This window comes from Camellia sinensis, chromosome 13 (genome assembly GCF_055761805.1).
Source record: "Camellia sinensis isolate YWXY chromosome 13, ASM5576180v1, whole genome shotgun sequence".
Classification (NCBI taxonomy): domain Eukaryota; kingdom Viridiplantae; phylum Streptophyta; class Magnoliopsida; order Ericales; family Theaceae; genus Camellia; species Camellia sinensis.
The window spans coordinates 66,207,212-66,279,300 of record NC_138973.1 but is presented as its reverse complement, the minus strand read 5'-3'; the positions used below and the strand labels follow the sequence as shown (position 1 = coordinate 66,279,300).

Below are 72,089 nucleotides of genomic sequence, written 5' to 3'. Positions count from 1 at the left end.
GAATATACTATTAGATTTTTCAAGGGTAAAATTGTCAATTTGATAAAATATAAATTAATTTGACAAAAATAAATGTTGAAAAATTATTTATGAATTTTTAAAAATTATTTCTACCTACTAAAGATAAAATTATATAAAATTGTTAAATCTTTAGAAATTTATTTTTTTTTACCAAATTAATTTTTATTATATATTTGGATGACGATCATGTAAAATTAATTTTTAAAAATTAATCATGTAATTTTTATTAATTTTTATCAATTTTACATAAATTTATTTTTGGTGGCTAGAAATAATTTGGCAAAAAAAAAAACATTTATTGATGAACAAAGAACTCATTACATCAAGAAAGGAAAAGGGATAGGTGCAAAAAGTATCATAGCAAGACATACCACTCTCAACTAGGTTGGCACTAATATATTTGCTCAATCTCTTGCTAGCATATCATTTATACTGTGTTTGGTTGGGGAATTTGGGGAGAGATTTGAAAAGAGAAATGGAAAAGGTAGGTGAAATATAAATAAAACATGTCTATATTTCAGCTAATTTCACACACCTTTTTCCTTTTCCTTTTCCTTTTCCTTTTTAAATTTTTCCCTAAATCTTCCAACCAAACACAGCATTAGAGTTGACAAGAAGCCAACCAATGACAAGAAAAACAACAAAAGGCAAGAACAAAAAGAGCACACAGAAGCAACTATCATTTTTTGCTTATATAATATATAGCTATATGTTATATAAATAAAAATGAATTTTTATGAGTAGTATTGTGAAAATTTCAAAATTTTATAATAAATTTATGATTTTATCAAATGAAAAAATAAAATAAAATAATATTAAAATTAAAATTATATTTTAATTATATTTTAATTTTAATATTATTTAGGTACAGATATATGCTAGTCTATATAATAAGGGAAGAAGGTTTTTGAAAATGTACAAAATGTATGTGAGATACATTTTGATCCAATGGCCTATAACAACCGTGGATAGATAACAATGGCTCAGATCTATGTATTTCCCGCGCAAATATTTGTCTCTCAACCTTCCACCTACCCACGTCTCTCTCTCCCTCTCTATTCTCACCCATGTCTCCTCCACATTACCTCTGTATCTCTCTCTCCCTCCCTCTCTCTCTGTTCTTCTTCTTTCGCTCGCTCCGACGCTGCTTTCCAGTTCTTGGTTTCTGCCTCTCGAACTCGGCTCGCAAGGTAAGATCTCTCTCTCTCCCTCTTTGTTCTTCTCCTTTCCTACCCTTCCTCTTCGCTCGCTCTCGACGCTGCTCTCCAGTCCTCGATTTCTGCCTCTCGAACTCGGCTCGCAAGGTAGTCCTTGGTTTCTACTTCTCCCCTTCTCTCTCTGTTGGGCTGTGTGTTTTTATTATTATTGCGATTTCTGATACTGTTTGGCTAATTTTAGGTTTTTTTTTTTAGTTCATCGTGTCCTGCCTCTCTCTCTCTCTCTCTCTCTCTCTCTCTCTTTCTGACGGGCTGTGTCAACCCTGGCCTCAACTGAGAAAAATTTTAACCCCAACAGCTTGATTGCTTCCAGGAGATATAATATATTTGTCTTTGCCCATGGCTTTCCAATAACCAGACCCTGTGATTCCCTTGCATTTGTTCACATTCTTTTTTGATCTTTTGCAGAAGAAATACCTTTTCTCTTTCGAATCACCTGAACCACGAATAGAGAGGTGGAAAAAATCATTAAAAACAAAATTGAACACAAACACATAAAAAGGGTCTATTTGATTTTGTTTGCTTAGAAGAATTTATCAATTTTAATTGAACACAAACACATAAAAAGGCTCTATTTGATTTTGTTTTTATTTTCTTTGTTCAATTTTTGGTGTTTATAAAATAATGAAAATTTTGAAAGTATCTATAGATTTCAAATATTTTTATTTGTGTGTGCAAATAATTTTTAAAAGGTGATTGACTTTAGAATTTTTTTCAGAAAATATTTGATGTCCCCTAATATATGACACCTAGAAGACATTGCATACTCCTTATTTAAAACCAATCACATCTATACAATCTTGGTTTAAGGATGTTGCTAAATTTATGTACAAATTGCATTTTGAACTATTCGTTTAGTTGATTTTAACAGGGCATGAAACCAACCAAACATTTGTCGCAATTTAGTAGGAATTAGGAACTAGGTAGTAATAAGTTAAGTGAGGAATAATTGTAACTAACCAGGCAAGTCCCAAGGGTTGGTCTGGAAAACATCAAGATCGAGAATGACAGAGGCAGGCAATGGAAAAGAGTGGATCTTTCGGTTGAGGTAGTGAACCACAAGCTCTTCATCAGTTGGGTGGAATCTAAAATCGATTGGCAGTTTCATCATCATTCCTCCATTTCTAACGAAGTTTGCCTTCTCCATCTCCATCTCCATCTCTATCTCTATCTCTGTCCAAGATTTATCCCTGGCTTCAACTGAGAAAAATTTAGAGCAATATTGAAAGGGTTTCATAACCTTATCCTCTTTAACATCAACAATCAATTCTCATGCTTCTCATGAATTCAAGGTAAAATTTTCTTAGCTCATATTCATGAATTCCAGATGTATGTGTGTGTGTGTGTGTGAAGTGGTGTATTGATTTGTGTTTCTCACTCTGTGTGTGTTTAGTTGAGGGTTTTTGTGGATTTAGAAAATGGGTTCTGAAATAATTCACACTACTGTGATGAGTTAGTTTGCAAATGGGTTTGTTTGTAAGCACAGAAAATTCAATCATGTTGATGAAAAATTCTATGTTTATGTAAAGCAAATGGATTTGGGTGATTTAATTTTGTTTATTTTGGGGCATTGCTGCAGGGAAAGCATGTTATTGTTTGGTTAATTTTAGGGGTTTTTTTGAGTTCATTGTGAAATTTGATTATATTCGATTGGATGTTATTGTTGTTGTTGTTTATATTCATGTTATTTTATGTACGAATTTTTTCCCAGAAAAAAGTACCCATAAAGTGTCTTCAATTTATAAATGTGGTTTCACACAATCGCAGCACCTCGATCTTCCTTACCATTGCCAGACTTGGCTTGGAGAATGAGATTCAATTATTATGGTGTTACCCTCCCTCCGAAATTTCGACAATTTTTATTTTTTTTTAACAGGAAATTTCAACATTGTCGAGGAAGCATCATTGTATCAGCGAAGTTTCGATTCGGTTCTTATCCTCGAGACAGTGAGTCTTCGCTCTCAGTTTTTGGATTTGATGTTTTGATTTCAATAAATTTATTGATTTCTAATTTATCTTTTTTGAAATATTGTATTCCAGTATAAAAATTGTTAATTTCTGTGTTTGATATTAAAGATTTAGATTTTGTGACCAATTTTTGTTTTTTATAGTTATTGTAACGATTTTATCTGATGTAAAAATGTGAAACAACACATCTAAGCAAAAAATCAACTCAAAGAGAAAGGAAACAAGTCACCAATTCCTTTGTTTTTTTCAGCTATGTTAACTCACAATTTCATTATTCTTTTTTGTTTTCCTCAAAGATGTTTGGTTCATAGAATTGTACAGCATTTGAGGATAACTGAGTATTTAACAATTCCTCCAAATTTGAGTTCGAATTCCCAAACAAGGCACAACTCTTGATAAAACAATATAACCAAGAACAATAAAATGGCTGCTTCATCCACAGAATAAAAATTCAATGATATGATCAATTTTTTTTAATATGATATCACCGTTATATGAAATTTTTTTTTTTAATGTCCAATGCCCATTTACAAACGAGTAATAGTGTGATAAGTAAATTTGTTTATCTTATCATCATCTTTACATTAGTGGAATTGATCCCAATCATTAATTCAATTTGTTTTTATGGGATGATTGATAGTGGTATCATGGCTCAACACAACCCATATGTTGCACATATTGTTTTATAGTTTGGCAACTTAATTTTAATAGGACTTCTACTATAATATATCCTTTTAGTGGGGAACCAGAATTTAAAGCTTAAATAAAAAATAAAAAAAACTATCCATGCATTCTTCTTTAATTGAATTGTCATTTGTGCTTCTATTTTATTGCACTTTTTATTAGGTTGATTTAAGAAAATTAGTTCCATGATTGTATCCATAAATCCTATATCACATCTAATATAAGAAAATTAGTTCCATGATTTTTTTATAATCCATGTATGCATGATCATGTGGTAGATAATTTATTTATTCAGACTAAAAGATTTTACTTTAGCTGCTTTGTTTTCTTTTCACCCTCACATTTATATATTTTTGTCGAAAGTTATCTTGCATAATCTTTGCTTCTATTTACTTGATTGCTTCTAGAAGAAAATATAGATAAAAATAACTGAATTGTATTGCATCAGTTTTTGTTGCTAGATTTGGTTGGAATGCATTGATGGCTATCAAAAAGCATTTTTTTGGATGCAAAGCTTTTTATTCCCAGTTGTTAACTGCTCAACATTGAAAAAGATTGCCATCATCAAGTGCTTTTCAGATAAGATTGCTTTTACTGAACATATATAATTTGCTGCTATCCTCTAATGTCCCTTGATCAGGTTTGAGGAAATTATTATATTAGTATCAACCAGCTAGGTGTTGGATCACGATGGCGCCGAACAACTAGCCAAGAAGGTTACTCACCTATTCTTTTAGCATTCACACATGAGGTATGCTTGATTGAACTGACACAGAAGACCATATATTACACTGAGAATCTGACGAGATGTTTGATCTGGCAGACATTAGATGAGTGGACATCTTCTCATTTGACAATGGTAACAACCATGGATCCAAACTATAGTTTACCTCTTAATGTTGCATTAATCACTCTTCAGGTGATTTAATTGTTCCACTGTGAATCTCTCTCTCTCTCTTTTCTGACCTTAATTTTGCAGGAGCTAGATGATGGAAAGGTGCTCCTCCACTTAGCACATCTATATGAGGTAAAAATCAATCCCGTGATCCCCTTCATATTCCCATTAACAAAAATAAATAAATAAATAAAACCAATTTGGATATATTTACAACTCAAAAATCAAAAAAACGACCTCTCTTTTTTTTCCTGCAAGTGTTATCTCAACTACTTCTGTCAATTCTATGATTCCTCTTTTGGCTCTTTTCCCTAGGCCTACATCTGTTGTGGCCTTCCTTTATAGATTATAATTTATAGCTATCTGTCGGATGCATTTCCGTTTTAGTATGTTGAACATAAAGTTTTTAAATTAGGGTGGTATGTTGCATTGTAGCTGAATTTGAGAAAAGTTTAAATTGCAGTTGATCTAAGAAGATAAATAGAGTTTTCGTAAAGAATCTAAGAAGATTTCTGGACCAGTCTAGGATACAATGAGCCTTTCTTTTCAACTCAAACTACTGGGTGTTCGCAAATTATAGGACAGAAGTGTTGTTTTAAGTGTTGATTGTAACTTGAAACTAGATATTTATGTGATAATGTGGATCTGTGAAGTGATATCTTAGATTTCGTAAATATCTGACACTTTGCCAAATTGATATAAGCAAATTCATTCCACTGACTGCACTGCACATTTTAGTTCTCTCATCCATTTTTTTCCATTATTGTCCTCTCATTCACTTCTTTCATGCTGCAAATGTGGTTAGGCAGGGGAAGATGCTGAGTACTCAACATTAGCCAAAGTTGAACTGAAGAAGATGTTTGCTGGAAAAGTAGTATGTACAATATTATCAATTATATTTTTCATTTTTTCTCCTGCCCACTTATTGTGCTAATGTGTGCCTAGATTATGCTTCATGATACTTTCTTTTTGATCTGGAAACTTGAGGTCCAGTCACAATTACAATTTGTGGGTCATATATTTGCACAATATTTAGTGCTTATTTTCGATATTTAGTTTTCATACCAATGAGATCCCATAGGGACCGGATAACTGACTTTTAAGCAGTTGTATCATAACACTTGATATATGTTTATATATATATATATATATATCTACATAATAAAGCAGGACGGATTTTGAAAATATCCTAGAGACATTTGTCCTACTAGGACATTTTAAGGGTCATGATTCATTTGTATATTCACATGGACAGCTCAGATAACCCCCTTAAGTTTATTTCAATCCTAAATATATATGTTCCCGCCCAAACATTAAGCCTCCTGCTTACCCACGTCTCCCCACGCTTTTATCTTTATCTCTCTGCTCTCCAGCCAAATCACGTCTCCTCTCTATCCCTCTTTATCTCTCTCTCTCTCTCTCTCTCCCTGTTCTTCTTCTTTCCAAAATTGCTCTCCTTCAACCACGGATTCGGTTTCGTCTCCATCCCTATATGATTACTTTGAATTGATCTCCTTCAACCACAGATTCACCTTGGAGTTTCCGACTTCCTCTGTTTCTCAACCGCTCAGGTATGTGTATATTTACCCATGTTTACTTTGAATTTATCTCCTTCAACCACATATTCGGTTCCGTCTAGCTGTGCTTCAACCGCTCAGGTATGGCAATCTCTATCACAACTGTTCTTCTCACCCTTTAGAATCAGAATCACAATAGTTCTGAATCTTTTTATTTTCATCATTTGAAATTTCAGAGGTTGCGATCGTAGTTCTGATTAATCTTTTCTTTTTTTACATGAACAGTGTTCATAGTTCTGATTATAGTTCAGAGGTTGCGATTTCATAGTTTTGAGGTTGCGATTTCATCACTCAGGTATGGCAATCTCTATCACAACTGTTCTTCTCACCCTTTAGAATCAGAATCACAATAGTTCTGAATCTTTTTATTTTCATCATTTGAAATATCGGAGGTTGTGATCATAGTTCTGATTAATCGTTTTACTCTTTTTATATGAACAGTGTTCATAGTTCTGATCATAGTTCAGAGGTTGCGATTTCGTAGTTCTGAGGTTGCGATTTCATAGTTCTGAATCTTTTTATTTTCATCATTTGAAATTTCAAAGGTTAATCCCCAACCCATTTTGTCTCCGTACCCATTGCTTCTCTTTCTCTTATTCTAATCTTCTTTTTCAGTCCAGGGCTTCACACCCATTAAGTGTTTGTTTGAATGGGTCTGAAAGGTTGTTCCATTTTTTAACTGAATCGACAGTTGGGTTTTCTTGAGCTGTCCATTTCATGGGTATCTTTTGGGTCATAGTTGCTGTGAATTTTCTTTTCTATTCAATGGGGATTGGTTGATGGAAAAAGAGTTCTAATTTAATTTTCTGGGTAAATTGAGTTCAGTATAGGGATTTACATTTTTATGGACTATATTAGTTAATGTGAATCTCTGGAGTGAGTTGATTGAATTTAAGGTTTGGGATGAAATTCTTGCTTATCTATTTGTGTCTGGACATCGATCAATGAAACAGGATTGTTTAATGATATTTGTAGATATCTGTGCTATAGACAGTGACAATAATTGGGACTACTGATATTATTAGTTTATGTGAATATGATTTTGGATTTGACCTAGGTCCCAATAATAGGTCGAGCAGATGCAGAGTCTCAATATTTGTTGTACAATGTTGATGCATATAAAAATTAAATAGAGTTTTTTTTTTTTTTTAGTCTTTGGATGCGGAAGGTAAGAGCCGCTGGACATGAATTGGGGGATCACTGTGTGGTTTTCTCAAATGGTGATATTAGTGTTTGATATTCTTATTTTACTAATAACTAAATAACCCTAAATTTATTGCTTATTATTGTTGTTGCAGTTTTGTTTAGCATTGGGATATGGGTTCATTTCTATTAGTGAAAAAGTACATCGATCCACTATCTCTTTCTAGGAATAGAATTGCTGAGAGTATTTTTTTTTATATATATATGTACCATTTAGCATATGAAGCATGAGTTTCTTCTAATTAGTGTACAACAGTTTTTTTTATCTTGCTTTAGGCCATTAAATTGAAATAGTGACCTGGTCGAGTTTAATTGGGATCTGACATATTCTTCTATTGGTTATTTTCTATGTCTGCAGACGGTACCTTCTATTGGTGTACCATTTTTTTATATCTGGGTATTGGAGAGTTCAGTCAGGTGGGTTCTATTTATCTTCATTCTTAAATGGATCTGTGTTAATGTTTCAACACTCTTTCATAGATTTAAAAAATTATAACCCATGTTTGTTTGCATGTAGTTGGGTTTTCTTGAGCTGTCCATTTCATGGGTTTGTGCTGCACTCCATTTTTAAAAATTATTGAGCAGATGTTTTATAAAAATTCAAAATGTTCAAAATTACTGCATTTTGATGATGTTTTTACAGATGTTTTTGAACAAAATTACTCCATTTTATAAGAAGTAATATTACTTCTTATTACTTATCAAAAACATCTGTCTATAAAAATTACAGAGATATAAAAACATGATTAAAGAAGTAAAAATGGAATGCAGAATCCATTTTTAAGAAGCAAAACATGCTTTGGGAATTTTGAATTTTAATAATGAGCAGATGTTTTGAAGATGTTTTATAAAAATGGAGAGCAGTAATTTTGAATTTAAAATTTTTTATAAAAACATCTGTAATTTTGATTTTACAGATGTAATTTTGAGCAGATGTTTTGAACAAAAATGCAGTAATTTTGGAAATGGAGTAATTTTGAACAAAAATGGAGCAGATGTAATTACTGCACTCAATTTTGATGATGTTTTTGTAAAATTACTGCACTCCACCTCATTAGTTTTTAAATTCAAAATTTTAATTTTTGAATTCAAAACATCTGTTTTATAAAAATTCAGAATCCATTAATTCAAAATTTTGAAGTAATATTACTTTGGGAATTTTGAATTTTTACAAAACATCTGCTCATTTTTAAAACATTTGCTCAAAAATTACTGCACTCCATGTAATATCCATTTTTATAAAACATGTTTTTATTGACACATCTTCTGTAAAGCATACATATTCTGGAAAGTTTTGACCCACTTTTTTTTAATAAAGTTTTAACTCACTCTTTTGGCGTATGACAATATAATGTTTGTTTTTCTTATGTAGTTAGAATTTGATTGGCAGCAGTAACACTAACTGGTGTGCATTTTTATTTTAATTTCTTTTAAATTGCAGAGTACTGGCTGGTGTGCATTATTTGATATTTAATTTTTTTTTATATTTGATTTGTTTGGAATTGTAGAGTGTAGTTTATTAAATATATTTTTATAATTACATTTTAATCTTAAATTTAAATAGTGTTACGATTACAATTATATTATAATCCTAATATTATTTACACCGTACCTTCAGGCACGGACATACTCTAGTATATCTATAAAATAAATGGACGCGCCACACAACGAAGGGCCACGTGACACGGTCTGGCTATTGCCGAGCTGGTGTCAGACCATTGGCTTACGTCTTACGTCGTTGTACGGAGACATGTGACGCATTGTACGACCAATAGAAACTCTAATTGTGCATCCACATAGTGCGTCAATTTTACGTACAACCACCCTACTATGCCGCAGTACTACTAATTATTTTATCTTTTAAAAATTTTAATAAGATGGGTAAAAATTTTAATGGCGCTGTTCAGTAAGGTTTATTTTTAGATTATTTTAATTTTTAGATTAATTTAAGTTATTTTGATGTATTTGGTTCAATTTAATAATATAATTTATAATTTTTTGTAAGTAAAAAATCAACTTATTCTTTGAGCGGGGAGAAAAAACTTAATTTATAAGTCAAAAATCAGCTTATGTTCACAGATATAAGTTATAAGCTGTTAGACTATAAGTTATAGGCCCTGCTTGGTAGGGCTTATTTCCAGTTTATTTCAGTTTTTAGCTTAATTTAAGTTATTTTGATGTGTTAGGTTCAGCTTAACAATACAGCTTATACCTTTTTGTAAGTTAAAAATCAACATATTCTTTGAGTGGGGGAGGATAACTTTAATTTATAAGTCAAAAATCAGTTTATGTTCACAGTTATAAGCTATAAACTATTAAGTTATAAGTTATAAGTTATAAGTTATAATCATTTTCCTACAACTCTACCAAACGGGTACATAATCACTTTCCTGCAGGTCTACCAAATAGGCCTATTATGCAGAAGGAAAATAAAAATAAGAGTAAATTATAAATATGTTATAATAATTATATTTAATTTTTAATAAAAAATTATCATAAAAAATAATTTTAACATAATCATCGTTAAAAATTATTTTTTATGATAATTTTTATATATGATAATACAGTCCGTCCCGGGTGGATGGGCCAGGCTGGCTCAGGTTCTTCAGGTTCCGGTTTCGGGTGGTGATTCCGTCAAATGACCTGCAAGCAAGTCCAAAGGGGAACGGGACAGTCCCCCAGTGAACCCTCCGGCGAGAGAATTAGTAGAGAAAACAAGAAGATGTAGGGAAGAAGATGGAGAGATAAAAAGCTTAACCTTATTCTTGTGCTTCTCTTGTTGCTTATATCCTTTGGTAATCATTTCACTGCCCTTTGTGACGTGCCCCTTTCCGCCGAAAGCCTGTGCCGTAGCTTACCTTGTTCAGGGTGAGGGGGCTCTGTTCCGACGAGGAGGTGTTGTCGTAATAAATGCTGTGATGGGCTGCATTAATGGTGATGTGTTGTGGCAATAACTCTGCAGATCTTTGTCTGCTGATGTGGCCTGTGTCTCATCTGTCATGTGTCTAAATGCCCTTGGCCCTCCACGTCCAGGTGGACTTCAGCTGTCCTGGGCTTTGCAAATCAAGTTATGCTATGGGTCCAAAGCGATGGGTTCGGGGCGGTTTGCCGTGGGCTATATGCCTCGTGGGTCTGTCCATGTCAGTAGTCCCCCATTTCCGAGTGCAGCTTTAGTCCAACGAAGGAAATAGTAATAAGGAAGAGAAGTTTGAACCGAGTGGAGAGGTCTACGGGAAGCCGTGCCGATCGCCAGGGTGATTGAATCAGGAGAAGCTGACCGTGAGGGTGGCCGAGCGGGAGGCGTCGGCCGAGAGGCGTGCCGACCGCGAAGGTGGCCGAGTGAGAGGGGTCGACCGAGAGGCGTGCCGACCGCGAGGGTGGCCGAGTGAGAGGGGTCGACCGAGAGGCGTGCCGACCGTGAGGGTGGCCGAGTGAGAGGGGTCGGCCGTGGGACTTGCCGACCAGGACGGCGCGGGGCTCGAAAAGAGAGGGGATAGGGTGAGGCCATGTGATGATTTGAAATGAAAAGGACAGGGGAAGGGGAGGGGACAGTGCATCGTGGCCATACACGTGGTAATATCGTGGGGGAAGTGAAGCCTTGGAGCAGAAATGAAACGATAGGTCACGAGTGGGGTTTTGAAAAGGTGGCTTTGGGGCGAAAATTAATGCGGATCCATGGAATACGGGTAAACCGTGGGTTGTTGGTATAATGCGTTTCAACTACCTGTGTACAAAAACCCAAAATATCCAAGTGTTAATTCATTCACTGCATACGACATACCTGTGTAGCATTTTCTGAACTTCCTCGTTCCTGCGTCAGAAGTGAGTTACAAGCAAACCCTAGAAATGGCACAAGAAGAAGGAGTTAATGTGAGGGTGGACTCGTTGGGGGATGATGATGGGGAGGAGTTAGCAGCGCAATACAGGACGGAGGCACGGACGGTGGGGGCGGAGGTGGGTGAGACGGTGGGAGAATCGCAGGCGTCGGCCCTGATATTGGCCCCAAAGCCACTAAGCCAGGTGGAGCCAGAGCAGTGGCACACTAAGGCGGACAAATCCACACTCACGGTGGCGGATTTGGAAGTGATTAGGGAGCGGTACCAGATTCCGGCGGAGGTAGAGTTACTGCTGCCAACATCAGGGGAAAGGCCGTCTACTGCGAGGCCAGGGGAGTTTTCCCTGTACGACGAGGCGCTAAAAGGGGGGCTGAGGTTGCCACTGCCTCAAGTGGTGGTTGACGTGCTAAATCGCCTGGAGGTAGCGCCGGGGCAATTGATGCCCAATGCCTGGAAGATTCTGCTGGCCTGTGCGAGTGCGTGGCCTAAGGCGAATGGGGGGGAGGCCATGACGGTAGATGAGTTCTTTTCGTGTTACAAGGCGTCGGGTCAGCAAGAAACTTGGGTCACCTTACAGGCGGTGATGGGGAGGGGATTGGTGGCGGGGCTGCCCACGTCGATCAAGGGGTGGCGGCCACGGTGGTTCTACGTGACTGTTAATGGGGGGATGGGGGTGCGCACCATCTGGAAGGTGCCAACCAGGTCGATGGAGTCGAGACTGGGGGCGATGACGGAAGAGAAGGTGAAGCGGGTGAAGGAGTGAAGAAAGAGAGAGAAGGCCAGATGGGACGAGCTTGTCCAATCGTCTGCACTGTTTGAGGCGAGGCTGGGACCGCAGCCGAAAGGCGGAGACCTCGGCCGGGCGGAATTGGAGGCGAGGAGAAAAGCTCAGGAGGTAGAGGATCGGGCCATTCTGGTAAAGGCCGCGATGTTCAAGGAGACGCAGAGGGACCGTCCGCCTCAACCGATCGCGCGAGAGAGAATCCGACCGTACCCAAGGCCGTTGGGTGAAAAAGACTTAAGCAGTTTTGAGCCGCGGCCGCCGCCTGTAGACCCTATAAAGGAAATGGCTGGAAAGGCGGTGGAAGCTCTAAAAAAGAAGAAGAAGAAGAGGAGTGCCCCAGAGGAAGCAGCAGATGCGTCTGGGGCCAAGAGGGCTAGGGCGGCCCCAACTGAGGTGGAGGTCCCCATGGCCAAGGACGCCCCAGAGGTGGTGGAGATCATCCCAACGGTGGAGGTTGTGGAGATTGCTCCATCAGTGCAAGTAGAGGCTGGGTCGACTGAGGCAGTGCCGAGCGGAATGGAACAGGTCCAGAAGAGGACTGACCCCCAGGAAGGAGGGGTTCATTTGGCTACGGCGATCTATCATGCGCGCGCGGTAGCTGGAAGGTTGGAGGGAGAAGAAGGCCCAGTCAGGGCGGGGGCAGACCGCCTGGTGAAAATTGTGGAGGAGACGGCTCTGCGCGCGGCATCAGGGTATAACGAGGCCGACCTGCTGAGGGGGTTATGCTCCGCCCAAATGGAGGTAACTACCTTGGCAGGGGCCCTCCTTAGGAAGGCAGGGGCTGCCAAGTTGAAGGCTGAGGAGGCCAGGGTCCAGTTGGCCAAATTGAGGAAAGGGTCTGCGCCGTGGCAGTCGAGCGTCACGAAGAGGCCATGACCAACAATGAAGAGCTGGTCAGGCAAAAGGATGAAGCGGATTCCAAAATTGGAGATTTGTTGAAGGAGTTGGGTGAGGAGCGCGCCAGAGCAGAGGAGGAGAAGGGGAGGCTTCTGAGGGCGTGGGAGATAGAGAAGGCGAAGGTGGTGGCGGAGCTGGAGAGTGTGAAGAAGGGGGTAGAGGAGGAGAGGGCGACGGCGGCGGCTGAAAGGGGGGCCCTGCAAAGAGAGCTGGACGAGGAGAGGGCGAATGCGGCGTCTGAAAAGGCGGCCTACCCTGATCTGTGCGTCGCAGCAGTGGAACAATATAAGGGGTCCTCCAAATTTCAGATGGTGGTGGACGCCGCTGTCGCCAGGAGTCTAGCTGGTCAAGAGTCGGGGGGGGTGGGCCCATCAAGGAAGACTGCTGGAGGTAGGACAGAGACAGAGCTGATTGAAAGCTTCCAGCAGTCAGATTTCTATAAGCACGAAATGGTCGAGTTCTGGGACAGCGGTTGGAAAATGTTCAAGCGCAGAGCTGAAGAGCTGTTCCTACACTTGGACCTTAGTAGTGTGACGATAGGGGAAGATGATGTGGCCCAGACCCCCCTGGACGAAGGTATTGAAGAAGAGGATCTGGCATCTAGCGAGGAGGAATAGCCAAGGGGAAGGAAAGCTGGGCGTGCTCTATGTTTTTTTTTTTTTTTTTTTTTTTTTGAACTTGTGAACACATTGTAAAGGAGTGAATGAATGAATGAACGTATGAAGAATTTACTTGTAATGAATTTGTGTACAAAGATTATTTGGCTTATGTTGCCAGTTGAATTTTTATTTATTTTGCTTATGTTGCCAGAATGAATGAAATGTTATGATAAAAACTGGTCGTAAAGATTGGGTCAATAAAAATATCGTGTAAAATGAAAGTTAAAAGTTCCTCCCTGCGGAGTGCGATTGGAGTTGTATGAAAATTGAAAGGATAATTCAAAAATTGGAGTAAGAGGCAGGTTGCAAATCGTAACTAAATAGTTGGCGAATAATCTGATTAGTGAATGAAATACGTGAGAGTACGTGAGGAATTTAACTAGGAAAAAACGTGGTCCTGGAACTGTGAAGAAACTCCATAATGTGACTAAGTGTTGAAAATGTAGTTCTGCTAGGCTTTGAAGTGCTTGGTCTGGCCAAGGCTTTGAAATGCTCGGTCTGGCCGAGGCTTTTGAAGTGCTCTGTCTGGCTGAGGCTTTTGAAGTGCTCGGTCTGGCCGAGGCTTTCGAAGTGCTCGGTCTGGCCGAGGCTTTCGAAGTGCTCGGTCTGGCCGAGGCTTTCGAAGTGCTCGGTCTGGCCGAGGCTTTTGAAGTGCTCGGTCTGGCCGAGGCTTTTGAAATGCTCAGTCTGGCTGAGGTTTTTGAAGTGCTGCAAGTGGAAAAGTTATTGGGGCCACATAGAGACAGTTGAATTATGAAAACCGAGGTCACCAGTCGGAATTTACATTATGTATAGAAAGGGGAATACAACAATGTTGACAATACAAAAGTATGGACTTATTGGTAGTAACGCTTCAAATGTTCTGCATTCCAGGGATGGGGCAGGTCTCGGCCTTTCATGTCTTGAAGTCGGTAAGTGCCTGGTCGTGGTCGGGCTTTCACAACGTAGGGCCCCTCCCATTTGGCTTCCAATTTGCCCTCGGTTGGATTCTTTGTGGCAAGAGTCACTTCTCGTAAGACAAGGTCCCCTACGGAGAACTCTCGTGGTCGAACTCGGCGGTTGTAGTGTGTTCTCATTTTCTGCTGGTACGAAGCCAATCTGACAGCAGCGGTCTCTCTGAGACCGTCCTAAGCGACTGCATCTCAACCAAGGCCTTGATCTTCTCAGGGTTAGCTTCGATGCCGCGCTGACTGACCATAAAGCCCAAAAATTTTCCAGACCCTACGCCAAAGGTGCACTTCTCTAGGTTGAGCTTTATCTGGTACTTGCGCAAGGTGGCGAAGGTCTCACGTAAGTCAGCAAGGTGATCGGAGGAGTATTTGTTTTTGACTAGCATGTCGTCGACGTAGACTTCCATATTCCGACCTATTTGGTGGTGGAAAACGGCGTTAACCAGCCGCTGATAAGTGGCCCCAGCATTCTTCAATCCGAACGGCATTACACAGTAGTGGTAGGTACCTCGGTCGGTAATAAATGATGTGTGCTCCTGGTCGGATGTGTGCATCAAGATTTGGTTGTACCCAGAGAAGGCATCCATGAAGCTGAGCATTTCATGACCGGCCGTGGCGTCGACCAGTAGATCTATGCGGGGAAGGAGGTAGCTGTCTTTGGGGCAAGCTCGGTTCAGGTCAGAGTAGTCGACACAGAGCCGCCATTTGCCATTGTGTTTGCAGACGAGGACCACGTTGGATAACTACCTAGGATAGTCCACATTTTTGATGAATTGGGCCTCGAGGAGTTTATCAACTTCGGCGGCTATGAGGGTGTTGCGCTCCGGATGGAAAATGCGTTGCTTCTGGCGGTGGGGTCGAAAGTGGGGTTCGATGCTGAGGCGATGAGTTATGAAGGAGGGGTCGATACCTGGCATGTCAGAATGGGTCCAGGCGAATACATCTCTGTGCTCGGTCAGGAGAGCAGTAAGGTCGGCCTTGACTTGGGAAGGTAATTGGCTGCCAATCTTGGCAGTTTTGATTGGGTTGGTGGGATCGATGTTAACTTCAACGAGTTCCTCTACAGGTTCACCTCTGACGAGCTCGTCCTCGTCTCGGACGTCAAGCCCATCAATGATCATGGCCTCTTTGAGCTTGACTTCTTTGAGTGAGGCGACATAACACTCCCTGACCACGGTCTGTTCTCCTTTGACAGTTCCGACACCGAGATCGGTAGGAAATTTGATGGCAAGGTGATATGTAGATGTGATGGCTTGGAAGGCGTTGAGGGCTGTGCGGCCAAGGATAATGTTGTAGGCAGAGGGGCAGTCGACCACAAGAAAGATGAGCAACTTAGTGGTCTGCCGCGGGTGCTCGCCAATAGTGATGGGCAGATCGATGGAGCCGATGGAGGTCACACGGTCGCCGGTGAAGCCGACCATAGGGGTTTGGAGAGGAGACAAGCTTTCTTCCCCAATCTGGAGCTGGCGGAAGCAATTGAGGAAGATAATGTCTGAAGAGCTGCCGTTGTCTACGAGGACTCGTCTGACTTTGTAGTTGGAGAGGATGGCGGAAATGACAAGGGGGTCATCATGTGGGTAACGGACCCTCGTATAGTCAATGTCGGTGAAGGTGATAGGCTCGATCCATTGTTTGGACTGTTTGGGAGGTCGGTCCACCGTCGCCACTGCTTTGTCTGAGCCCTGCCTAATTTTTCTGAGTTCTGCTTTCTGAGCCGAGCGGGATGGTCCCCCGCAAGTAAGACCGCCTGAAATAACTCGGATTTCTCCAACTGGTGGAGGGGGATTACCAGGAGGCCGAGGCTGTGGTGGTGGGCGATCGTGGCCTTGGTTAGGTGGGCCTTGGTTGCGGGGTGGTGTTTGTCGGTGATTGTTCCTGGTGAGGTCGGTTCTTTGTCTCTGTGGAGGGCGGTTATCTGTGAATCGGCTGAGGCGGCCCTGGCGTATGAAGGTCTCAATCTGATCTTTGAGGTTAATACACTCGTCGGTGGTATGACCATGGTCTTGGTGGAAGCGGCAGTATTTGGACTGATCTTTTCGAGTGGAAGGGTTTCGTGAAGGTAGGGCCACTTGAGGGGATAGTCCCGTTGGATCTGATTGAGGACGTGCTCCATAGGGGAATTGAGAGGTGTGTATCGCTCAAACCGACCGGGCGGTCTGGTCGGAGTCGTCCGATCGGCACGGGGGGGTCGGTCATTATAGTGGGGTGTTTGGTTATTATACTGGGCGGTTCTTGGTTCGGAGTCTTTCCTCTTGTCTCTAGGGGTCGGATTTTTAGGGGTCGGCTCTTGCCGAGCGGCCAGGGAGTCTTCAGCATTCATGTATCTCTGGGCTTTGGATAGTAGGGCTGCCATGGTGGTTGAAGGGTTTTTGGATAGGGAAAAAAGAAAATCAGACGACCGCAGGCCGGCCATGAAAGCCGTGAGAATGACCTTGTCGTCATTCTCAGCTACTTGAAGGGCTTCGGTGTTGAAGCGGGTGACGAAGCTGCGGAGCGACTCCCCTTCAGTCTGACGAATGTTAAGGAGTTGGGTGGCTGGGCGTCTCTGACGCTGGGCTCCGATAAAATGGCTCAGGAAAGAGTCATTGAAAGGTGGAGACGGAGTCCGCCGGTAACTGGTTAAACCACAACCGAGCTGATCCCTTCAGTGTCACTGGAAAAGCTCGGCACATGATCTCGTCAGGAAAAGCGTGGAGGATCATGAGGGTGCGGTAGGTTTCCAGATGGTCGACTGGGTCCATCGTGCCATCAAAGGAGTCAATGGTGGGCATTTTGAACTTGGCAGGCAATGGTTTGTCGCGGATGGAGGCAACAAAAGGAGAGTTGGCGGTGACTGAGGGCTTGTGCTGAATGTTCTGCATGACCCCTTGTAGTTGGAGCTTCATAGCTCGGAGTTCAGCGTCCCAGAGGGGAATGTTGTCGCCATGGTCGGTCAATGGAGGCTGGACACTGCTGGCTTCCCCCTCAGGGGCGAGTGCCACGATTGACGGTCGTGGAGGTGGAGGTGGAGGTGGTAGGCTCATATGTGGAGGGGTAGGGGGTTGTAAACCTTCTGGGTTGGGCGCAGGGGGTTGTGGAGCAGTGTGGCCCGGGGTTCTTTCTTGGTTGGGTGGAATGTTTGGAGGTGGGGCGGGGAGGTTTCTTTGGAGTAAGGCGCTGATCAGGGCCTGGTTTTGCTCGGCGATGCGGTTAATGCTGTTAGTAAGTTCGATGATGTATTGTGGTGGGTTGTTTGGATGGGAAGGGTCTGTTTGGTGATCGGTGGTATTATGGTGAGAAGCCATGGACCTAGTTGTGACCATACACCTGGATGGGTGAGAGGAAAAGGTAACGGTGAGAAGAGAGGGCTCCGGCGATAGTGAACACAACTAGCGCACGAATAAACCACAAAGTTTCCCACAGACGGCGCCAACTGATAATACAGTCCGTCCCGGGTGGATGGGCCAGGCTGGCTCAGGTTCTTCAGGTTCCGGTTTCGGGTGGTGATTCCGTCAAATGACCTGCAAGCAAGTCCAAAGGGGAACGGGGCAGTCCCCCAGTGAACCCTCCGGCGAGAGAATTAGTAGAGAAAACAAGAAGATGTAGGGAAGAAGATGGAGAGATAAAAAGCTTAACCTTATTCTTGTGCTTCTCTTGTTGCTTATATCCTTTGGTAATCATTTCACTGTCCTTTGTGACGTGCCCCATTTCCGCCGAAAGCCTGTGCCGTAGCTTACCTTGTTCAGGGTGAGGGGGCTCTGTTCCGACGGGGAGGTGTTGTCGTAATAAATGCTGTGATGGGCTGCATTAATGGTGATGTGTTGTGGCAATAACTCTGCAAATCTTTGTCTGCTGATGTGGCCTGTGTCTCATCTGTCATGTGTCTGAATGCCCTTGGCCCTCCACGTCCAGGTGGACTCCAGCTGTCCTGGGCTTTGCCAATCAAGTTATGCTATGGGTCCAAAGCGATGGGTTCGGGGCGGTTTGCCGTGGGCTGTATGCCTCGTGGGCCTGTCCATGTCAATATATATTGTTAAAAATTAATAATTAGTGATTTTTTTATCACAATTTTTATAAATTGTCACTAAAACTTATAATTAGCGACTTTTTCTATGAATAATTTTTTAAACTGTCACTGAAAGTTAAAAATTAATGACTTTTTTGTGATGATTTTTTTAAACTGGCACGAAACTTATAATAAGTAACATTTTTTGTGACAATTTTTAAATTATCGCTGAAAATTAATAATTAGTGATATTTTGTAATAATGTATAATGAAAAATGCTATTAATTATTAGATGTATTCAACGGATATTTCAATCTGTAGCATTTTGGACAGATGCGTGATGATAAGCGAACGAATACAGATTGATTTTTTTTTCAATTTGCGTAATTTTGGACGGATGACGGATTTGAGGTTCATTTGGCCGCAATCGAACATCCAAACCGCGAGCACCTCTAGTAATTTATAAGATTTTGTATTTTTAATTTGTTTAGATATTCTGTTTATGTTTTCAATTGAAATAGAGTTTAGATATTCTGTTGTGTTTTCAATTTAGAAATTTTTTTATGAAATGGTAAGTGTTGATATTTGATATTTTTATGTGAAAAATATAAGATTTAATTTTGTTATTTTTTTAAAAAAAAATCAAATTAAATAGTTCGCTGGGGAATCTACAATCTGCTATCCATTCGTCGGATTGGCGGATTGAAAAAAATCAGTCTACATCCATCCGTCAGATTGGCGGATAAGGATTAAGTGGATTGGCTGACAAATGTGAATCGGTTTGGCCATTTTATTTTTTTCAAATTTTAAACATAATACACTAACTTGTCAATATTTTTTTTTGAATAACAATCCAATGCAACATAATCAAAAGATTATCAAGTAAATTGTCAAATACCAATAATAAATACATATGTTTACTTAGTAAGACTTACACGTAAGTCTCCTTAAAACTAATGAATATGTAACTAATAGAATTGCAAATACATATTATGTAGGATATGAGGCGGATTTATGTAATAATTTTTGCATAACTGGCAATCGACAAGTATATGTTTAAACTATCGGTGATGCTACATGCACTAACTAGTGTATTAATACTAATTATAACATTATTATTGATCCCATTTATTAAGTAAATTACAAATACAAAAAACCTCTTAAATTGTGTCACATTATTGATTGGTACACTAGTTAGTACACTAATGAGTGCATATAGTATTATTCTTGAACTATACTCCACGTGTCACAAATCCATGCCGGTTGTATGGAATTTCTGTGCTCTTAGTGGTCCTCCAAATGACAAATGTAGTAATGGACTCTGATGTGTTTGCAATTCATTCTCTCCTCCACTTTTGTTGAAGTGTTCCTTCTTTTGGCTGGCTGTTTCTTGAGAGTTTTACCAAAAGAAGAAAAGAGATGAGGTTTTTGGGTCCTCCTTTGGCTCTCTTTCAATCATTCATTTCTGTATTTATATACATTTTCTAGGGTTTCAAAACAGTAGTTGAACATCATCAGTCTTCTTCCCCTATTTTCCTTTGAAAATCTTTCTAGGGTTTCTGACTTGTATTTTCCTACCCACCAAGAAAAATTTTCCCCATCAATCTTTCTCCTGAGTTCTCCATCTTACCAGATCTGCAAAACCCAAAAAAAGGTTTTCCTTTTTTGGGCTGAGATTAACCTTATTCTCCTAATCTCCCTTTCTATTTTTGGAAACTCTTTCTGGGTCTTTATTTTAAAGTTTTTTCTCACCTTGGTTTTTATTTTCTTGGGAATTTTCTTTCATTTTCTTGAAAGAATGGTGAGAGGGAAAACTCAGATGAAAAGGATAGAAAATGCAACAAGTAGGCAAGTTACTTTCTCTAAGCGCAGAAGTGGGCTTCTCAAGAAGGCCTTTGAGTTATCAGTTCTATGTGATGCTGAAGTTGCACTTATCATCTTCTCTCCAAAAGGGAAGCTCTATGAATTCTCAAATTCCAGGTACTTTCCATCAAAACCATCACCATCCTCAGATTATTCTTAAAAAACCATTTCGTTCTTTTTGTTTTTCTTGCTTAACTGTCAACTATGAAGCTTTTTAATGGAAAATAATATTTAATTAAATGAGCAAATAGAAAGTTCAGGGAGTAGCCTACCAAGTACTATGATCTCAGGCTTTATCTGTGTAAATGGGTCTTCTCTCACATGTTTGATTTGATGTCTTTTGTTGATCAATGACATTTCCTGATCTCAATATCCGAGCTCACAAACACACAAACAAGAACAACCAACAACAACTTATGTACTTTTCCAGTGATTTTTAAAATTATATATATATATATATATATTTATATATATATATTTTCTATATTGTGTCGAAGCTGCAAAAATCCTATATAGAAGACTTGAATAAGCATTTCTCATCTTGATATTTGTTCAACATAAAAATATGTATCAAGGTTATCTTAACAAGTAAGGACTTTTGAACTCAGTGACAGTGAAGACAACATGGAAGTGCATTGCCATTTTGTTGATAATATCACAGTTGGTTTTTGTTAAAGCTTTATAAATCTCGAAAATTTACATTATGTACTTTTGTACATTTTTTTAGTATCATCCCATGTCACCTCCACTACATCTTAAATTCTGAATAATTGGTGCCTGAGTGAGTGAGAAAGGGTATAGAGTCAACAAGTCAAACCAAATTAAAGTAAACAAGTCAAACCAAATTAAACTAAGTCTTGTGTTTCAATTCAGTGGGGTCGGTTGCATTTGTCATTTGGCTTTATCAAGCTATATATACTCCATTAAATTAAAAAAATTTATATATATATTTTTCACTACCTCATCCTATGTTCAATTAGGATTCTTAGGAATTTAAGACATCTAAACATAATTAATCTTTTCTTAAATGCTCATTACTGTCAGCATTACTATTGAGCAATGCCCATTGTGCAGCATTTCATGCACTAGGATTGATAATCTTGATCACCATTTTGGTGCCAATTTTGTTAAGTTTGCATGTAGTTCATGGTAATAACCTTTGTATATCAGTTTTTGTTTTTTTTTTGTTTTTATTAGAAAAAGAAAAATTTTATTGTGTACAAGAAAACACTGAGACAAACAACAATAAAAAAGAGTTGAGTGCGTAGAGCATCATAGCGAACCTCTCTAATCACAACTAGGTTGGCACCGAAAAGTAAGGTCAATCATATGCTAGCACTAAACCAAGGCTGGTGAGAGGCCAAAAAGGTGCCAAAAAATACTAATCATAAAAAAATGCTATGATCCTCCCATGTATCTCCAAGGAAATACAAATCCCCAAAAAATCTACAAAGGGAAATCCTCTTTAAGCAAAAATATAAGGAAACTAGCAGTCTAGCACTGTTCTTTTCAATCAATGAACATGACATTCCACACATGGGTCTCCTATTCCTGTTGTCATTGATAATGCTCAGTCTGCATTCCTATGGGGAAGGAATATTATGGATGGTGTTTAGGATTGTTCTTACCAGATTTTTTTTTTGGCATAGCAGATTTGGGTAGTGTTTTTTGTTGGTTGGAGGAGACTGTTAGAACTACTTATGGTAGTTCACAACACACTATGAGAGGAATTTGGGTTTGCTAAACTCAAACACAAGTTTATTCAGAAAATACACAAAACAACACAAAGGAGAAAGTCACACTTTCTCAAGCTCTCACTCTCACTTTATTATTTCTTCTAAACTGCCACACCTTGAACTCTTAGATTACAATGACTATATATAGATAATCGTAGAAATGTAAACACATGTTGTATATTAAGCTTGATTCTAGAGTTGAAACAGGAGCCTAGACGCTGTGGAGAAACAACTTCATATTTTTTGTTGCATGCACTGTGAGTTTGGAGGCTTATGCTCCTCGACTGGAGCCTCTATCACCTCTTTCTCTGTAATCTCGTTCGCAATATCCACAGCCTTTCCCTTGTTGGTGAGATCAGACTCTTAGCTATATATTACTCACAGCAATTTTAAAAAAAAGAGAAAACAACTGCAATTAGAGAAAGTCTCTCTTTCTCTCTCAAGTTCACTCTCTTTATTCACTCTTATTTCTTTTCTACCTCCACACTCTGAACCTCACACAAGCATTACATATTCATAGCTAAACCTAATAATGTGAACACATTAAATGAACTACAACAGTACTCTTCTAACTAACCTTCTAAGCCTTCAAACTCAGAGTGCATGCAACACAAAACATGAAGTTATTTCTCTATGGCTTCCAGGCTCCTATTTTAGCTTCAAGAATCAAGCTTAATCTACAATATTTTTAGAGTGCTTTTAGGGTTTTTTAATTTTTATTTTTTTTATCAGCGAACAAAAGAAAACTTTTATTGATATAAACCATGGAAAAGCATAACATAGGCAATACATCAATAAAACAAAGAGTAAGTGCAACCAGCATCATAGCAAAACCTCCCATCTCAACTAGGTTGGCACGGGCAAGCAAGCTCAATCATATGCAAGTACAAACCGAAAGCTCAAAGTTGGAAAGGTTCCAACCAAGAGCCAAAAGGAAGAAAGACAACAATTAGGGGCTATTGTTGTTGTTCTTCTAAGTTGGTTTTTACCAACATTTCATGAGTGTTGCTTTAGTGATTGCATATGATTTTGCTAGCTTTCATGTGCCAACTTAGAAGGGATATGTTACTCTAACTATGATGCTGTCCTATCACCATCTCTTCTTTCCTTTTTGATGTATTTTGGTCACTAACCTATACCACTTCTTTGCACCAATAAATTTTTTTGCCGATCAAAAAATGAAAAAAAATTCATGTGCTAGCAATTGTCATAGCCTAGTTGGGGTGATACCATATAGAAAAATTGTAATCAACTCATTCTTTATTCACACCTCCGTTGAAGTATATATCTGCCATATTATATACAAAGGAATAACAAACTAACAAACTATCTTAACAAACCTGTAACTAACTTCCTAACTGTGTAACCAACTCTAAGCTTTCGACTGAGCTGGTGAATTAGTTGAACTGCAACCTGAGCCTGAGCTACTTGAGCTGGCTGAGCTATAATCCTCAACATTCCCCCTCAAGCTGATGATAGGAGAAATTGGAGACTGACAAAGGCTTAGTAAAAATATCTGCTAACTAATCAATGGTGGGAATATAGTGTAACACAAACTTTTTAGCAAGGTCTTGATTGCGAACAAAATGACAATCGACTTCAATATGTTTAGACCGGGAGTGAAAGACGAGATTAGATGCTAAAGCTATGGTAGAGACATTGTCACACCAGAAAAGAGTAACTGTAGGAGGCATATTACAAAAATCATGAAATAACATGCCAATCCAAGTAAGCTCTGCAGCAGTATGAGCCAAAGATCTATACTCTGCTTTTAGGGATGACAATGGGCCTGGGCGGGTCTAGGGATCACACTCCCCATCCCCGATCCCCGATGATGAAAATTCCCCCGTCCCTGGCCCTGATCCTCGACGGGAAACCTATCACCGCCCCCGACCTTGAAAATTTCCTGGCAAAAAAAAAAAAAAAAAACAGCAATAAGGGGAAGAATCACCGAAACACGAATCACCCAAATTCAAAAGCACAAGGATTATTATTAATAAATCAATCATTATTAACAAAACCCACAAAAGATGAGAGATGAACATCACACAGAAAGAATCAAACAAAAGAAAATCAATGAAACATACCTCTAGGTTGTTGATTTGGAACAACAACAACAGCTCTTGAACCCATGATTGACTCTGATTTAGATTCTTCTTCGTTATGGCCAAAAATCCCTCCAAGACTTGCCAAAATACATAGATCCGAAACAAAATCAAGCAAATCGCAACATATATACCTTAAAAACCAAGGGATGAAGTGAGAACAAAAATAAAAGATAAAAAATCAAATGGTATCTAAAAAAAGGGATGAAGAAGAGAGAGACCAGAGAGAGAGAGAGAGAGAGAGAGAGAAACACATATCGCCGATGAAGGAGGAGCGACGTCGGCGGTGAGGGAGGAGCGAGCAGTGCAAACACAAACGAGAGCCAGTGATGGAGATCGGAGGGAGGGAGGGAGGGAGGGAGGGAGATCGGCATGATAGGAGGGTTTTAGAGAGAGACGGTGAGGCTTTGTGTGTGTGTGAGGTGGTGTTATGTTAAGATTTGGTTTATATATATAGTGGTATAATAGTAATTTCAGTTTGGGAAAACAGGGACGGGGCAGGGCAGGGTTGGGGGCCGGGCCGGGGGCCGGGCAATGTATTACCGTCCCCGGCCCAAACATATCGCCGATGAAGGAGGAGCGACGTCGGCGGTGAGGGAGGAGCGAGCAGTGCAAACACAAACGAGAGCCAGTGATGGAGATCGGAGGGAGGGAGGGAGGGAGGGAGATCGGCATGATAGGAGGGTTTTAGAGAGAGACGGTGAGGCTTTGTGTGTGTGTGAGGTGGTGTTATGTTAAGATTTGGTTTATATATATAGTGGTATAATAGTAATTTCAGTTTGGGAAAACAGGGACGGGGCAGGGCAGGGCAGGGTTGGGGGCCGGGCCGGGGGCCGGGCAACGTATTACCGTCCCCGGCCCAAACATTATCGGGGATGCATTTTCGAATACCATCCCCGGTCCATCAGGGATATTTTTCGGGAAAAAACCTTTCTAATCGGGATCGGGGGTCCGGGTCCCTGTCGGACTGGGTTCAAATTGTCATCCCTACTGCTTCAGTGGATGATCTAAACACAGTAGCTTGCGTTTTAGCTAACCAAGAAATAAGATTTGATCCTAAAAAGATATAATAGCCTGATGTGGATTTCCTGTCAACAGAATCTCCAGCCCAATTGGAATTGGAATAAGCTTGAAGATCAAAGGAGTTGGGTGTAAAGGTAAGATCCCGAGAAAGAGTCCCTTTAAGAAACCTGAGTATCCTCTTGACACCAGCAAAATGACCAACAGTGGGGTTATGCATATGCTGACAAAGTTGATTCACTGCATATGATAGATCAGTTCTGGTGATTGTTAAATACTGTAGTGCACCAACGATACTGCGATAGAAAGAAGGATTGTGGAAGGAACATCTGAATTGTGAGGCAGACCAAGATTAACAGAGATAGGGGAAAAGTAGGGCTTGCAATCCATTATGCCAGCCTTAGTGAGAACATCCTAAGCATACTTTTTCTGAGAAAGAACATAAGATGAACCAAAGGTTTCAACTGCAATACCAAGGAAATAGGAAAGATTGCCAAGCTCTTTAGTGGAATTGGACAATTGAAAAGGTAATTGATGACTTTTTGCAATACAGCAGTCAACACAAGTTTGAGGAGTTATAATAATGGATGCCTTAATCTGCAAATGGGGCCTAAGATGCTTAAACTTCAAAGCACAGGGTGGCCAAGCCTATTATGCCATACAGTAATAGAAATAGAAGAATGACTAGAAAGTTTTGAGTAGCAAAACTGTTGAGCTTTTAAGGGAGCAGAAATAACAGAAGTAGCATGATCAACAGGTAATAAAGTGGATGGAAGAAAATGATACAAGCCATGAAGATTAGATCCTCTATGAAGAAGTTTCTTTGTAAGCTTGTCCTGAATAACAAATTGAGTACCATCAAAATTGATAATGTAATTGTTACCTTGTGCCAATTTCTGAACAAAGACAAGGTTAGAGGAGATAGAGTCTGTATGCAACACATTATTAAGTTTAAAAGTATGATGTGGAGTAGGGAGAAGACCTTTACCAGCGTGTTGAATTGGAATAGAGTTGCCATCTCCCATGGTAATCTGATCTGAGCCTTGATACGGTTGATAGCAATTAAGATGACTGAGATCATTAGTCATGTGATCTGTTGCTGCAGAATCCAAGTACCAAGGGCCTGGCGTTGAAGAGGAGCCTATTGAAGCAGGAGACATGGAGGCTGATGAAGAAATAACAAAATCTCTTGGTTATTGCTGTTGATTTTGATTTTGTAAATGTTGATTTGAAGACTGAAATTGTAGATCCATGCGATACCAACACTCCAGTGCAAAATGATTTGAGCCTCTACAGATTTGACAAATTCTAGTTGAAAATCTTTCTCTTCCTCGAGATGAATTAAATCGACTATAGCCTTTATTACGTCCTCCTCTTCCTCCACTAAAATAAAAAAAAAACCTTGATTGAAGCCAAAATTCTGAGATTGTGAGAAGGTATGAAATGAATTTGTAGATCCTTTGACTTATGACAAAGCTACAGTTGATTCTGTAGACCTCTTAAGCTTGAATTCTAAATAAATAGCTTCAGAACATAGTAAAACAGAAAGATCATCCATGGTGATGATGTCTGGTTGAGCACAAATTGCAGTGGCAAATGAATCATACTCAGAAGGAAGGCCATTCAAAGTAATTAAGACCAGATCTTCATCTTCAATGATAATAGAGGCTAGGGCTAACTGACCAACTAGATCCTTGATCTTGGAGAGATATTCTTCCATTGTATTGGATTTCTTAGCAACATTGTTCAATTTGTTCTTCAATTGATGAATATGAGATCGAGATAGAGTTGTAAACCTCTTTTGAAGAGAGATCCAAACCTCAGAACAATAATGAAATTGGAGTACAGAAGCATAGATCGAAGGTGTAAGTGTGGCAGTGATGCAACTGGGCAAGTGTGTATGAATCATGGTTCATTGAAGAAATTCTGCATTTGAAACTGAAGTTCCTGTTGTATGTGTGATTGTCGAAATTGGACATGGAATTGATCCATCAACATAACCAAGAAGATTCGTGGCTCGAAGAATATTCGAGAGCTAAGTCTTCCAAACTATGAAATTTGATCCATCAAGCTTGACTGTTACAAAAGATGAAAGGTTAGAGATTAATAGAGTTAGATTTGAAGGAAGAGAAGATGATAATGGCGATGCCATGGATCAGTTGCTCGTTGGAGCTTAAAGCTCTGATACTATATAGAAAAATTGTAATAAACTCATTCTTTATTCACACCACTATTGAAGTATACATCTGCTATATTTATATACAAAGGATAACAAACTAACAAACTATCTTAACAAACTTGTAACTGACTTCCTAACTGTGTAACCAACTCTAAGCTTTCGACTGAGCCGGTGAATTAGCTGAACTGTAACTTGAGCCTGAGCTACATGAGCTGGCTGAACCTGAGTTGGTTGAGCTATGATCCTCAACAGTTTGGGATTACACATGATTGGTCTTTCATTGGGTGTCAGCCTAGTTAGGATATGATGCTTTGACAGTGATACAGTGTCACAACCCAAACCCGCCCCTATAGGTTTAGGGTTGTAACCGGCTAGTAATCCTAAGATTATTGAAGGTCTTTGAAACAGATTAACAAAATAATGGGCTAGCGGAAGCAAATAACAAAATACAATGTCCATAAAGATATGTAGATTTATATGGGGCAAAAAATTTAAACTTATATTTTCATATATTATGACATCATTCTAGTGTCAACACATCGTCATATGTACAGATAGAATAAAAAGGGACTTAGCCCTATATATAAAAGAGCTTTGATAGAGACCCCCTCTAATCACCACCCCCACACATACGTGGCGGGTGGTGATTGGAGGAGAAGGAAAAAAAAAAAGAAAAAAAAAGAAAATCTAACCAATGAGAGAGAGAGAGAAGGTCAAGGGGGTGGGGGAGAAAATGGGGTTTGAAGCTTTTTCCTATATAAAATAGACACAAGAAAATAAGAGTTTAAGACTTGATCACAAAACATCTTTCCAGGAACCTCCTCGTGAGGCACAGTGCTTGGTTGACAGAATAGATCCAGACTAGAAGTCTCAAGCCTGGTCAAGCGCCTGATCACCTACATACACAATATATTATAAACAATGAGCTGGAGCCTAGTGAATAACAACAAAGTAAAGGTTTTGATGAATGGTGTCCATATCAGATTCATAACTTAGAATTTAGATCAGAAACTGATTCATATACATATTCAGATTTGTAATCAGTCATACGTGGTACATCCATAAGCTAATAGAGCAGATGGTCATATAAGACCCATATACAGAATAGATTAGACAGATGATTACGCATAATCGTAACAGATAACCATATAGGTTTGATAGATAGTTCCATGATTGGAACCCACATAGATCCCTGGTACCAGGTAACAGATATCAGATAACAAATGCTAAGGATGCCATGATTACATTTCAGAAATTGGACAATCATTCATTCATTCAGAAAAAATCGTTTCAGAAAACATAATATAACGTATTATTAGAAAATACATATAAGTAAACATATCTTTACAGAATTATTACTCACAGATAGCTCTAGAAGCAAATCAAACGAATCATACAGATCAGACGGACAACGGCGCGTGACCTATACAAACACGTGGCAAATACATACTGAAAAACACACTCTGAAGACACTTGATCTATTATATTTCTTTCTTAGTGTGTTTCTAATTCATTTCCTCATTATTGTGGCCTAAACCATGGCTTAAGAATGCCTAAGATGAAATGTAGATGCAATTATGTACTTCAAAACACTTGACAAAATTTCAAAAAATAGGGCAGTTCGCTCGAGCGGACCCCTTGGTTTGCAAAAGTATTGAGAGCTCGCATTTTATGCTCGACCTAACTTTTTGGTCGCTTGAGCCATGAGCCTAACAAAGGTAAGTTCGCTTGAGCGAAGCTTAGGTCACTCGAGTCAACTACACTGTTTGCAAAACTTTGGAGAGCTTGCAAAGTATGCTCGAGCGAAGAGTTCACCGCTTTGTGAACTCCGAAATTTCCAAATTGTTCTTCATGCTTCAAAACTCAACTCCAATGCATTAAAACTTGTTCTTTTGTGCCAAAACGTTGGAGAACACTTGGAAACTTCTATAAAAACATGAATTGAGGATCAATTCTTAAAATCAAAGCCCAAAATCAAATCAATTCTTTAAAATCATGCTCAAATACTCTTCAATTCTTCAAAATCAAGCTTTAAAGTACATGCATGCAATAATACGAACTCTTAGCTTTCAAAACATGAACAAATGAAGTGTTATAAGTAAATTCATGTTGAATTCTCAAAATTATGCAAGTATAGGCCCATGCATGTAAGTATTTGTTGAAATTCAAACTCAAAACTTGGTGAATTATGCATGCACGCAAGATTTGCCTACAATTTCATCTTTCTAAGCTCAATTTTTGATCTTGATTATAATGTCTTCTTGAATTCTCATACTTAACGAGTTAAACACAAAAATTACTCACCTAAAGTCTTGAATTTGGACTGTGGAAGCTCAAATACTCAAATTCTCTCTAATCTCCATTTGCTTATCAATTTAAGCTCTCGTTCTAAGTTGGCTTCAATTCTCTCATTCTCTCTCTCTCCACATTTTTGAGGCCAAAGAAATGACAAGGAATAGGTAGTCTTAAGCTCAACGTACTTATTTATAGACTTGATTAACTTAGGCTAATTAAGTGCAATTAGGATTAATTAACGTTACTAAATTCTAATTATTTTGAATCCGAATCAAAATTTAATTAAACTTACTATAGGGTTTTAAAAATTCTAAATAACGTGTTGCCTTAGTCAATTTCATGTTCGGATGCCGATAAAGCTCTCAATTTTCATATCAAAACAAAATTTTAGACATATATTCCTACAACAGACAGATAGAAACACAAATAACACATGAGATGCCCAATTAACTCACAATTTCATCTTAAATACTTAATAAGCATTTTTAATTATGGATTAGTAGTTAATTACAGATCGGAATTATCACACGCAGTCACTTTTATTGTATACTTTCTTGCTCTTTATAATATTTTGATTTTGTTTTGTTGATTAAAAAATGTATATATATTGTCTCAGCCATCATATTTTTCTCCAAGCATCAACATATAAAGAGTGCACCAAGATGGATACATCATCACATCAAAAGCATCATATTCAAAAATATATTTACCCTTCTATACTCCCAAAAAAAAAAAAAAAAAAAAAAAAAAAAAAAAAAAAAAATCTAGAGTGACCTAGAGCTTAACCTCAAGTAGAAAAAAATACCAACTTTTAATCCTCTGACAACCTAGAACTTTCAAATTGAAGGAAGCCACACTATAAAGCCAAAAATTCAAAACAAATTAACGTAAAAAGAGTGAGTCAGATTCCAGTGAAAGTACGTGTCCCATGAAAACCATACAATTTGTAATTTTCAACTGTGGTCAACAATAAAGTTCATATAACATAATAAACTTTAGTTTGAAGAGATACCTAGTCCATTAGTTATTTGCATAGTAATTAATTTCAAAACTTTTTGAGAAATATTGAGTTGTAATAAAATTTATTATATCAAAGAAATATCAAAAATTAATTAATTGCTTGTCATCACAATCACAAACTTTGTATATCCATTACATAGTCATAGGGTCACGTTACCTCACAACTAGGATAAAGAAGTTGTTAGTTTTAGGATAAGTTTATATGATATCCTAACTTGATTTTTAGTAGTTAAAATAGTGGGAGGAAATCAACGCGTCTTTGCTAATTTTTAGGAGATAACATGACATTTGTCATGTGATGAGTGGTGTGGAGTATTGCTTCAATTTCACGTAATAACCTCTCTCGTGACTAAGGTAGTGACAGTATCATTACCTAAAAGCATATCCACCAAATTATAGCTGGAGTAATCATATCACATCAAACTTCCTTCAATAATTTGGTCCCCATTTCCATTTTATATACTCTCTCTGTCTCATTTTTTTTTCTTCCAACTTTCCATTTTGGTCCGTCCCAAAATGTCCACTTTCTATTTTGGGTATTAAAATTTTTTAGATTTCCAAAATTACTCATTATACACAAGTACAAACACATTTTAAAATGGGTGAATTACATTAACAGTCTCTGTAGTTTGAAACTTGTGTCACTTTGGTCTATGTCTTTTCAATTGTGATACATTTGACCTTAAATTTTGAATTTTGTTTCAGACAAAAACAATTAAAGATGTTTTCTTTGCAAATGGTCCATTTTAAGGGCAAAGTCGTTATATAACTTATTTTGTAATGGTTAACTTGTATGTTGTTTGAAATATAATGGCCTTTTTTTTAATGAATAATGTTTGAATTTTCTTGGTTATAAAGTTTTGATTGGTGTGATTTTCAGAATTTTTTTCTAATAAACTTAAAATTAAGTTAGTGAAAAAAAATTAAAAACATTTTATTTTTATATAATTTTATCTTTTAGGAGGGTAGAAATAATTTTTTAAATATTTTTCTTTATATTTATTTTCGTTAAATTAATTTATATTTTTTCAAAAGTCAAACATGGCGACAATTTTGATGTCATTATTAAGCTAATCCATTAAATCAAAATATCCAAAACTAAAAAAATTTCATATATTAATGTTGGCTTTTTGGCTTTTCGAAGGGTATTTTTGTAAATGTGAGCGTGCCAGCAAGGATCAATCAGTCCTTACAAAAATTGTGATTGCCAACCAATTGCCAGACGATTGTGTTTTAGTTCTTTCAGCCTCAACGAAGAGGACTTTTACTGGTGGCTTGACTTAGGAGAAATTAAAAGGAATAACAGTAATATGAAAAACAATTGAAGTATTTCATTAAAATGAACACTTACAATGGTCCAAACTCAGCCTCGGAGAGGTTTACAATAGCAATCCACTTGAATCTACTTGAAACTACTCCTATGAATCGAAGTGCAGTACGGGTATTTAAAGTGCAGGTATTTAAAGAACAGGTATTTAAAGACTGGAAATGTAAAAGACTAGAGAAGAAAATATATGAAGTAAATGACTGATTTGTATGATCTGAGTCCTCCTTTTTTCTAGGAGCTGCCCTGCTATTTATACTCGTCAGTGATGACCTTCGAACTGCACTTCGAACAGTCGAACTGCTCCTCCATGATCGCTGATCATGCTTCCTTACAAGTAGCTCTATTATGCCATTACTGGCAGTTGAGCTTCCCTCTTGTATTTGAATTTAAATATGAGTAACCGTTGAAGTTATGTCATCTTGCATCCCGTTATTGATTTAGTGTTACTCAGATCATGTGAGAACCAATATTTATTGCCACGTGTACGATCAGGATTGAAGGCTTGAATAACCTTCCTTTATTACCCTTACTCTGCCACGTGTCAAACTGTAACTGGCTTTTACAAAATATGTAGCCAACATTACCCCCCGCACTAATATACCCAATACTTGGCGATATTAGTGGATTACAGTTTTCCCGCGCCTCTAGAACGTGTATGGAGTCCAAATTCTGGAAACACAACCATCATCCATTTGGTGATCATCTGCAATAACTCGTCGAACATCCCAATACCTTAGTATTCGAACAGGCCATGGCTGCATCAACTTCCCTTTTCTACTGATCAAGCATATGAAGAGCCTTTGAGTGATGTTGTTCCCCCTCGAAAGAACCTCTACGCATTCATTAGCCACCTTTACCCGCCCTTCTCTATTAAGGTAATGGAGGCTTTTGCAGATTATAAACCTTTGGACTAAGAACACATTGCCTTTGATCCCTTGGTTTACAAACTTACAGATACAAGGAGTTCTTCCCCTAAGCTCCCTTTGTATTTTGACCGAACTACTCTCAAGCCTTTGCTTCGACAAGTTGCAAATATGAACTTAGGAACCTCTTCTTCACCGATCTCTACATGGGATGAAGCTGTAACCTCTTCACCCTCTGGGGCTTCTGGCTGGACAAGCTGGTCAACTCCTGAGACTTATGATCTAAGGGAGCGAATCAATCACCATTTTGTTGAGTTTACTGACCCCTTGGAGTTTCCCTCCTACGCTCGAAGCTCAGTGGTCTATCCTTACGTGCCCATTGACCTTCGACGTAGCTTAGAAGAGACTCTGCTTGTGGCTTGGTATACTTCTTCCATGCCTACAAAGATAATGCACCCTGCCCAGCGCCCAGAAGAAGCACAAGGGTACAGCCCTTCATTCTTAGCCAAAAAGGCGAAGATTTGTTCTTCTGATTGGCTTGATTATATTAATGCCTTTGTTCCTTCTGCTCCCGTGCCATCTCCCATGATAGAGGCATCCACACCTTCTTCTGCATCTTCTGAGATAGAAACATCTGCTCCCTCCCCTTTATCTTCTGAAGCAGAGCCATCTATTCCCTTTCCATCTTCCGAAGCAGGACCATCTTCTCCTCCTCCTTCTCCCATTCTTTCCTGGACAGAGAAACTAAGACTTTCCCTTCCAATGGACAAAGTTTTTCCACCTTACCAACCTCCGTCACCCCCTTCTCCAGCCGAGCGAAAGCAAGCTTAACTTCTGCTCGCGGCTTTCTCCCACCTGCCCTTCAATGTTCTTAAGGATGACATTCCTCTTAAGAACTTTCAATGGGCTTGTGATGTCCTGACTAGGGGTTGTGTCCTCAACCCTCTTGCCCAAGCAGAGCTTCACATGTTCCTAGATCAACTTCCGGTGCTCCTCTACTGGCATCGGAATTCTAAGATCACCATCCAATCTCTGGATCAACTTTTATCTCTCCGAATTCATGCCCAGTATGAAGCAGAAAATTTTATCGAAGAGTTCGATGACTTCAAGAATAAAGATTCTGCGTACTGGGACGATTTGGTTATGGATGAATTGGAACAAAAATCGAGGGAAAAGGCTTTCGAAACAAAGGCTGAAGAACTCTATTATGAAGTGAGAGCTCATCAGCTTATGCAGCCAACTTTAGAAGAGATAGAAGAAATAATAAAGAAAGAACAGAAATTTATTGACCATTGCTGGACAAAATTTCATGACCTTGTTATTTATTCTATTCCTTATTTTTATGAACTTGAATTTGTACCCAGATAGGGTCACTTAATGTAATCGTCTTGGCTTTAATATAAACAAAGTCTTTCTGTACTTAACACTGTTTGACTCTGCTTCCTTTTATCTCTAAAAGCTAACTCATAACTTCGAATTGAACAATCTCATCCTTCGAGTCAATTGTTTAATGAAGTACTAAAAGAACCAACATGTCTTATTCCAATTTATGGAGTAAAATTGACAATTCTGGCCGATATCGTCTGGAATTAATGCTTTAAATTTTAACAATAATACTCCTCAAAACCAATTACAACCAACATATGGTCATGGTTAATATAATCAATCAATTTCAAATTGACCATTTTTTTTCTTTCGAAGAGTAATATGTATAAAAAACCAACAATTGGTTTTGATGCTTTGAACAGTGTTTCTCATACTCAGAGAATATTAGGGTTTGCTCCGAAGGTCGTTACTTTGATTCATAATCCCTAAACAGGTCTTTAAACCCTTTGAAATAGACCAATAATCAAGCAATTTAGCACCTTTACGCATATAATAGGCTTCGAAGCCGGCTTATGTATTTCGAAGCCGTTGTTATTTAATTTTTTTTGGCGCCAACATCTTGTCTTCGAAGCCAAATATTTCATTTCGAAGCTGGCCCCAATCCCGGAATAAGCTCTTCCCTCCAAAACTATCAATATTGGAAGAGATTCCTCGCATTCGTACTTTTAGTACTTAACGACTCGTGGGGTATAATTTCGGACACAAAAACCCTCTCGTTTCGTGTTCCGAAATCTCTTGCCTTTTACAAACCCTTCTCTCTACTGGTTCCTCTTTGCTTCGGTCTTCATCTTCTGAAGAGTGTATCATCAATGGCTTCTTCTTCACAAAAAGTGCCAGCCTCAGAGCGTGTGGGCTCATCTTTAGCTTTGAAGAGGCTTATTAACGCAGAATGTGAGAAGTACAAGGCTGGAGAGAAAAGCGCTATCGATGGGCGTATCTTCGTCCCTCGTCATCATGAGCAGCAGAACTACGTGCTCGGACCAATTTTTAAGGAAGTCCTTACTGAGCTCCCAACCTTTTATCCGCGTCTGGTGGACCAACGTCTCCTTTATGAAGGTGGCCTTGACTGGAAGAACTGGAAAAGCAATCGTCCTCATCGATGCTGGCCCACGATAAGACCGGAATGGCAAGAATGGTATGATCGGATCATTCCTGCCAAGACACTGGATCTCCAAGAGCTCTGCCTCCTCGATGCCCTTCGACTATCTAGGGTAACTATCTCAGAGGACCCTTTCCTAGTTCCTACTGCTTTGTGCTTTTGGAACCCCGTCTTCAATTTCTTTCAATTCAGATGTGGGATGATGGCCCCCATTGTTCTTGATATTTGCCATCTATTAGGAGTATCCCCCATTGGTACCCCCATCACACCAGATTTTCCTGACTTAGCAGTTCCTTTCTCCCTCCCCTCTCTTAATTCATCTTACAGTGATTTTGTTAGAGCCGAGAACAAAAGAGTAGGTCCAGTAACTGATAGGGAATTCTTTTCCTTTTTATTATATTGGCTTTGCAAATTTCTTTTCTACACCTCCTCCCAAAGAATCATGCCTGAATTTGCTCCTCTTGCCAAAGCCTTGGTTTTGCAGAGAAGAGTAGCCTTAGCCCCATACATTCTGGGTTATGTATATAGAGTTTGTTCCCTCTTTTGTGAGAAACCCTTAGATGCTAATCAAGGGGGACCATTTTGGATTCTTCAGCTTTGGCTCTTTGCCTATTTTACTGAACTACAATCCAAATGTCTTAAATTTTCTGGGCTACACTCTGTTACTCATGGCATAAAACTAGCCAATGCTTCACTTTATCCAGCTACTTTTGCCTTTTATTTCTCCTTCTTTCATCAACTACCAGCTGCTCTACCTGATCACCGTTTTCGTCCCTTCGAAGCTAGCATAGGTCCAGCCTGGTTGAACCACTTCCTCAGCGACAGGCTCTGTGCCTTGCCTATTCACAAAGATATATGGGCTTCCCTACTGATCCCTAGAGAACTGTTTATTGGGACCACCAACCCCAGAGCCTATAAATGCATAGCTGAGCCTTATTGTCCTGCTCAATTTGCTAGACAATTTGGCCTCACACAAGGAGTTCCAATACCTCTCTGCAGCAACACCAACCTAACTCTGACCAAGAGAGATTTGAAGGTTCGAAAGTCAAGGCTAGAAGAGGCAACCTTCAAGTTTATGGATGATCTGGCCACCTTTGAGTACATTCCTTTCATTCCTCAAGGCACATTTTTGAAAAGATATCAGAGTTGGTGGGTGAGTAATATGGAAGTTTATTTAGTTGAAGGTGATCAGAAACAAAAGAAGCAGAGACTGCTTGAGCCTGAGAAGAAAACAATTGAGGTGCAAGAAGAAGGAAAAGAAGATGCAAAAGATCAAGAGCATGAGTCACCCTTGATGAGGAGGAAAAGGATGATTGATTTGTCCCAAGAAGAGACAACCATTAGGGAAGTAGAGGAGGAGGTTATTTTTAAGGAATCCAAACCTCAGGCTGAAGGAGCTGAGAAAACAATTGAGGAGCAGACAATGCCAATTCAAAGAAAAAAGAGAAGAAAGATTTCTGTCTCTTCTTCTGAGTTTGATATCTCCCCTTCCAACTTTGATGAGGATTCTGATTCTGAGACAATTGCCCAAGCAATAGGAAAGAGAAGGAAAATGACTGCTTCAGCTACTGCCTTGATTGAAGATCCCCTTCATGAGGCAGCCACCAAGGTCGTGGAACGAGAACATTCCAAAGCCATAGTCGTCTTTGAAAGGGCTGAGAAAAGACGGCAGCAACAAATTTTAAGAGAGAGAGCTGCTGCTGCTGATGCATTGCAAAGGGAATTAGCCAGAAAACAACGGACTGCTGGACACTATTCTCTCCGCAGTTCTCCCATCAGTACCAGTGCCTCTGGAACAAGTAATTTCTTTCATACCTCTACTGTTTTTTACTTTGTCAGCTTGTGGTATTGAAGTTTAACATTGTTCTGCATTTCTTCCTTTTGCAGCGACAACTACTGCACTCACCTTTCCAATGAGGCCTTCCTCAATTTCGGTTGAGGTTGATCAAATGCAGAATGTCAAGGTTGTTCGAATCGTACTTCCACTTCCAAAGCCTATATTTGACGTACCTTCCTTAAGTCCCAGTATTCCTGCATCTCTTCTTCTTGGATTAAAGCCATACCTCCCTTTTTTTGGCTCGTGACCTACCTCAGTCTACTTTTCCTTCGAGCCTTGCTCTTTTTCCGTCCTTTACAGAAACTCCAACTGCTGCTCCATCCCCAGTGGCAGTTGATTCTCTCACAGAGGACACTAGTAGCTCTTCAATTCATGGCTCATCACCAATGCCCACTTCCAGCCCCTCTTCACTTGATTTGCTGGTGGCCAAGACCATAGAGGCTGCCAAAGATGCTCCATCCGTTTCTCTCATCCCTATGCAGCCCTTTGTGTCTTCCACCACAACACTCTCTATGCCCTTCATGTCAAGGGACGAGGTAGACATTTTTGAAGGAAAACTAGCTAGTCTCTTTGACATACCTTCTACCTCTCCCACCTCTACTGCTGAAGCTGAGCCATTAGCCTTGGCTGACTCCCTACTGGAAATCTTCAAGAGTTCTCCTTCCTCCAGCAACAAGCCTTTTGCACCTTCAGTAGATTTGGACACATGTTTGCAACTGTTGACTTCTTTTTCAAGGATCCCCTTCGAGGTTTTACAAAGGCCTATCATCAGGAATGGGTTCCTTCAATGCTGTAATATTGCTGAGCAGTCTGCCATGAGTGTCTCAAGTCATCTATCTCAGGCTGCAGCTACTATTGATTTTTATCTCAACATTTGCCATGCTGCTAAGACTGCGGATGAGAAGCTGGCTAAGGACCAGAGTTTTGTTTCTCAAGTGCATACTGAAGTATCAACTCTGAAAGAACAACACTCTTTTGCCTCCCACTTTCGAGTCCAACTTCTGGAGAAGAAAGCTCAGCTTGAGGAGGAGTTAGCCGCAGTAAACCAAGCCTTGGTTCGAACTGATAAGAAACTGCACATCACCAATCAAGGGCTGGCTGATCGAAAAGAAGACATGGCTGTGGCTATTCAATTATTTCCTTCTTTTAGCAATAGGAAAGCTATTGTACAAAACCAATTAAAGCATTGTAATGATTTTTGGGCCAATTTGTGGCACAATGTACTTGATTCTTTATGAAAGCACAATATTTTATATATCATTTGAGCAAGCTTGTGTTTTTGCATATGGTGTTCACTCTATCCCTTGTGTTTCCCAAATGGTTGGAAAATAAGGTTTTAAATATCTGCCATTAATCTTTTTGGGATGTACATAACCATTCAAATTTCTTAAATGGTATGCTCCAAAAGGCAGAACCCTATGAATTTGATATGGTCCTTCCCAGTTAGGTGACCATTTGCCAAACTTATGGCTTTTAATCCCAATTGGGAGTATTGTTTTCCATACCAAATCACCTTCATCAAAGCCAATGTGTTTGACTTTCTTATTATAATTCTTGGCTGCTTTTTTCTTTTGAAAAAGAATGCTATTTAATGTCAAAATTCTGGCTTCATCTATGCCTTCTAATTCTAAGCACATACTTTGATGGTATTGTTCAGGATTCAATTGATCTTGACATCTTACTCTCAAAGATTTAACATTAATCTCTACTGGTAAGACTGCATCATGTCCATATACTAAGGCATAGGGAGTGACTCCTGTGCTTGACCTCGGTGAGGTTCAATATGCCCACAGAACATCCAACAATAGGTTATGCCAATCCCTGGGATTGTCATCCACAACCTTTTGTATTCCTTTTTTCAAAGACTTATTGGATGACTCAGCTTGACCATTAGCTTGTGCATAATAGGGTGTGGAATTAATAAGACTAATTCCAAATTCTGCCACAAAAGACTTCACCATCTTCCCATCAAACACAGTTCCATTATCAACTGTTATGGTTTGCGGGATGCCAAATCTATGGATCAAATCTTTAATAAAACCAATAACCTCTGTTTGGTCTACAGCCTTGTATGGCTTAGCTTCGACCCATTTAGTGAAGTAATCAGTGGCCACTAGAATGAAACAATGATGTTTCGAAGAAGGTGGGTGTATTTTTCCCATCATATCCATGGCCCACCCTCTGAATGGCCAAGGCTTCACTACTGCATGTAGGTCAGTTATGGGCACGTGCCTTATTGTGCCATGCTTTTGACATGCCTGACACCCCTTTGCATATTCTATGCAGTCTTTAAGGATGGTTGGCCAATAATAGGAATGCCTTCGAAGCAACCACCTCATTTTTATACCAGGTTGATGAGCACCACAGATGCCTTCATGGACCTCAGCCATGGCTGTTAATGCTTCTTTCGGGCCTAGGCATTCTAACAATAAGCCATCTCCCCCCCTTTTGTAGAGAGCATTACCATATATCATATATTGCATAGACTGCAATTTGACTTTTCTACTGGCCTTCGAAGATGGACCAGCCAAGTACTGCATTATTGGATGCCTCCAATCTTGTTCTTGTAAGTCATTATGATTGACTTCCAAGATCACATTCCTTTTATTCAAAGGTTGTATTAATCTCTGATATGTTGTTTGGCTTATGTCCCTTTGGGTATTATCCCTTCTCTTGAAGTTCGAAGCTTTCTGAGCCACATCATTGGCTCTATTGTTCAAGAATCTTGGAACATGGGTTACATTTGCTATTTGAAACTGAGAAAGCAAATGTAATGCAACAACATAATATGACAATATACTTATGCTTTGACACTTGAAAATTCCTTTCACTTGGTTAACCACCAATTGAGAATCTCCAAATATGTCAACTGCATGTACTTGTAATCCAATAAGAATCTCTAGTCCCACAATTAAGGCTTCATATTCAGCCTGGTTATTGGAACAGGTAGTTTCATCTACTCTGAAACCATGTGTGGTTTCTACCCCTTGTGGAGATCTTATTACAACACCAATTCCAATTAAACCATTGGCTTTCGACCCATCAAACCACACCTGCCATGGCTCAACATTAGCCATACCAAGCTCCATTATCTCCTGGCTCTCTGTGTGAGATGGATGATCTGCCAAAAAATTGGCTAAAACCTGCCCTTTTACTGCCCTTTGAGGGACATATTCTAAATGAAATTCTGACAAGGCAAGTATCCATTTGCCAATTCTTCCCCTCAACATTGGTCTAGATAACATATATTTAACCAAATCTGTGGTTGCAATCACCAGGACGGTTGTAGGCAAAAGATAATATCTCAATTTTATTGCAGCAAAATATAAAGCAAGACATAACTTTTCAACAGCTGAATATTTACATTCACAAGAATTTAAAAACCTACTAAGGTAATAAATAGCTTGCTCCTTGCCTTCTTCGTTGTCTTGAGCCAAGAAGGCTCCCAATGAATCCTCTGCTGCAGCTATGTACAACTTCAAGGGCTTGTTCCCCTTTGGTGGCATCAGCACTGGAGGGTTAGCCAAGTAGGCTTTGATACCTTCGAAAGCAATTTGATGCTCTGCTGACCACACGAATTCTTCTTCAGCTTTCAGCCTTAACAAGGAAGAAAATACTTTAGTTTTCCCTGCAGTGTTAGAAATAAACCTTCGAAGAAAGTTAACCTGTCCAAGGAACTTCTGCAATTCTTTCTTACTTGATGGAGGCCTGGCTGCAATGATGGCTTTGGCTTTGTTCTGGTCAATCTGTATTCCTTTCTTGTGTACCACATAACCCAAGAAGTTTCCAGATGATACGCCAAAGGCACATTTAAGAGGGTTGAGCTTTAATTTGAACCTTCTCATTCTTTCAAAGGCTGCTTCTAAGTGAAACATGTGCTCTTCCATGGATTGGGATTTAACCACAATGTCATCAATATAACATTCTAAATACCCTCCAATGAGGTCATGAAAGATAGTGTTCATGGCTCTTTGATATGTAGCTCCAGCATTCGTTAGACCAAATGGCATTTTAACCCATTCAAAGGTGCCAATATTCCCAGGACATCTGAATGCTGTCTTGTGGATATCTTCCTCTGCAATGCAGATTTGGTTATAGCCGGAATGCCCATCCATCATTGACAAGACTTGGTGACCTGCTGAACTGTCTACCAGCAAGTCCACTATAGGCATAGGGTACTCATCTTTGGGGGTCGCCAGATTTAAGTTTCTGAAATCGATACATACCCTCATTTTGCCATTCTTCTTGACTACAGGCACAATATTAGATAGCCACTCGACATACCTGGCTGTTCTAATAAAACCTGCCTTGAGGAGTCTAAGGATCTCTTCCTTAACCTTCTGAATTACTTCTGGACTCATCCTCCTTGGTTTCTGCTTGTAAGGCTTGAAATTAGGCTTCATGGGGAGCCAATGTTCCACTAATGACCTATCCAATCCTGGTAGTTCATTATAAGACCATGTAAAGCAATCTTTGTATTTCTTCAGAACAACCAGTAGCTGGTTTCTGTCCAGAGCATTCAAACAAGCACTTATATAAGTGGGCTGTTGTACAGAACCTTCCCCTAGATTTACTTCTTCTAAAGGGTCTTGTGCATGAGAACTCCCTCTGGTTTCTTCTACCTTTAAAGTGATCTTCAAGCTTGGTTCTGCCCCCAAGTTCTTCAATTCAATATCTCTGCCCTCCTCCTCATAGACAAAATCTGTCCACAAGGCTTCCTCTTCCTGTATCTCCTGGACTTTTGTTTCAATGTCCAAGGCACAGTACTTACCAAGAGCCAAGACTCTAGCCTGTTGCTGCTGCTGTTTGCAGCCAATTATCATGGCCTCTCTTTCTTGCTCCTGAACTTTCTGGACTATTGCTTTTATATCCAATGCTGAAAATTTAATCAAAGCCAAGGACTTGGCTTCTTGTGGTTCCTCTCTTTGCCTATAACCAGGCATCATTGTCATCTTTAAGGACAACCTCTTCATCAGCACTTTCTTGGACTAAGTGCTTCAGGTGTGTCACCTCCTCATCAGCCGTCACTTCGGCTGAACTGTCATCTTTCATCAGTATACTGAGCGGTGCCACTCCCTCAATATATAATTTAGCCTCCGCAAAGTCTGCACAGGCTATGAAGGGTTGAGGATCTGCATCGATTTCCTCTGTCTCTCCATTGCCTACAGCCATCATGATTTTCTGATGTAAAGAAGAAGGCACACATTTGTTAGTGTGGATCCAATCCCTTCCAAGCAAAGCATTATATTTAGCATTACTGTCGATTACGAAGAATGCTGTCATGCAATCCCTGGTTCCCACACTTAAATTTATGGGTAGAATCCCCTGAGCCATTTGCTTATCTCCAGCAAAACCAGCAATGGTTGTGCTGGTTGGTATCAACCTGGGATTCTTTTTTCCTAGTTTCTTCAAAGAAGATTTCGGGAGTAGGTTTACTGCTGCCCCATTGTCTATCAGGACTCGGTTCAGCTGTATCCCATCAAAGAAAGCCTTGATGTACAAAGGCCTGACGTGCTGCGTCATCGAATCCGAGGGGTACTCAAATGGATACGATAGATTGATGCTTACCACTTCCTCACTTTCATATTCATCTTCCATCGGGGTAACCATTTCGAAATTATCTTGCACCATACTTGCTTGCGAGTCTTCACTAGAGATCTGAACTGGATCAGCTTCCTGCCCCTCTTGATTTTCATCTCCAGCTTGGAATTCCTGTGGTAGTATGTGTACCATGTTCACTGATACTGGGGGAAACGAGCCAAACTGGATGGCTGGCTGTACTTGTTCCCCCTCTTGGTTACTTTGGTCGACTCCCTCAGAAACATCCTGCATGATGCATTCTGGTATTTCATTGCTAACTGATCCCTTCGAAGGATCTTTCTCAACTGGCTCTTCAGTCAGAAACGTTTGCTCAGCCATGAAGGCTTCGAACATCTCTTCCTCCACGACCTCTTTCTTCTGGCTTATGCTAATTTCTTCTTCGGTCTCGCTATCTGTCTCCATCAGAGCTTTCTCCAACCCTACCAAACTAGTCTTCTCTCTGGTTTTTAGTTCAGAATGAACCTTGACCAACTGTTCTCGGCTGCAGACCACTTTGCTCTGTGGAACTGGCTTTGGAGCATAGTCTGACTTTGGGTTCTTTCTTCCTTCCGTTTTGACTGGTGAAGAATTTCCTCCACTTTCCTTCAGATCTTTCTGATACTGGGTGTACCTGCGCTGAATTTTTCTTCTCTGTGATCTTGAGATGACTGGGACCATGTCTGGTTCCCTTGTCTTTGGGTGTTTAAGCAGCACCCAGTTATTCGGAGCCACCATAGGAGGCTTGATCATCCTGCCTTGGTTTACAACATCTCCTCGAACAGGCAATTCTCTAGGTTTGTTTTGCATTACAAACCAGTCTGGGACTCCAGGTACCCATGAACTTGCTGATTCAGACGCTGATCTGCCCTTTTCCACCTTCGAAGCCATCTTCGAAACTGGCCGTGAAGGTAAGTGCTTGGTTTTGTCCTCATGTTTTGAATCTGATTCAGACCTTCGATAAGGGTGACCATTTTGTGTCCTGCGTGAAACTGGTCTAGGGGGCCAATCTCTGGCTTTGATTCCATGAACTGAACCTCTCTCCAGTTTTCTTTCAGAATGGCTACTCTCCATTCTATAATAGTTATGTGGCCTGGATTCATGCAAGAGCTTCTTGCCTTTGTCATGCATTCTGTTCACCACAGGCTCAACCACTGGTGGTCTCTGCCTATCACTAGCCGGATACGGCCTTTTGTTGTAAGCATTGGTTGACTTAGGACGTCTCTGAACATCCCTGTAGTATTGCTTCCCATCAGTTGGAAGCCCCTTCAACCACTTGTAACTGAGTCTGCACCTGGGGCACATTCTCTGCATCACCGCTGCTTCTAAAGAATCATCATCTAGTGATTCTTCATCAGAGTGTTCCCTCTGGTGCAAGAAACCTTGTTCAATAACTGGTGGGCTTCTAGTATTCTTCTTGATGTTGGTTTGATTAGCAACATGCATCTGCACATTGACTTCCTCCAATTCTGTCAAGGACAAGTTCTGGAAGTCTGATGTAATGACATTGGCTGCTGCCTCTCCAACTTCTGGAAAGGGATCACTGTCAATTCCCATGGCTTTTTCTGTTTTAGCTGAGAACTTCAAACTTCCTTTTCGAATCTGTTCTTGGATCCTGTCTCGAAAAACAATGCAGTTTTTAGTCGAGTGAGACCAAGAATTATGCCATTTACAGTATACTTTTCCTTTTAGTTCATCTGGAGATGGTAGGTTTACTCCTTTAGGTAACTTAAGGAAATTAGCCGCGAGCAAATGATCAAAGATGTCATCTGCTTTTGTTAAATCGAAAGAGTATTTTCTGTAAAAGTCTTTCTTTTTAAACTGTTGGTCTATAGTTGTATCCTTATGAATTAATGCTTCACAGATTACAGGTTCTTTGCCTACAATCTCTGCTGCATCTATTTCATAATTAGGATCTCTATAATATGTCTTATATGATGCATTATTTCGATCTTGTTCCTCTTCTAATAATGCTTCATATCGAGACACCTTATAGGTCAGTTCGACCAAATCTCTGAACTCAGTTGAATCAAACTTCTTTCGAAGCCTGAATTCTAAACCATTTTAAGCCAATCTGACGAATTCTGGCTCTGGTAGGATGACTCTACATTTATTTCGAGCCCTTTTAAATCTGGCAACAAACTGAGTAGCCTTTTCTTCAGGCCTTTGACTCAATCTAGCCAAATCTGCCATAGATACTTCTGGCTCTGATTGGAAGAATTGGGCATGAAATGCCTCTTCCATTTGTTGCCAATTTTGAATGGAGCCAGGTGTAAGGTTGATGTACCATACAAATGCTCCCCCCGTTAGGGAATTTGGAAATAATCTCAGTTTCATATAGTCATGGTTAGTAAATTCACCGCATTGAGCAACAAACCTAGCAATATGTTCTATCGTTGATTGATTTCCAGTCCCATAAAAAAGGGTAAAATCTGGTATCCTGAATCCCCTTGGGTATTCATGTACCCTATCTACCCATTCTGGGTATGGTTTTCTGTATATAGGAGTCTGGACCCCCCGAGCCATTGGTCCACATATCTCCCTAACAATATCAGCAATCTGGTCTCTAGGGACCATATTTTGTGCCTGCTGAACCACTACTGGAGGGGCAAACACAGGATTTGGTGGACAAACTTGTGCTTGTGGTCCTCTTGGTCCATACGGTGGTAAATTTGGGGCTGGTTGTCCTTGCGGTGCAGGTTGCTGTTGAGGGTATGGGTAACCTCTTTGAGCATGACCTGCGAAAGGACCTGCAAAAGGTGCTGGAACAGGTGTTGTGTCTCTGCCATTTGTAGGAAAACCCTCCAACCCCCCGGGTGTAAATTCGAATAAGGGATTAGTGTACCCCCTTGTGCCAGGTATGGCTTCGAACATGGGATTTGTAACCATTCTCATGCCGGTTTCTTGTACTTGGCCAGATCCACCAACCTGTGTGGCTTCATTATTAAGTACTGAGGCATTTTGGCCTGCTATAGGCCTTGAAATGGGTTCATACCAAGACTGAGGTGATGGTCTTTCAAAGTTTTGGGTACTAGTTTGACCATTAGAATGTCTATTAACTTGCATAGGCTGTTTTTCTCTAGCCAATCTTTGTTGGGGGACATTTACAACTTCCTCCGTGTGTCTTGTGTTTGTTGGTTGGTGGTTATTCATTCGATCCAAAAAGGATGTTGCCCACCTTTCCATTGTGTTCATTAATTGTTGTCCCATGGCATCTATTAAACCATCCCATGGATTTGTTGGTTGAGTAAATGGCACAGTGGATGATCCAATTCCTTGGTTTCGTCCAATAATATGAACATATGGTTCTTGTCCAGAAGTACTGGTCTGTTCGACCATAGGTTCTGATAATATAGGAGTTTCCACAGGATGTGTTACCACATTATCCTCTGGATTTGGTATTTCTACCTCTCCTTCCACGCCTTCTTCCATGCGTTCATTTTCTCCTTGTCGTCTTCTTCTAGCCATTTTTAATTAGGTCCCATTGGGCGTGCCAAAAATATATGTTGGTTTTTTGGCTTTTCGAAGGGTATTTTTGTAAATGTGAGCGTGCCAGCAAGGATCAATCAGTCCTTACAGAAATTGTGATTGCCAACCAATTGCCAGACGATTGTGTTTTAGTTCTTTCAGCCTCAATGAAGAGGACTTTTACTGGTGGCTTGACTTAGGAGAAATTAAAAGGAACAACAGTAATATGAAGAACAATTGAAGTATTTCATTAAAATGAACACTTACAATGGTCCAAACTCAGCCTCGGAGAGGTTTACAATAGCAATCCACTTGAATCTACTTGAAACTACTCCTATGAATCGAAGTGCAGTACGGGTATTTAAAGTGCAGGTATTTAAAGAACAGGTATTTAAAGACTGGAAATGTAAAAGACTGGAGAAGAAAATATATGAAGTAAATGACTGATTTGTATGATCTGAGTCCTCATTTTTTCTGGGAGCTGCCCTGCTATTTATACTCGTCAGTGATGACCTTCGAACTGCACTTCGAACCGTCGAACTGCTCCTCCATGATCGCTGATCATGCTTCCTTACAAGTAGCTCCATTATGCCATTACTGACAGTTGAGCTTCCCTCTTGTATTTGAATTTAAATATGAGTAACCGTTGAAGCTATGTCATCTTGCATCCCGTTATTGATCTAGTGTTACTCAGATCATGTGAGAACCAATATTTATTGCCACGTGTACGATCAGGATTGAAGGCTTGAATAACCTTCCTTTATTACCCTTACTCTGCCACGTGTCAAACTGTAACTGGCTTTTACAAAATATGTAGCCAACAATTAAACATACCAATTACACATGAAAAGCCTAATATCCGTTCATTATATGATTACCTATCAATAAAAACAACCACCCATTACGTGATCATCATCCAAACACATGCTAAAAATTAATTTGATAAAAAATAAAAAATAAAAAATGTAAAAGATTTGACATTTTTATATAATTTTATCTTAGGTGAGTAGGATAACCACAGGTTGGTTGGCCTAGTGGGTGACGACTAAAGCCTGAAGGTTTGTTCCTTTTCAGGTCTCAGGTTCGAATTCCCTAGTCAGCAAATGCATACCTTGGGACCATGGACCGTAGGGCTTACCACGGACCGCAGGGCGTAAGCTCTATTTTGGAAGGCTTGATCGGGCTGTAGGGATTTAGTCTGGTGCACGTAAGCCGGCTCAGGATACCTACATAACAAAAAACAAGGTAGAAATAATTTTTAAAAATTAAAAAATAATTTTTTGACATTTTTTTTTTGTCAAACTGGTTTATTTTATAAGTTTGACGACTTTGCCCATAAAATGGAGCAACAATATTTTCAATTTTTATTTGGAATAAGATTCAAAATTCATAGTCAAATATATCACAATTGAAAAGTCAGGAATCGAAATGACATAAGTTTCAAATTACAGGAACCGTTAGTGTAATTCACCTTTTTAAAATTTAAAATCAAAGGGTATTATGGTAAAAATATTTTAAATTTTGAATTGATGTGTCCCTTAATAAGTTGGATGGGATGCTTGAAGTGATCAATGGGTGAGGAGCAGGCCTTTTTTTTTTTTTGGGGGGGGGGGGGGGGGTACTTGATTTGGTGGCTAATCATAAAACAGGTCAGATACTGTTTGAGGTAAAGGGCTTTGATGAAATTGCCGGATGGTTGCTGCTGGTTATTGCTTGGATTCTGTGGTTTGGTGCTGCTGTGTTGCTGGTTTGGTCTATTTTGTTGGTGTATTGGGCTTTAGACTATGTATTGTGGTTTGTTTTAGTTTGGCTGTTTTGGTTGTCTTGGTGGTTGGTTGGTGTCTTACCAACCTCGGTGTTGTGATAGGAAATGATTGGATTCGTGTGTATAGGTGTCAACCTAGTTGGGATTAACACATTGGGTTATAATGCTTGAGCACTAGCCTTCTGTTTTATTGATGTATCACTTTATAATACTTTTTGTGCTAATCAATAAAGATTTTTGCTGATAAAAAAATAAAATAAATTGGATTCCTCAAAATGGACAAATTCGGATAGAGGGAGTATATCGGTTCATGTGGCCCTTTAACCTGGTGGTCCATAGGATCCCAAATTGTATTGGTTCTGGTGACCCTATCGGCTATATTTGGATATAAGTTCAACAAAAATATTTCAAGAGAATCTTTTTATGATTTTTTTTATTAAATTTTTATGATCATTATTATTTTAAAAGTTTGTTTTAGGTTTTTATTTTTGGTAATCCCGTTTGACAAAACTCCTTTCAGTTGTAATTGTATTTGATCTTTTATTTCAGTGAGGCTATGAGTTTTTAGATGCGAATCCAATTCGAATTGTGCCTTGCAGAGATGTTTCAGAAGTGAATTCTTTCATGTTTGCCACTTTATTGACTATGTCGTGGATCGAGTTGCCCGATTAGCTCGCGAGGATCCAGGGGGCAGCGCCCCTTGGTGGGTTCGGGGTAGCGCCCAGGCGGGGTTGAGGGGCAGCGCCTCGGAAGCAAAAAGCAAAAATGTAGTCGAAGTTGCTTGTCCGCTCGAGCGGTCGTTTGTGCTCTCGAACGGAGAATCTTTGGTTCTAAAAGTTTGAACTATCTGCAAAAGTACTGGAAGTTGTGTTTTTGCGCTCGAGCATCAGTCCACTTGAGCGGCCATTCTTGCGCTCGAGCGGAGATCGCAGATCAGTTTTCTATAAATATGTGGTTTCATCCGTTTTTAGGATTAAGGCTTCTAAATCTTCTTCTTGGATATTAGGTTTTATATCTGGAGCTTCTTCGTTAGTTTCTTTAATGTTTGTTTGAGTTTAACTCATGGTTTAAAAAGTATATATCAAATGATTGTTTCGTTCAATACAAAAGAGAGAGAGTTGTTTTTCGGTGGGTTCCAAAGAATTTGGACCTAAAGCTTTGGTGGATTCTGGAGTGGCTCATCGTCGTGGATTCGACATCGGCGTTGTGGATTCAACGTTAGGTAAGACAATTCTAAGGTGAAGACCGTGGTGGAAGAGGCATATAGGGGTTGGTTTAGTTCGGGCGTGGATTCGCTAGGTAATTGAGAGTACGCTTGTGTAATTTCTTTTGTCTTCTTAGTAGATTGTTTTGTGATTTTTGTCCGTGGTTTTTTTATCACAATTGGAGGCGCTCCAATTGTGATTTTTCCACGTTAAAATCGTTGTATCGATTTGTCTTGATTGCTTGATTGAGATTGTTATTTCCTACTTAAAATTGATATATAATCACAAATCAATATTTAGAAAATTTCTAGATTTTTCAGTTTGCAACTTGAACTCATTTCCATGGAAACCTTAAATTTTATGAGGCAAGAATTCATTTATTTTAATATAGTTTTTGTCCCCAAATAAATTTTAAAGTTTACTAAAGCATGCCAATAACATTTCTATAAATTTATGAACAAATCAATCATTCTCTTCAACATAAAAGTGACGGTAGATAAACATGAAGCGTGAATCTCCATAATATAGTATACTCACCTCTAGATACACTAAGAGGTGCAAGACTTTACTAGAAGTGTTAGCTCCCACATTGAGTTTAACATAAAAAGAGTACACTAAGATGGATTCATTGTTACATCAAAATCATTATACCCAAAAATATGTTTTCAAAACTTCTCGCCTCTATACCCTTAAAAATAAAATAAAATTAAATTAAAATAAAAATAAAAGTTAGTACTTGTTTGGCATGTTGTTATTTTAGCACAATATCCTGTTTTGGTCACAATCATCTTATTTGAATTACATCACATCTCTACCACATCAATTTAAACTCAATTCATATTTTACGTTTTTTCGTAAAAAGTAAAAAAGTATACTAATCTAGCACTTCCCAAACAACCTCTTAATTTAGAGTGACCTAGAGCTTATCCTCGACTTTAAAAAAAAAAAAAAAAAAACCTACCTTTTAATCCTCCGACAATCTAGATCTTCTAAGTTGAGCCAAACAACGCTACAAAGCTACATATCTAAAAAAAGATTAATAGAAAAAGAGTAATCTAGAGCCTAGTAAATATACATGTATTAAGGAAATCCTAAAATCTGTAATTTTAGGTTAGGATCAACAGTAAAGCTAATATAACTTAGGAAATCCACTTTGCTATCCAAACATACAAATTTGGTTCTCAATCAATTTGTTCTCATAGGTATAATCTGATGTTTCAATATCAAACCCAAGCCAACCAACTAAGGTTATCAACATTTCCAAATCCACTTCTTACATTTGTAGTTTTACACGAAGCACCATTTGTACAATTCCATGAGTGTAAGATAGGGTTCAAGAAAAGGGTTGGAAAATTCGAAGATCTTCAAAGATCCTTGAAGAACAACTTCAAATTCTCTAGAATATGATGAGAGGCTTAGATTCTTCAATAATCTCAACTTAGGAACACAACAACAAAGGAGATGATGGAGATAAGAGATTGGGTGAAGAAGAAGGCAAAATGGTTAGAGAATAGAATAATGGCAAGGCTCTCCCATTGATCTCCCACTTTCACTCTCAAGGTTGATAATGGAGAAGGGAAATTAGTTCTTTCCCAAGAGTTAAAAAATCTCCAAAATCCATTCCTTGTAAAGCTATGGGTGGGTGCTATTTATAGGCACCTCATGATGTAGGATGGAGCCCATGTGCAAGGCACATGGGGGATATTTTCTCTAACCACCTTGTCCGAGGGGGTGACCTCTCCGAGGAGGTGACTTCTCCGAGGAAGTGACTTCTCCGAGGAGGTGACCTCTCCGAGGAGGTGACTTCTCCGAGGATGAGAAAACCCCGAAGAGGAGATCAATCCCTCGGCGAACCCTTCTTCTTAGCCACACCTAACCAATGATCCCCAATCATCCCAAAGGGCCAGGGGTAGTCCTAGAGGACGTCCTGCCGCAAAATATTGCCGAGTCTCATGGACCCCCCGGGGTCGTGCCACCTCGACCCGGGTATAGGCTAGTTTAACCGAAGAGTGAATTTATCTCCACTCACCGTCCTCGGGATCGGGTCCTTTGTTCGAACTCCATTACGTCCATGGTTCTGGTGCGTAGATCCCGGAAAGCTCCGAGCCCGCAAGTGTTCTGGGACTCATTAACGGAGCGACTTCTAGATTGCGTCTGAATCCGTTCGAAGCCAAGTATTTCGGACCTCTAGGTTCGTGGATCCGAACCCTTTCGAATCCGAGTGCCTCGGATCTCTAGGCTTGCCTAATACCCTTTCGAGTTCCGGGCCTGAGTAAGTCTCTAGGTTCGTGGATCCGAACCCTTTCGAGGCTTAGAGCCATTTAGCCCATTTGATGGTGATAAATCTGGTCCCACCAGTCTTGGACTTGCGACAAATTTGGGCCCACTAATCTTGGGCTATTGGGCCTAAATAATTTAGTGGGCTGAAATTAGCCCCTCTTACATTTGCCCCTTGCGTGTATGAGAAATTTTGAATTTCTCATACATGCATACTGTCATTTCTTCGACCTTATTTCGCATCACGTTCCCCAAAAAAAAAAAAAAAAAAAAAAAAGAAACGTTTTGTCACGACAGAGCCTATGGATAAAGTTGATGACGCACTTCAATTTACAGAAAAAATTGACAAGCAAAAAAGAAACGTTTTTTTTTTTTTTTTTTTTTTTTTTTTTACCTCACACGTGCCTTTGTTGTTTGGCACACACGGATAATGCTCTTTTTTTTTTGTTTTTTTTTTTATTTTTATTTAAGGAAAGTGCCAAAACCCTAAGCCTCACCAACTTTTGCACAGCCGCCACACCCACTTCTCACTCACCTCTCTCTCTCTAGAGGCCCAGACTTCATCTTCTTTAATGAGGGTCTGCTGCTACAATACCAGAGGCCATTGCCGTGCCCTCCTTCAACAAACAGCCGAAGACCCGCACCTTCTTGCACACTGTCGGCGGCCAAAGCTTCGGCTACCACTAGCGTTGCGGCAGCTCTCCGTTCTTACTGAAGTGGCCACCACCCTACGGACCGTCGGCTTCTGCACGAACCCGCCGTGGTGCTGTCCCGTGCGTGATCAGTTCAACTCACGCAGCTCGTCTGTCTCACGCGCAGTTCTTACACCGCCGTTGCACCTGTCAACCGTAACCGACTAGCGATGACCACGCCGCCCCCTCAACGTGGCGTGGGTCTGTCCGTGGCCTTTCTCGCATACTGCCGCTGGTTCTCTTCCTCTCTTTTTATTCGTTTTAAAGCTTTGAATGTGCTGGTTGCTGGTGCTTGCTTTAATGTCCAGAATTTGGGCAGATTATCTTTCATTATGAAAGTATAACTGAAAAAGAATGCAGACAAGCATAGCAACAGAAATACCCGGGAACAGAATGATATCACAAGCCCGACCATACTCGAAGTAAATGCGACTGTCATGAACATGATGTTGTAGAAAGAATTGGGCAGTCGGTCAGGACACAATATTATATCTCGAACGCTGAAATATTCAGTAGATTCAGAATCTGAGTGGCTCAAATTGAAAATACTTGTATACGTAGAAGCTGCAACTAAGGTCGAGGCTGTCATCAACACATTAGAATTTGAGATGCACTTCCTTTTTATGTTTCTTTCTTCATTTTGTTTATTGTTATTCGGAGTATTCAGCAGATTTAAGGAGTTGAATTCCCTCCCATTCTCAGTGTTGTTCACTGGTTGCAGAGCTTCATCTTCCCGTGGAATCTGGGTCAGTGTTTCACTTTCAAGTTTAATTGAACAGAGCTCCGTTAGGCTGAGGGAACCTGCACTGTTGGCAACAAGTTCATTTTCAAGATGATCATGACAAGCGATAGGATCGTCCTCGATCGTAGGCTTCACTTGTAAACCAGAGCTCTCGAATACCAATTTCATATTCGTTTGACACTTTTTTTTTTTTGTGTGAATATTGGAATAATCAATGTTGAATCCTTGCTAATTTTATTGAAGAAATCTGGCTTTGTTGTCTTGAATCCATGCTATTGAATCTTGAACCTGTGCCGATAATTTTGACAATAATTTTGACATACATACAGGTTTGATGTTGAATAATTAATTATTGTCTTGTCGATCTTGTAGATGCTCGGAAGATAAATAGTGGATGCCCGATGCTTTGCCTTCGTCTTCGGCTGTTCAACGCGAACCACACGTCGCCCACTCAACGCGATGTGTGGTTTTGCCTAACACCATCCAGCTTGTTAGTCTCACAGCCCGGCGCTATTTTTCGGAGTTTGAATCTCGGTTTTTGCATACTCACTGGTTCCAGTTCCGATCACTGTTGACTTCGACGGTTCCAACGCACACCACACACGTTCGCCCTCTCAACGCAACGTGTGTGGTCCTGCCAAGCCTAGCCTAGTCTTGTTGATTACAGTCTGTAAAGCCTCTCTGATTTCAGCTTAAATTTCCAGTATCGGCTTCAGACTTCACCTCTCTAACTGCCCAAATTTGTAAGTATGAAATTCGGCCCCCTCTTCCGAATGTAAATATATTTAAATATATATAAATATATTTTTGTGGCAATGTAGAGGGCTCAAGCAATCTGATGAAAATAAAAATAAAGTAAATAAATAAAAAAAAAACTGAATCTGAATATGGACTCAATTTTTGTGGCAATCCCAATGATATATATTTTTTTTTTTTAGCTCAAACACCGTGATTTTGGCCATATGGAAACATGCACTAGCACTTGAAACCTCATTGAGGTGCTTGGCTTGCACATAATTTGTTGAACTTTATCACCGAGGAAAGGCCGAATATAACTTGTTGACTAATATTTGAGCTTCATTTTTGACATGGAGAGAGAAAACCCTGGACTTATGAATATGGACTTTGGAAAGGACATTCTTGTAATTTGCATAATGATCCATTGAATCTTGCTACTGATAAGCAATGTAATATACTTCGGATCTCGGGCCTGAAATTTACTATTGAACTTCACTCTGTCCAAATTTTGAGCCCCATATAAATTGGACCTTTAATATGGAACATAGTGACTTTGAGAAATTGTCCCAATTGAATTTCATCACAAAACGACCTATGATATTGCACCTCTTATTGATGATAAAAAACCGAAAATCTGTATGTTGTTGATACACATATTGGTACTGTAATTTGTTGAGCTTGAAGAATACCCGAGAAAAAGAATTGTTGATGACTTCCGGGGTTGAACCTCGTTGAATAATAAAGATGATATATTGTGGTTTGTTTAACTTGTGGATGCTTGGGAAATACATAGCTGATGCCAAAATTTTTGTGTGACCGTTGTAGTTTTACGTCGGCTCGAGAGTAACCAGCCCGGAGAGACAAAAACTTGATAGTTGCATTTTCATGAACTTGCTCAGAGTAATAAAATTGTTGTAGCTTAAATAGATAATTATTATTTGTTGATGTTGCCCCATTCTGATAATGCCTGAATCATGATCTGAAATTGATATTGTTTGTCTCATTTGTTGGCTTTACTATTTCAGACAAATAAATTCTTGATTGAAATCCACGTCCTCGGGGCCCTTGGAACCCACACTAATGAGAGTAAGGGCTGTTCCTCGGAAGTCCGAACAAAAGCAAGACTGTCCCTCGGGCGTCCGAAGGTAGCACACACCCTACTTTGGCAAGAAAGATTCCTCTGGAAGATAACCGAGTCTACCAAGCTTCTACCAACAGAAGTAAAGACTGTCTCTCAGAAGTCCGAGCAGAAACAAGGCTGTCCCTCGGAAGTCCGAGCAGAAACAAGGCTGTCCCTCGGGAGTCCGAGTGGATGCGCACTTCTACTTCGGCAGCTAATGGAAGCAAAGGCTATCCCTCGGGAGTTCGAGCAGGAGACAAGGCTCTTCCTCAGAAGTCTAAACAGAAACAAGGCTATCCCTCGGAAGTCCGAGTGGATGCGCACTTCTATTTCGGTAGCTAATGGAAGCAAAGGCTATCCCTCGGGAGTTCGAGTAAGAGTCCACTCTACTTTGAAAAGAAAGATCCTCAGAGCTCGTATTGATGAAATCAAGAGCTGTTCTTCAGACCCGCACTAATGAGAGCAAGAATTGTCCCTCGGAAGGCTCTCCTTCAGAAGTCCGAGCAGAGACAAGTCTATCTCTCGGAAGTCCGAGTGGAAGTATACTTCTATTATGTCAAGAAAACTTCCTTCAGGTTGGTAACTGAGTCTACTATTTCTCTTTCTTCTTTGAGGGGCAACAAAAAATTGAAAACTGTTTCAAGCAACATAACACCATGAAGATATACAATGTAGAGAAAATAACTTCTAATGGAGATACATAATATGGAGGAAATAAATTTCTTCATGACATAAGAAAGATAGAACTTCTTGGACAATGTAGTAAATGCAAACTGTAAATGTCATAGATAGACTTCTTCTACGGAATGTTGAAATTTGCCCCTAGAGTTGCAAGATCATTTGGAAAGCTTTCACCAGCTGCTCGGGTTGTGGCCATCATGCACCATCATAAATAGTACACCATCTTGCCTCCTTCTCGAACTTTCATCACCTTCCGAGGAATAGGCGGACTTTCTGGTCTAGACATTGCCCGCTTACTTGACTCTGCCATCAGCTCCTTGTCATCTTTGATATCCTCCCAACGAGGAATTTTGACCCCTCGAGGCTTAGAGGTGGTGGGAACTTCTTCGACAGCCAGTTCGGTGAAGTAGATGGCATCAGAATAATGAGCTTCATGGATCTCGAAAGGCCTTTCTGTAGCCTGAATTGTCACCGTCTTCTTTCCCCATTTTGCCTTAACACACTGATGATAACTCGATGGTACAGCCCCATATCTATGCATCCAGGTCCTCCCTAGAATGATGTGATAATTTGTCTCAGAATCGATAATATGGAACTTGGTGGCCGAGCGAATCTCTCCAACGGCTAAATCAACTGTTACGCATCCGATAGTAACTCTCCTTTCTCCACCGAAGCCAGTGATGACTATCGGCTGCTTCACAATGCGTTCTTCAGAGATTCCGGCCTTTTCTAGAGTAGCGCGAGTCATAATGTTGATAGAGGCTCCACTATCTAGAAAGGCCCTTTTGAACTCAACCCCGTTAATAAAAGCAGTCACATAAAGCGGGCGATTGTGAGAAAAAGGATACTTCCGATCAACCTCGGAGAAAGTAATGGCACTAGACTGCTCTTTTGCCTTCCTCGGGATAGATCCCTCAGTCGACATGCATCCCTCATGGTGTGCCTCGGCTATATTAATGATAGACTTGGTGATTTCTGTTCTTGCCTCCTTGGAAAGTCCAAGCTGGTCAAAGAACTGCTTGAACTTTACACAGTCTTGCAAGGTTTTGGCATAGTGATCCGGATCTTTTTCCACTCTTGGAGGCTCGTAGTTAACCATCTCCTCGGTCTCTTCAAAATAAGATGCCACATAAACATGGTGTCCTCCTCTTCCGTAGTACTCTTCTCCTCCTTCTGGATCAAAGGGATCTTCGCCATGAGTCATAAATGTTCTGCCCTCTGGATCGAGAGCACTTCTATAGTAAACTTGCTCACCCTCTGGCTCGAGGATGTCATCCAAATAACAATCATCGTCATCGAGGTTGGCGATAGCCTCAATCATCGGGCCTTCATAAGCTATCATAGCAACATTCTTGCCCTTGTCTCGGTGTTGAGGATATGGTTGTTCTCGGATGTCTTGAGTCCCTTGCTTTTTGAACCTCAATTCGTCTGCCTCGACTTTATCTCTGAAGATTTTTCTGAGAGTCCAACACTTCTCTGTCGGATGTTTCAATGTACGATGGTAGACACAGAATTCAGGGCTCTCACGGTCTTTCTTTGATGGCATTTCTTCAACATAAGGCAATTTTAGCTCTCCATCAGCCACCCATTCCTTAACTAGAGCTTTCACTTCCTCGATTCCACATGGATAAGAAACATTCCCCTTTTCACCATTATATTGCTTTCTCTTCTGGCCTCTATGACCTCCTCCTTGTGAATTTCGGGTATCTGGGGCAGAGGCAGCAGCAACAATAGGTCCACGAGACGATTTGAAACTAGTCTTGTAACTGGCCTTAAATCCGGACTCCTGATCATGAGGAATGCTAATGTTCCGAGCTGCTTCTATTAATGCCGAGAAGGTGGGTAGCTTGTGATTAACTAGAAACATTTTGTATCTGCTCAATGCCCCTTCTAGACAGATTTGAACCAGATAACTCTCCTCGACTGCTTCATGACAATCTACGGCCTTGTCCTGAAACCTTTTGACGTAGTCAAGGATGTCTTCACTTTCTCGTTGCTTCTCTTTACACAATGTAAGTATGGTCACCCTCTCCGCCACTTGAAAGAACTTGGAGTGGAATTTGTTAACCATTTCCTCCCAACTTCGGACAGAGTTTGGGGCCAAATTAACATACCAACTATATGCTCGGTCGGTGAGGGACTTAGAGAATTCTCTCAGTCGGAGGACGTGGTTTGAACCATGAATACCTAGAGTCTCGATGAATCGCACAACATGTTCTCGGGCATTTCCTTGTTTGCCGTCGAACTTGATGAACTTCGGCACTGTATACCCCTCAGGGTATGGATAGCTCAGCATCTCAATGGGGTAAGGCGGCTTGACGTCTGGATCAGGCAAAGAGGGTAAGGTCCTCTTGCCCCGTTCGAGATCGAACATGGCCTGCACATCGGCGAGAGTGAGAAACTGTCGAGGGAGAGAGTTTGATGGTGGTATTCCCGGGACTTGGCTTATGTACCCGAAGACTGAGCTAGGGGCGTCTTGGCCATTCTGGTGCTGCGGATTCATCATTGGTGAGGACATTTGACGATACTGGCCATCAGCGCCTATAGACAAGCCAGTTGGTGATGGGATATTGAATTGAGGCCCGTAAAGTCCACCGTATGGCGCCGCTATACCGGGTTGTGCTTGCAGATTTGTTGTCGGCACCAAAGGAGGCCCGCTTGGTGCTTGGGTAACATTTACTGGTGGCGTGACAAGATTAGGTACGGGCAGAGCTCCCTTTTGCGCCATCACGCTCCTTATGTTTTCCTGGACACCAACAGTCACCGGAGCACCATTCATTACACTAGAAACTCCCCTAGTCACCATTGGATCTTGGCTTGGCACGCCATGGAGCCCGGGCATGGGCAAACTGCCGCCGCCTACTGTGGTTTGAGCATGTGTTACTGTGGCCGTGTTGCCATGAGCCATAGGCTGATTGGGGCTTACTTCTCCTTGGATTTGATTTTGCGCTCCGGCGGGAATAACTCCACCACCAGTTTGATTTCCGTTTGGCGCCGGTGCAAAGTTAGAACTCATCACCAACATGGTGTGAGTGAGATTCTGAAGAGTGGTAAGAATCTCCTGCTAAGTATTTTGAAGTCCTTGAATGGCTTCAAGCAAAAGTGGTTGATCTGGAGCCGTGGTTCTGTCATCACCACCATTAGAGGATCCTTGTTGGTGAACTTCATCTTCTCCCGCCATCCTTGTTGGAGTTGTGTGGATTCCAGATCTCGTTGAGACCATTAACCAATCCGCCTCCCCAGTGGAGTCGCCAAAATGTAAGATAGGGTTCAAGAAAAGGGTTGGAAAATTCGAAGATCTTCAAAGATCCTTGAAGAACAACTTCAAATTCTCTAGAATATGATGAGAGGCTTAGATTCTTCAATAATCTCAACTTAGGAACACAACAACAAAGGAGATGATGGAGATAAGAGATTGGGTGAAGAAGAAGGCAAAATGGTTAGAGAATAGAATAATGGCAAGGCTCTCCCATTGATCTCCCACTTTCACTCTCAAGGTTGATAATGGAGAAGGGAAATTAGTTCTTTCCCAAGAGTTAAAAAATCTCCAAAATCCATTCCTTGTAAAGCTATGGGTGGGTGCTATTTATAGGCACCTCATGATGTAGGATGGAGCCCATGTGCAAGGCACATGGGGGATATTTTCTCTAACCACCTTGTCCGAGGGGGTGACCTCTCCGAGGAGGTGACTTCTCCGAGGAAGTGACTTCTCCGAGGAGGTGACCTCTCCGAGGAGGTGACTTCTCCGAGGATGAGAAAACCCCGAAGAGGAGATCAATCCCTCGGCGAACCCTTCTTCTTAGCCACACCTAACCAATGATCCCCAATCATCCCAAAGGGTCAGGGGTAGTCCTAGAGGACGTCCTGCCGCAAAATATTGCCGAGTCTCATGGACCCCCCGGGGTCGTGCCACCTCGACCCGGGTATAGGCTAGTTTAACCGAAGAGTGAATTTATCTCCACTCACCGTCCTCGGGATCGGGTCCTTTGTTCGAACTCCATTACGTCCATGGTTCTGGTGCGTAGATCCCGGAAAGCTCCGAGCCCGCAAGTGTTCTGGGACTCATTAACGGAGCGACTTCTAGATTGCGTCTGAATCCGTTCGAAGCCAAGTATTTCGGACCTCTAGGTTCGTGGATCCGAACCCTTTCGAATCCGAGTGCCTCGGATCTCTAGGCTTGCCTAATACCCTTTCGAGTTCCGGGCCTGAGTAAGTCTCTAGGTTCGTGGATCCGAACCCTTTCGAGGCTTAGAGCCATTTAGCCCATTTGATGGTGATAAATCTGGTCCCACCAGTCTTGGACTTGCGACAAATTTGGGCCCACTAATCTTGGGCTATTGGGCCTAAATAATTTAGTGGGCTGAAATTAGCCCCTCTTACAATGAGAAATTAAGGAAACCTATGCAACATAATTCTAGATATGAAAGGCACATAAAAATGATGCCAATTTTTTAAATTTAAGACATATATATGACTCCTACAATATATTTATTAAGAACTTTAATCCCACCAACTAGGGTTTCAAAATTTTGAGGCCTTTCCAAATAAAACAAGGCACAAGTGATATGTTCTCAAACTAAAATGCAATAGAGGAGAATTAGACACATTAGTCATAAATCTTGAATACCTAGCTAGTCACATGATACATGAGTTGAGTGATACAAATTTTATATGTAGAAACTACCACATATACCCCATAAACCCATATTGGAAAGAGGAGAAAAAAATCCCCTCTCAAAGGACACAAACTCTAAGTTGAGAGATGCGAGGGAAAACAACTTCCAAACTGATGAGTAGAAAGAGAACATCTTTACATCTTTAGTTTGGTAAGAAACCAACTACAAAGCCTTCAAATAAAGTGATTAATGCAGAGTAAATGAGAGAGAATAAAGAAAGAGTGCTCTGAGAGTGTTTATCGTAAGATGAAATGAGTCAGGAAGAGAAGTCTGACTAATATAGGTGAAACAAGCCAAAATGCAGAGTTTAGAAAAGAAAATTGTGACTCAGGACTAGACCAAATGTCTGCCCGGTTGATTGGCCCAAGGACAAAATTATGAGAAAGAGTCATCATCATCCACGGTTGATCCACTGATAACTCCAGTTGATTGGTCCATCCCATAAATCCCCTATGCAGCTAGCACCTGATAAATCTAAAACTACGCGCAATTTCACAAGTTCCAATGCAACAATAATACTAATCAAGGTATGACACGAATAGAGTATAACGGGTATCATGAGACATACACAAGTCAGATTTAAGACTCGAGTTGCAACATTTAGATTATAAGGTTACCAAAAATGTTTCTAGAGAACCTTTCTATTTTTATTATTATCATAATTATTTTGAAATTTTGCAGCTTAAACTCATTTCTATGGAAATTTTGAACTTTATGAGGCATACATTCATTTATTTAACCAAGTTTTTTTTACCCCAAATAGATTTAAAAGTTTACTAAAGCATACCAATAACATTTCTATATAGATATGAATAAACCAATTATATGCTTGGATTGCTCAGCAGTGGACTGTCATGCTGATTTGTTTTGGTTGGTTGCTCACCAACTTCAAGTGCTAGCAAATGATAGGATGGGCTTTTTGGTGCCAATATAGTTGAAATGATTTAGCTCAGTATGAAGCTTTTGCACTTTCCTCTCTGTATTGATGTAAATTTTCTTGTACTTTGTACTTTGCTATTTCATCAATATAGTTGCTTTTTTGCGGATATAAAAAAAAAAAAAAAAACACTTTAAAGATTTGTATTTAAATAAAAATAGTGTTGGTAGATAAACATAAAGTGTGAGTCTCAACGGCATAATATACTCACTTCTAAATATACAAAAAATTATAAGTCACAACTATAAGAGTTGGCTCCCATGTGGAGTAAAAACGTCATCCTCCAATTCTAAAAATTAGTAGTAGAAGCATAGGATTAGGAAAATAATTAAAGAAATGATGCAACACTTGCGTGGTTGACTGTAAGCATGGCATGTAAGTTAAAGACCTTCTCTAATGTTTTCAAGACACCAAGAAAACAAACTACACAACTCACAATATCACCAATTATACAACAAGATGTATTTCTATAGAGCCATCTAATTTGACAACACCATCCCCACAATTTAAAATTCCCCAATATATCATTTATAAGTCAATTTCAACATATAAATTCCCTAACACCAAAAGCCCTAAATCTATGTCACATTCAAACCTTAGATTTATCTAATTTCAATCTCCAAAACAACCATCAATTCAACATTTTTCCCACATTAAAAAACATCCATAGGAACTAATAGGAAACATAGAACTCAACAAAGAAATCTAAAACATGATAGATTCAAAAATTATGTTCTCTAACTCAAAATATGTAAGCAATCAAGCTTGAACTTCTTAGAGAAATTCTTACCAATTAAAATCTTCTAATCCATCTTTCAAACAAAACCCAAAACCCTAGTTTTTGAAAATATTAAGAAAATATATAGTTTGAGTATGATTTTTCTTTTCTTTTTTTTGGGTAGGCAGGTCGGAGCTCTTTTCATCGAGCAAAGGGTGGTCGCAAGTGCTGGTGATGGTGGGTGGAAGTGGTGGTGCAAGGGTGGAGCTATGGAAGTATATTTGGATAGCAAGAAAGTGTCAGATTATGCTATCTAAGATGGGTTTGGGTGTTCAGTAGTTATAAGAGTGGTCTCCCAAGCCTTTCTATATCCACCCCCTAGAACAAACCATACTCGAAAAGGCAAGTATATTCCTAGCTGACTTAGACATCACCCATTGTACAGCAAAGATAACCATATCTCAAACATATTATAAGAGTGATATCTTAGAGTTAGAGCTTGTTCGATTAATTGTTTTCTTTGAAAACTTGGTTTGAGATGATAAGAGGTATTAGAAAGGTAGAGATTTTTTGGTACCTTGGTATCTGGCCCAATAGATTTGACCAATCCAAGGGACCAATTACACCATCCACTACCGGGTGGCCCATTTAAAGCTGGGACAAAGTCCTAAATGGACTAGCCCCAAGAAGTTGTTTGCACCTACGAGGTTTCAAACATGAGACATTGGAGGGAGCAAAGGTAGAGGTTGTTTTCATTCTTTTCTCATTTTGAATTAAAGTTAGGTGTGTGTGTAATTTTTTTATTTAGTTTTGGTGACATCATAAAAGGTGATGGGTAAATAAGAGGAACTGTAAAAGAGTACTCAAAGGATAGATATGCTTGCTACCTTGAAGAATCTACCAAGATAAGAGCAAGAACAAGAAGAATAGTTGGGTTTTTGGGTCAAGCTCTATTGTATATGCACTCAACAAATATAATTTTGTTCTCAATTCAATTCTTTACATCACCATAGCTGCCAGGCTTTTTCTCTCAATCTCTCATTGAGACTTCTTTTCACCTCTGGTTTTCTATTATACCTTTCTGCTTAGGGCTTTTCCTTTCCTCACTCTTGAAGGCTCACACTTTTCTTATCTTATACTTGTACAATTAAACTCAAAACACTTATTTATACTTGAATAAGATAATTCTAGACTCATCTCATTATGAGAGTCCACCTTGGAACTCTAAAGGACTTTATCTAAAAACAAACCGCCATTAAGTTGAACAACTTCCGCAATATTCTAGGCTCTCTAAATATGCATTAAATTTCCAATTACTTTCCAACAAACCAAAGGCTCAAATTTCATTTAAATTCTTTAGGAAAGTTTATATATCATTGTCAATTTGTCACCGTCCAACCATAGGTACATTTCCAAAGCTAAAAATTACTATCTTAACTACACCAAAGCCAAGAGAATGAAGATGGAAAATTTTAAAATATATGATTTGGGAACTAACCAAACACAAAGAAGGCTATGAGAACTTGAAAGGACTGCAAAACAAATGGTACAAGAGTGTAGGAACCACGTTGATCATGGGTGGGATGAAAACTAATTTGGAATTTACCCCAATTAATTTGGAATTTACTATTAAGTTGAGCTAAAAATCAAATATGCAACATTGAGAAAGGACTATAATTTCAACCAATATTGCTTGAACATTTGGTCTGAGCCTAAGAAGTGGTGTTGTCTTCATGTCGAACATTGATACTTGTGGACACTTCCTAATACATGTCAAACATCGACGCACATGGACACTTCCCGGCATTTGTCATACATGCTCCCAAATGTGTCTTATTATTTAAAAAATTTCCAGAACAGGATATGCTTTAGATTCTTCAACAATTTTTTCATCATGTGACAACATTTGCAGACACACTGGCCCTCAATTTGGTTGCCAAAACTACCCTTTCAGTGACACAGTTTAAAGCATGTCATCCATAGTGAATTTACTTCTCAATCCCCTATCCACATGTATTTATCACTATCATGGATGAAACATGTTGCAAGTTTAAATAAAATAAATTATGGTCCAATGATAAAACAAAAATAATGTACATATATACTTATAAATCCATTCTCTTTCAAAGCTTTCTAAAATAAATGCAAGTACTTCTTCTTTACCCATCTTTTCCAATATATAGAATGCAGGAAGAGGTGCCCCTCCTACATATTGCAGAGTCTGCAGATTAGTAGTATGATTGTTGATGAGTGCTGCAAATTTGTATAGTTTATTGCTTTGAATCTTGTAGTGATCACATTTTTTGTTCATTTCAAATTCCCCCCTCCCCCCCCCCCCCCCATATGATATGACAACTGTGAAGATCAATCAATTATGTTTAAATTTAAATGTTGTTACGAGTAATTTTTTTCCTTTTTTCTTGTGGAGACGCCTCAGTATTAACAAGACAATAGACCGGTATCAGAAAAATGCAAAGGACCTAGGAAGTAGCAATAACGCAGCTCAAGAAAATTTGCAGGTTAGCATTACTCGTTTATCTATTTATTTATTTTTTGTATCAGCAGTTAGCAGTAACTCCTTACCATTTTTCTTGCAATAATGGTTAAGATGTAATTGATGCTTTCAATGGCAACATTTTTCTCCTTTAAAAAAAAGCTTGCCAATTGCCAAACTGAAACTTGCAAGTTGCAACATTTATGTAATTCTACATCTCGTAGTTATGCGCCATTTGGTATTTAGGAAATACAATAAGGGAAAAGTGGGATCACTAGAAGCCTATATCCCTGCAGAGAATGATTTTTGCAACACAAAATTGACGTACTTTAGCAAGTAAGAAAACTTCATTTCTTAAAAGTGATCATTTTTCTGATGTCAGTTTTCATGCGTAGGGAAGATCCCTAGATATATAGTTATTATCACATTTTACATGTTATTATCTCATATAATATGAATTCTTTGCGTAATATGGCTTTCCTAAATAAAATGACACGCAACATATAATTTCTTAAAACAATTAGAGCCTTCAGGAGTACAAGGAAATAAATTAGCTTAACAATTAATTTTGGCTGTCGCATAGTGTGTAATTTAGATTTGTTGTAGAGTTTTCTGACATGATGAGTTCTACTACACTATGCAACCATCTAGACTGCATTCTATTACTTTCCCGGAATCCTTCACCTCTTTCTATTTAGCACATGAAATCTGGTAAAAGAGCCTGCATAGTGCCTCATGTGATAAGGCCAGTCGCTCAATTTTTCTTGAGTTGTAAGTTTGCTTGGTTGATGAGAATTCATAAGCTTTGAGTGCACCGTAGTTCTGTTATCTCTGTGAAGTTGCATTTTCTTTGTTTCTGTTATTTCTTGTTGCTGAAAAAGAATTGACAAATTGCAGTCTTGTTTCACCACAATCATATGGATGTGAGTAAATTTTAGTTTCTATAACAAAAAAATGAAAGGGTAATAAAATGGCCCTCTGGTTCTTGCGTGAGTCCTAAAGAAATTGGTCTCAAAATCTTCATTCAAATAGCTGTACTGCCTATTACAAAGATTATGGGACATCGTTGTCACTCTCACAACCACTGCTTCTCCATGCAGCATTTGAAGGAAGAAGCTGTTTCCTTGTCAGAGAAGATTGAACTTCTTCAAGTCTCTAAACGGTTCGAGTCTTAGTTTCAGATCTTTATACCCTGATATCATTTTTATTTCCATATAGCAACAATGATCATATTGACATGACTCAACATTATTGAAATCTGCATTCTGTAGAAAGCTCTTGGGAGATGGTCTGGAATCAAGCTGTATCGATGAACTACAACAAGTACAAGACCAGATTGAGCAAAGTTTAAGCAAGATTAGGGCAAGAAAGGTATATCAAAAGTCTCATCATCCTACTTCTCAAGTAAAAATTATGAATTAAACCCACAATCTAATACAGTTGATGTCGCTAATTCTCAGACTCAGGTATTTAAAGAGAAGATTGAACAACTGAAAGAAGAGGTAATCTGTGTACTAATTAGGATTATCTTGAGATTTGCTAATTTCTGCAACTTTTTTTTTTCTTTTTGGTTGATAATTTTCATAATTCAGGAGAGGATCCTAACAGAAGAAAATGCAAAATTACGAGAAAAGTTGAAGGTATAATTCTGTGAAAATCTACATTTTATTTGCATTTAGGGTATGCAGGATATATATTTGCAAAGTACCCTTTGTCCCAAATTGTGGCATGGAAAACGAGAACATACAAATAATGTGTTTCTGGTGTAATATATTTCTAGTGTGTAAGCAATAGACATGTTCGTTAAGTATATGAAGCATGCTGACTCTAGAAAATTTTAAAAATTATATCAGTCCATTAGTCCTCACATGTAAACTCAACTTCTTAAAAATGTCTCTACTTCTTGGCGACTTATCAGATTCTCAAAGTTGCCAAGACTGATCATATTAATTCACCACCATTGATTTCCTTCTTTGTTTGCTGATCAAAAAAATATTAATTCAACTACCATTGATTCTTCAGTGTGATCAGATGGAATTGCCATGTTTGGCGTTTGCACAAGAAGTTCCAACCCAGAGAGAAATTTCAGATGTGGAGACAGAATTGTTCATTGGACCACCAGACGAACAACGAACTACCCGTTGGCTGATACAATCTTCAACTGCCATTAATGGAATGCGATTGCGATACAAGAAACCAGAATCATTTCCAGGCTTTGAGTGTTGAATTTGATCTGCTCCTCATAAAATAATTATGAAGCCAGACTGGCCTAATAACTGAAGGAATTGTACAATATTATAGAAACTCAATGGTTGGTTTGTTTAGTCTTATATATATTATATTTGTGAGGGAAGAGTGTTGTATATCATAGGAAATTGAAATTGTAATTTGTGTGTGTTTTTTTTTTTTTTTTAAATTATTTTTTAACTTGTTATGTGGAACTAATCCAATTACTATTCTTCCCTTTTTCTTTCTTAGAATTATGGAAGAAACAAGAATGATTGTATTATTACTGATATCTTACTAAAATCAAATTATTATTTTTAGTCATTAATGAATGTCACTTTATCTGTCTCAACTACTACTTGATCTAAGAACTTATATATTTTGACTTATTCAATTATGAAAATACAGCACTTTCCCTTTCCAAAAAGGATTATTTGTATGATTCTCAAATATTCTCCATTTAAAACCTCTCCATCACTGTAGAAGACCCTCCACATCATCAGGAAGTACCCACTGTACCCCCACTAACAAATCGTATAAATCTGGAAGGCATTACCATTGGCGATTATGTGGTCAATCTGCAAACTTAGGAATGAAGTGGTCTTCAATGGGAAGCAAGTTCAATCTGGAAACTAAGGGGCGTTTGTTTTCAGTGCTGGAAATCATCAATAATTTGCAGCAGATCAGTTTCAACCCTTAGATTGGTTGTAGCTAACAGAGCTAGTATGTTGGGCTCTTTTTGCAACTGACTGTAGCTTTGTTTGCTGCTTTTTATTCACAACTCCCTTGGCTTGAACTAGCACATGATCAGGCGTTCTTCTTGATGTCAACCCAATTGAGATTTGGAAACTTCGCTATGATGCTTTTTACTCTTGCCTTCACTCTTTATTGACGTATTCTTCTATGTTTCATATGTTTTTTCTATGTTTTCATACGCTGGTTCATCAATAAAGTTTTCCAATTACTGAACATAGCACATGATCAGGCGTTCTTCTTGGTGTCAACCTAATTGAGATTTGGAGACTTCGCTATGATACTTTTTACTATTGCCTTCACTCTTTATTAATGTATTCTTCTATGTTTCATATGTTTCTTCTATGTTTCCATACGCTGGTTCATCAATAAAGTTTTCCAATTATTGAACAAAAAACGAGAGGTAACTGATATTTATAGATAGTTAAGAGGATATTCGTATATTTATTTATTGATAAATTACACTGATCACTCCTAATGTTAAAAGAAAATATAATAAGTTTCACAATTTTAATATAATTATACTAATCTCATTTTTAGAAAGTTAAATAGATCGAAACTAATATTGATAGTACGAAAACACAAAGATAAAGTAAACTATACATTGTTGTGTGAAAGATATGACAACATTAATTTTTTTATTCATATGATCATCAAATTATTGATAAAAATAAACTAAATGATATGTGAATTAAAATCTTAAAAGAACTCAATATAATTATGTTAAAATTGTGAAATTTATTATACTTTGTCTAAATCTCTAGGCGGTCAATTTAATTTACCCTTATTTTTTTAATCAGTGAAAAAAAAAGTTAATGTTATTATTATTATTTTTTTTGTAATTTGGGTGTCCCTTTGGAAACATAATATTTTAATCAAAAAGTTAATAAGAAAGCAAAAAAAAAATTTAAAAGATTCTTTTTCATTCACTCTACTTGGCACTTTTTTTCTTGTCGATAAACATAACAAGAAGTTAGAGTAAAAACTGTTTACTCTAGAAATAAAAAAATATTACTTTCTAGAAAGAAAACAATAAATAAATAAGTAAAAAAAGAAGAAGAGGAAGAAAATATTAGCTTATTGTCAATCAAGCAAACTTAGTAGTGAACAACATCAAATAAAGAGATAAAAAAGAAGAAGAAAAGAATACAATATTTTTGACAAAGATAAATTAACACTCCCCTTAAATTTAAGTAGGCAGATCACCTTTAGCTTGGAAAGAAAAATTAGAAATATAAAAAATAAAAATAAAAAGCCTGTGAGAGACTTTTGATTTTATTTTTGATACAACAATGACAATTGATAATAGAACTTATGGATCCGTGGTTTGAGAAGAGCGTGGAAAGGAGAAATCAAAAGGCCTAAGGCCTAATCACAAAGGGTTAATTTTTGGAATTACATCCTAAGGAGCCAAGACTCAAAACTCACCAGTAACTGGTGCTATACAGAAGAGTCATTTAACCATAAAGCAGTAAGTCGAAAACTTGCACATATAATTAAGTTGAAAACTCGTACACATGGTTAAATAGCTCTGTTGTGTTTGATAGGTCGATACTCACAAGGTATAGAGAAATCAAAACATGTAATGTGCAAAGCTCAATACGTCAGGAAACATAAGATGCAAAGTCTAATAGCGATGGATTGAGAAGAGAAAATGTATGACTGAGACTTGACTATAAATTTTGCCATCGTAACAAGCCAATATTAGGTAATGATCAAATCGATTAAAAGATAGAATGCATCTATGGCTTGTTTTGAAAACATAGTTAAAAGTAATTTTTTAATTTTTTTTGAGTCACATTTCCTTCCTATTTTTATATGTTTTTTTCAAAAAAAATTAAATAAAAAAAAAATTAACTTTTAACTCACTTTCTAAAATAAGTTGCACATAGTAAAATGTATCCAATCAATATGATGCAATTAATTAAAAGAAGAGAGAACAGAATTCGTTGAGTGAAATAGATTGTGGCTCACATGAGCAGGATTTTTACCACCGACACAAAAGAAATAATGCTAGACATTATAAAAAAAAAATATATCATGAAAGATTTTCTACCATTAGATTACACATACAATAAAACCCAACACATTAATCAAGTGATAAAAAATCTTTATGAAACATTTCATGATATTTTTTTCATGATCCCTAATATTATTCCATTGGACATAGACTCTATCCGGTTGGCAAATTAACTGCAAAGGATTGTTAGTCTCGGTAGGCCCATTTTAGTCATTCAAATTGTATAGAATATTTATGAAAATATTAAATTGATTGGGTATTAATAATTATTATATTTGTTCTTAAGAAATGAGGATAATTATAATTTTAAAAATATATTATATATTTATCTATTTTAAAACAAGAGGTTTTTATTTTAAGGTCTTTATTATTAGGATTTTGTAAGGTAAAGGCATAAACATGTTTATAATAGTTGCGACCCCTCAACAGTTTCATAGAGATGAAAATTTCTAATTATTCACAGAAAAAATTTGAAATTTGTTTGTGACAAGCTGAAATTTTTCTAATAATATTATTAAAGAATCTTAACTAATAAGAAAAAAACATATTAAACGTTTCATACTACCCAAAATTAGAGAATGATATTTCACTAATATTTTCTCAAAACAAATGTGATGTGATCTCAATTACCTCGATAATAATCATCTTAATTTTTTTTATATAGATAATTTTATAAAATAAATAATTATAATGAGTCCATTGAAGACTTGTTTTGGGAAAATAAAAAAAAAACTGTTGCTTGTTTTTTTTTGCTTTTGTCATAAATTCATTTGGGAAGTATTTATTTATTTATTTTTACTTTTTATAAAATATTATAATATAATGTCACATCATTTGTGAATATTATAAAATTATCATATATAGTGGCAAATTTTATCATATATAGTGTACATGCTTGAAGTTATCATTTTATCCTCCTTATTTAGTGGCAAATTTTATTAATTTTCCTAAAGGTATTTTGATAAATTTGTGTTATGGTTTATTTGGTCTTCATAAAAGAAAAAATGTTCCAAATAAACAGCTTTTTGTTTTTTTAAAAAAGCAAAAAAGTTGTTTATTTTGTTCTTCTCAAAATGGACCTAAGCTTAACAGGATTGCGGGCAGTAATCTTTAAGGTCTAAAAAAAATTAATAAAAGGGGAAGATAGGATTATGATTGGCTAGAGAGGACAATTATTAATGGTTTTTTTTTTCTTTAAAGAAAAATGATATGAGGAAGAAAATATAGGTTTAGATTTCGTTTGAGTCTAAAATCAAATGTTGTTGGGTTTCGTGGGTCTATCACAAAACTCACATAGATGATTCAAACCATTTAATGTATAAATCTTATCGATAGTCAATTGATCCAATTAAATTTGTGTCAATGGTAATTATAATTTTAAAAATAAATTGCTAACACAAATATGATATAATCAAATGACTATTGATATTTGATAAATATAATTTTTTGCAAATATGAAATATTGGATAAGTCTTACATATTAAATAGTTTGAATTATCGATATGGATTTCGTAATGAGGCCACAGAAACCCAACAATATAGTTCAATTGAGAAACCCAACAATAGAGAAAACGTTTGGGAAGTGGGTTGGCTTTTTGACTTTTTTGGCTATTTTAGCCTGGGCTAAAAAGCTTGGTTTGGGAAGAACTTTTTGGCTTTTTGACTTTTTTGACTTTTTTTGTGAGAGAAGAGTGTAATGATTATGAGTTGGATGTGATGTTTTGTTTGTTGTGCCTAAAATAACCTATTTTGTCTTTTGTGGCTATTTTAGTCCAATCTTGCTTGCCAAACGAACCCAAAATATAGTTAAAGAAAAAGGTAGGAGTACAGGACACGGGGCTGAAACTTTCCTTCACAAAAAGAAAATGCTTGACACTTAATGTATTATCCATAAAAATTCTCTTGTGATATATTTGATATGTGTTAAATTTTAATTTGTTAAACATTCTATTATGTGAATTAATTTCAATGTCATATCATTAAAAATGATTTAAGGGAGATAAATTAAGGAATATAACATTGTTTTCTTAAAAATTCCAAACAGTGGTGCTACATCACTCTAATTTTACCCTCTTAATTTCGATAAGTTTGTTGGACAATCCTCACTGTAGTTAAATAAATTAAATTCTGTTGTGTACTAAACAACAACCAGAATATAAAGAAATAAAGGAAACGAGAGAATTTGTTTGATTACAAAAATCAAACTTGAAATAAAAATAAATAAATAAAAACAAATTTTATTTTGTTACAAAAATAAAATTAAAATCTGATTTAAATAAATAATAATAACACTAAAAATAAATTAAATAACTTACTTGATTTAATTTGTTTGAATTATAATCTGATCAAGTCCAGTATTTGACACTGTGTCCTTAAGACAGATTCGTCCTCTCTATGGTGCTTTCAAAATTTGAACGTCTATCTCTTAGGATAAAATAATCTACTACAAACAATAGTAGCACTACAAATTGTTTGCCTAACGAACACACTAAGTGTTTATGCTCTCTCTGACAAGAAAATAATGCAGCAAAATGAAGAGGATGTTTGCAGAATTATGAAGGACGAAAATTAAAGTTACAAAATCCAAATGAGAG

At 38.8% G+C, this 72,089-nt stretch overlaps 1 protein-coding gene, 1 long non-coding RNA gene and 1 pseudogene across 3 annotated transcripts; 2 read left to right on the top strand and 1 right to left on the bottom strand.

The window, feature by feature from the left end:
- Positions 1-1,507: 1,507 nt before the first annotated feature.
- On the bottom strand, positions 1,508-2,397 carry LOC114279370 (NAC domain-containing protein 83 pseudogene; annotated as a pseudogene).
- A 15,429-nt stretch (positions 2,398-17,826) lies between these two features.
- On the top strand, positions 17,827-67,046 carry LOC114274923 (MADS-box protein SOC1). 2 transcript variants are annotated; one of them, XM_028216907.2, is made up of 7 exons: positions 17,827-20,656; positions 64,440-64,521; positions 65,597-65,658; positions 65,768-65,867; positions 65,957-65,998; positions 66,089-66,136; positions 66,519-67,046. In XM_028216907.2, the coding sequence occupies exons 1-7, from the start codon at positions 20,475-20,477 to the stop codon at positions 66,720-66,722; spliced, it is 720 nt and encodes a 239-aa protein (XP_028072708.1). In that variant the 5' UTR covers positions 17,827-20,474; the 3' UTR covers positions 66,723-67,046. The 2 variants fall into 2 exon arrangements, with proteins under 2 accessions (XP_028072708.1, XP_028072706.1); XM_028216905.2 differs by having other exon boundaries at positions 19,511-20,656; positions 64,431-64,521.
- Positions 47,552-49,725, top strand: LOC145806191 (uncharacterized). Its single transcript, XR_014348935.1, has 2 exons — positions 47,552-47,696; positions 48,816-49,725. It is a non-coding gene; the product is annotated as an uncharacterized LOC145806191 (long non-coding RNA).
- Positions 67,047-72,089: the final 5,043 nt, after the last annotated feature.

Excerpts from the sequence above, each read along its gene's own strand:
- LOC114274923 (XM_028216905.2), top strand. The coding sequence starts at position 20,475 with ATGGTGAGAGGGAAAACTCAGATGAAAAGGATAGAAAATGCAACAAGT. Across the intron at positions 20,657-64,430 it reads TATGAATTCTCAAATTCCAG|ACGCCTCAGTATTAACAAGA; the intron begins GTACTTTCCATC and ends TTTCTTGTGGAG. Across the intron at positions 65,659-65,767 it reads CTTCTTCAAGTCTCTAAACG|AAAGCTCTTGGGAGATGGTC; the intron begins GTTCGAGTCTTA and ends TGCATTCTGTAG.